The sequence below is a fragment of the Marmota flaviventris genome, chromosome X (genome assembly GCF_047511675.1).
Source record: "Marmota flaviventris isolate mMarFla1 chromosome X, mMarFla1.hap1, whole genome shotgun sequence".
NCBI classification, from domain to species: Eukaryota; Metazoa; Chordata; class Mammalia; order Rodentia; family Sciuridae; genus Marmota; species Marmota flaviventris.
The window spans coordinates 48,189,150-48,261,238 of record NC_092518.1 but is presented as its reverse complement, the minus strand read 5'-3'; the positions used below and the strand labels follow the sequence as shown (position 1 = coordinate 48,261,238).

The following is a 72,089-nucleotide window of genomic DNA, read 5'->3' as shown; positions in this document are numbered from 1 at the left end:
AAAATGTTTAAGGAACTGGAACAACTCAATAACAAGAAAACAAATAACCCAGTATAAAAAGGGTCAAAAGATTTGAAAAAAACATTTATCAACAGAAGACATACAAATCAATAGGTATATTAAAAGTGCTCAATATCAGTAGTCATCACAGAAATGCAAATCAAAGCCAAATGAGATACCACCTCATTCCTATTAGAGTATCTACTATTAAAAAAAGAGAGAGAGAACAAGTGCTGGTGAAGACATGGAGAAAAGGACACCTTACACACTGTTGGTGAGAATGTAAATTTGTACAGGCATTATAAAAAACTATATGGAGTCTTCAAAAGTAAAAAATTAGACTTTTGTCAAGGTGGTAGATTAGAAGAAGGCTTCATTCCCAGATTTTCTGTGGTTCTGGATTCAAGCAGCAGGAGTACTGCTTCTTAGTGAGGCGGGATAAAGAGGGATTTCACTAAGATTCAATATTGGAAAGTCTTACTTTCTGTGTCTTACAGACTCAGAAATTTGGGGATGTTGAACAAAGAAGAATGAGTAGTTTGGAGCCAAGCCTGTTGCAGTGGCAATGATAATAGCACTGGTACTCCACAGAGGGGAGGGGTAACACAGGGAGAAACACAATGGAAAAATTAGGTACAGAAAAGCAGCCTAAACCTCACTGATCCTGAGGCAACACTGTGAACTGGTGTTTGAAAGTGCTCTGCATTTCTCAACTGGTAGCAATTGAGGCAGAAGCCATCTTGAGGAAGCCACACTGCAGCTCACTGCTCCAGGAGCCGGGAGATCATAGCAAACATTGCCAAACTTTCCCAGCAATCACTTTTCATGTGGCCAAGGACGTACCTAGCAGAAAATAAGTGAAATAGGCACAGAGAAGATTATAACCAGAGTAATTCAAGACAGAAATACACAGTAGACTTCAACTCACTTTTCCTTTGAGGCTGGTGACTCAAAAGACCAGTAGAAGTAAGTGGATCAGGAATCTGAATAGGTGAATGTCAATACACTCAGGGACTAACCAGGTAAGGCTGTGTTCATGGCAACACAGTATGTGGAAGATTAGATTAGATTCTTGAAAGGCGCCTGAGATCCAGATCAGCAACTTCTGGGCCATACAAGTGTGTAGATGTAATTTCTACAAAGCAGATACCATTCAACAAGCAACCAAGACCCAAATAGATCTAAGTCTCAGTCACCAGAACTCCCTTCACAGGATTCTGCAGCAAACCCACCCTGACAATGCATCAATCTGATTTGTGCAGACAAAACTCTGACTGATAGTAATTCCCATTCCACTTACTTTATACTGGTGAGAAGGGAAGCTGAGAGCTATTTCAATAAGCTTCATTCTTACATCACTCCAACTGGCAGCTCAGTGAGCAACACAACAAGAAGAAGGGGTTAAAAACACTTTTCTCTATCTCTATCTCGATATCTATCTCAATCTCTATCTCTATCTCTCTCTATCACCCTGTCTCTCCCTGTACATAGCCAAACAAGAAACAGAAAGAAGAAGGAAGGACAGTTGGGCATAGGTAGAGCCATCCATTCTCCTCAATTATTTTGACCACTTAAGTGAAGACAATTCCTTAATTTTTCATTAAAAATCTTATTTCCTTTTTTTGTTTTTGTTTTGTTTTGTTTTGTTTTGTTTTGGAGAGGGGTTCTTGCTGTGCTGATTAGTTCATGGACACATAATATGTACATATGCATTTTTTCTTTCTTTTCTCACTTTTAGCATTTTTAAAATAATTATTCTTCCTTGCCTTATTTTTTGTGGGGTAGGTTTTGGGCTTGTTCATTTTGATTTGTTTGGTTTAATTTCTGTTTGTTTCTCTTTCTTTCTTTTGTTCTCTCAATAATGGTCAAATTTTATTCTTCCTTTATTTTGTTATTCCTGTTTTTTTTCTCCTCCTTCCTCCACCTGATACATCTCTTTGCATTCTCTCTATTCATTTTTTGAAACTATAAACTCTCATTTACCTTCTTATCACATTACTTTTTCTCATAATGAACTGTATTGTTGCCTTCTTTTAGAAATAACTGGTTTATATAAATCCTGCCATCGCCATTCATGTTGTTGGAATTATTACTGCTGTGGATGATATAGTTGACATGTGCTGTTTGATTTAATGACACATCTAGTTCACAGTTACTTACTGTTCTTATTATTGGTAATTTCTGACCCCACCATTCCTAATTTTTGTGGTAATTAGCATTCTTGTCATAGTAAGAATCAAGCATTTATTTTAGTGTTGTATATTGTTTGCATTGGTTGCTAACTATTGATTTTTTTCACCTATCCTATGAGGTAGGTGAAATAAATAATAATAATAATAATGTGTGTTATAAAAGGATGTTACACATTCACAGGGTAAAGATTCTGCTGCTGAACTAAACTCAGCCAAAGGACAGCACACTTTGCTCCTATACAAAGGAATGACATTCAAACTTCATCTACACTATAAAACAAAGAAGAGACAAAAGAGACAATGACCAGGCACCAAGTTATAAAAGGCTACCGGTGGGTCCTCAGGTCCCACTTACAAACATCCATTACTGCAAAAATAAATAAATAATTAACACAAGGTCTGTTGATACCACAGTTGTGAGAAGATTTCGATGTACAACACTACAGGACACTTTGATAAGTGAAGGACATGCCCTAAAAAGGCCCAAATATGAGAGTGGAAGAAGAATCAAACAAACAGAGGCATAAAACCCCAAAGAGGAATACAAGAAGTATGAAAAAATAAGGTAGTCAGGCACAGTGGTGCACACCTGTAGTCCAAGTGACTTGGGAGGCTGAGACAAGAGGATGGTGAGTGCAAAGTCAACCTCAGCAATTTAGTGAGACCCTAAGAAACTTAGCAAGACCTTGCTTCAGAAGAAAAAACAAAAAGGGCTGGAGATGTGGCACCTAGTACCAAAAACAAGACATAATGACACCTCTCAAAGTTCATAATTTACCAGCAACTGACACTAAAAATATTAAAGTGGGTGAAATACTAGATGAAGAATTCAAAAGAATGACTATAAAATGACCAATAAATTCAAAGAGAACAAAGAAAAACAACTGATTGAATTAAGGAAGTAAGTACAGAATATGAATGAGAAATTCAATGGGGAGATAGATATATTGAAAAAGAACAAAATAGAACACTTGGAAATAAAAGACACAATAAATGAAATAAATTGTTCAGTTGAAAGTCTCTCTAATAATGAAAGTTTCTCTAATAATGAAGACAGAATCTCAGAGCTGCAAGATTAAATGGTCAGTCTTGAACATTCAGAGAATATTAAATAAAAGCAAATATGTAATTATGATCAGAATATACAAGAACTCTAGGTCAACATTAAGAGACAAAAATGTAAAAATCATTGGAATAGAGGAGGGTTGTGAGATGCAAGCTAATAGAATGGATACCCTCTTCAGGGAATTAATATCAGAAATTTTTCCAAACTCTGAGAATGAAATGTACATATCTAGATATAGGAGATATTCAGAACCCCAAACTGACAAGATGAAGAAAAACCTCTCCACAACACATTATTATTAAAATATCTAACATACAGAACAAGGATAGAATTTAAAAACCTTCAGGATAAAAACATCAGGACACATTTAGAGGCAAGACAATCAGAATAACTTCTGATTTCTCAGCACTAATTCTGAAAGCCAGGAGCACAAGCAATAATGTGCTCCAAGTCCTGAAAAACATAATTGTCAACCAAGATGCCTATATCCAGCAAAGCTATCCTTCAAAAGAAAATAAGAAATAAAAACATCTCAAGATAAGAATTTAACAAAGTAGCAGGATATAAAATCAATACCCATAAATCAAATGCATTTCTATACATCTGGGATGAATCTTCTGAAAGAGAAATTAGAAAAACAATGCCATTCACAATAGCCTCAAAAAAAGTTGGGAATCAACTTAACAAAAGAAGTGAAAGACCTCTACAATGAAAAGTACAGAACACTAAAGAAAGAAAATGAAGAAGACCTTAGAAGATGGAAAGATTATCCCATGCTCTTGGATAGGCAAAATTAATGGTCAAAATGGCCATACTACTCAAAGTGCTATACAGATTCAATGTGATTTCAATTAAAATCCCAACATCATTTCTTACAGAAATAGAAAAGGCAATCATGAAATTCATTTGGAAAAATAAGAGACCCAGAAAAGCCAAAGCAATTCTTAGCAAGAAGAGTGAATCGGGAGGCATCACAATACCAGACCTTAAACTATACTACAAAGCTATAATAACAAAACAGCATGGCATTGGCACCAAAATAGATATGTAGACCAATGGTACAGAATAGAAGACACAGAGACAAACTCACATAAATACATTTATCTCATACTAGAAAAAGGAACCAAAAACATACATTGTAGAAAAGATAGCCTCTTTAATAAATGGTGCTTGGAGAACTAGAAATCCATATACAGCAAAACAAAACTAAACCCCCATCTCTCACCTTGCACAAAACTCAACTCAAAGTGGATCAAGGACCTAAGAATTAGATAAGAGACCATGCACCTAATCAAAGAAAAAGAAGGTTCAAATTTTATCTCATTGGATTAGGCCCTGACTTCCTTAACAAGTCTCCTAAAGCACAAGAAATAAATTCAGGAACTAATAAATGGGATGGATTCAAATTAAAAAGCTTCTTATCAGCAAAATAAACAACCAATGATGTAAAAAGGGAGCCTACATTTTCGGGAGCAAATTTTTGCCACACACACATCAGGTAGAGCTCTAATTTCTAAGATATATAAATAACTTAAAAAACTTAACATCAATAAAACAAACAATACAATCAATAAATGGGCTAAGGAGCTGAGCAAACACTTCTGAGAAGAAGGTATACAATCAATCAAGAAATATATGAAAAAAATGTTCAAAATCTCTAGTAATTAGAGATATGCAAATCAAAATTACTCTGATTTCATCTCATCTCACACCAGTCAGAATGACAGTTATCAATAATACAAACAACAATAAGTGTTGATGAAGATGTGGCGGGGAAGGTACAGTTATACACTGCTGATGGGACTGCAAATTGGTGCAACCACTCTGGAAAGCAGTATGGGAGATTTCTTAGAAAACTCGGAATGGAACCACCATATGACCCAGGTATCCCACTCCTTGGTTTAAATCCAAAGAACTTAAAATCTGCATACTATAGAAATGCAGCCACATCAATGTTTATAGCAGCTCAATTCACAATAGCTAAACTGTGGAACCAACCTACATGCTCTTCAGTAGATGAATGGATAAAGAAACTGTGGTATATATACACAATGGAATGTTACTCAGCATTAAAAAAGAATAAAATTATAGCATTTGCAGGTAAATGGATGGAGTTGGAGAATATCGTGCCAAGCAAAGTAAGCCAATCCCAAAAAAACAAAGGCTGAATATTCTCTCTGATAAGTGGATGCTGACCATAAAGGGTGGGGGGGGGGGACAATGGGAAAATGGAGGAACTTTGATCAGTCAAATTGAAGGGAGGGGAGGGAATAGGGTATGGGGGCAGGAAAGATGGTGAAATGAGATGGACATCATTACCCTAGGTACATGTATGTCTGCACATATGATGCGATACATGTACAACCAGAGAAATGAAAAGTTGTGCTGTGATCGTGTACAATGAATCAAAATGCATTCTGCGGTCATATATACCTAATTAAAATAAATAAATAAATTTTTAAAAAAGAAGAAACTAAAAGAATTCATAACTACTAACCCAGGACTACAGAGCTGACAAAGATATACTGCACACAGAAGAAATGAAAAACAAACTCCAGAGCACACAAATAAACAAATCTTATTTTAAGTGTAGCTAAGCAAATGAAAAACAGGAAGGAAATCAAAATGATAGGAATTATAAAATATCTCTCAATAATAACATTGAACTTTCTGAATAAAAGACACAGGCTGGAAGAAAAGATTTTCTCTTTTTTAAAAAGACTTTAAAAAAAAAAAAAGTTGTATGTTGTTTGCAAGAGAATCACATTACAGGCAAAGAGCCACAGACTGAAACTGAAAGAAGAAAAATTAAGATACCATGCAAATGAAGCCCCAAAACAAACAGGAGTAGCTCTTCTCATATCAGTAAAGCAAAATTTAAAACAAAAATATTAAAAGACAAAGAAGGACAATTCCTCCTGGTAAAAGAAACAATCCAACAAAAGATGCAACAAAAAAAAAATACTTATGCCCCAAATGTGGGTACAACTAATGTCATAAAAGAGATACTACTCAAATTGAAGCCTCAGATAAACCCCAGTACATTTTTTGTTTTAATTAGTTATACATGACAGTAGAATGCACTTATATACTTTGATATACATAGATGGGATATAATTTCTCATTTTTCTGATTAAATGTATTGTAGAATCACATTGGTCATACAGTCACATACATACATAAAGTAATAATGTCTGTTTCATTCTATTATCTTTCTTATCCCCCCATACCCTGCCTTCCCCTCCTTTCACTTCCCCACTTCCCTCTACCTAATTCTTTTTTTTTGCATTACAATTCTTAATATATATAATATCACAATTTTTGTATCTCTGTTTGTATATAAGGTATGTTGACACCCAATTCAAGTCTTCATACATGTACTTTGTGTAATGATGTCCATCACATTTCTCCATCCTTGCTATCCCCTGCCCCCTCCTTTTCCCTCCCACCCCTCTTCCCTATCTAGAATTAATCTATTCCTCCCATGCTCTCCCTCCCAATCCTACTATGAGTCAACCTCCTTATATCAGAGAAAACATTTGGTATTTGGGGTTTTTTGGGGGGTGGGATTGGCTAATTTCACTCAGCATTATCTTCTCCAATGCTATTCACTTACCTTCAAATGCCATGGTTTTGTTCTTTTTTAATGCAGAGTAAAATTCCATTGTGTATATATGCCACTTTTTATCCATTCATCTATTGAAGGGCACCTCTGTTGGTTCCACAGTTTAGCTATTGTGAATTGTGCTGCTATAAACACTGATGTGGCTGTGTCCCTGTAGTAGGCTGTTTTTAATTCCCTTGGGTATAGTCCGAGGAGAGGAATAGCTGGGTCAAATAGTGGTTCCATACCCAGTTTTCTAAGGAATCTCCATACTGCTTTCCAAATTGGCTGCACCAATTTGCAGTCCCACCAGCAATGTATGAGTGTACCTTTTTCCCCACATCCTCGCCAACAATTATTGTTGTTGTCTTCATAATAGCTGCCATTCTGACTGGAGTGAGATGATATCTTAGAGTGGTTTTGATTTGCATTTCTATGATTGCTAGACATGATGAGCATTTTTTTCATATATTTATTGATTGATTGTATATCCTCTTCTGAGAAGTGTCTGTTCAGGTCCTTGGCCCATTTATTGATTGGGTTGTTTTTTCAGTGTTTAGCTTTTTGAATTCTTTATATACCCTAGAGATTAGTGCTCTATCTGATGTATGAGAGGTAAAAAATTTGTTCCCAGGATGTAGGCATGCTATTCACGTCACAAATTGTTTCTTTTGCTGAAAAAAAAAAGTTTTAGTTTGATTCCATCCCATTTATTGATTCTTGGTTTTAATTCTTGTGCTATAGGAGTCTTATTAAGGAAGTTGGGGCCTAATACCACATGATGAAGATTAGGGCCTACTTTTTCTTCTATTAGACGCAGAGTCTCTGGTTTAATTCCTAGGTCCTTGATCCATTTTGAGTTAAATTTTGTGCATGGTGAGAGATAGGTGTTTAATTTCATTTTGTTGCATATGGATTTCTAGTTTTCCCAGCACCATTAGTTGAAGATGCTAACTTTTCTTCAGTGCATGTTTTGGCAACTGTGTCTAATATAAGATAATTGTAATTTTGTGGTTTAGTCTCTGTGTACTCTATTCTGTACCATTGGTATACTGGCCTGTTTTGGTGCCAATACCATGCTGTTTTTGTTACTATTGCTCTGTAGTATAGTTTAAGGTCTGGTATAGGGATACCACCTGCTTCACTCTTCCTGCTTAGGATTGCTTTAGCTATTCTGGGTCTCTCATCTTTCCAGATGAATTTCATAATTGCTTTTTCCTATTTATATGAGGAATGCCATTGGGATTTTTATTGGAATTGCATTAAATCTGTATAGTGCTTTTGGTAATATGGTCATTTTGATAATATCAATTCTGCCTATCCAAAAGCAAGGTAGATCCTTCCATCTTCTAAGGTCTTTTTTGATTTCTTTCTTTAGAGTTCTGTAGTTTTTATTATATAGATCTTTTATCTTTTTTGTTAAGTTGATTCCCAAGTATCTTTTTTTTTTGAGGATATTGAGAATGGAGTAGTTTTCCTCATTTCCTTCTCAGAGGATTTGTCACTGATATACAGAAATGCCTTTGACATATGGGTGTTTGTTGAGAGCCACAGCTGAAGGGGCCCCAGCAAACTTCCAGCTGATTGGCTCACAGTGGCCCCAGCAAACTTCCAGATGATTGGCTCACTGTGGCCCCAGCAAACTTCTAGCTGCCAGCTGATTGGCTCCTCTGTGGTGATGCTCATTGGGCTGTTTCCCCGCCCTTTCAGACTATAGAGCTGCTCATTGGGGGACTCTTTTGGCTCCACCCATGTGACCCAGCCAATGGGCCTCAAGAGCGGGAGGAGTGGAGGTTGAGAGGCTCGCTGAAAGCCGGTGGTGGCAGTTGGGCTCTGAGGGAATTCCTGAAGAGGTCGTGTGGTGTGGCGTGTGTGTTCTAAAAATAAAGTTTGTTTCTGCTTGACAAGTGGCTCGTGAATTGTGCCCAGCCAGACTGCGGCAGGTATTGATTTTATATCCTGCTACTTTGCTGAATTCATTTACTAGTTCTAGAAGTTTTCTGGTGGAGTTTTTGGGGTCTTTTAGGTATAGAATCATATCATCAGCAAATAGAGCTAATTTAGGTTCTTCTTTTCCTATACATATCCTTATAATTTCTTTAGACTGTCTAATTGCTCTGGCCAGTGTTTCAAGAACTATGTTGAATAGAAGTGGTGAAAGAAGGTATCCCTGTCTTGTTCCAGTTTTTAGAGGGGATGCCTTCAATTTTTTCTCCATTCAGAATGATGTTGGCCTGAGGCTTAGTGTAGATAGCCTTTACAATGTTGAGATATGTTCCTGTTATCCCTAGTTTTTCTAGTGTTTTGAACATAAAGGGGTGCTGTATTTTGTCAAATGCTTTTTCTGTGTCTATCAAGATGATCATTTGTTCTTATCTTTAAATCTATTGATGTGATGAGTTACATTTATTGATTTCTGTATGTTGAACCAACCTTGCATCCCTGGGATGAATCCCACTTGATCATGGTGCACAATCTTTTTGATATGTTTTTGTATTCAATTTGCCAGAATTTTATTGAGAATTTTTGCATCTATGTTCATTTGAGATATTAGTTTGAAGTTTTCTTTCTCCCAGTACATTAATAATAGATGATTTCAATGAACTTCTTCACCATGAGAGACATTGAACATACATAAACTCACTAAAGACTCTATGAGCCGGAAAGATATTATGAATCAAAAGGACTTAATAGACATCTATACAATAATTCATCCAACAATATATGAATATATTTTCTTCTCAGCAGTTCATGGAATAGTCTCCAAAATAGGCCATATTTTAGGTTATAAATGAACTCTTAGCAAATACAAAAAAAAAGTTTATATAATTTCATGCATCCTATATAATAATGGACTAAAATTAGAAATCAACACAACAAAACCCTACAGAAACTATATAAACACAAGGAAATTGAATAATAAACATTTTATTTATTCATTTTAGATATACATGACAGAATAATGTATTTTGACATATTCTAAAACATGGAGTATAACCTATTTTAATTAGGATCCCATTCTTATGCTTAAACATGATGTGGAGTTATACTGGTTGTGTATTCATATATAAACATGGTAAAGTTATGCCTGATTCATTTTACTGTCTTTCCTATTTTCATTCTCCTCCCTTCCCTTCACTTCCATTTGCATATCCAATGAACTCCTATTCTTCCATACCCAACCTTATTTTGTTTTAGCATCCACATATCAGAGAGAACATTCAACCTTTGATTTGGGGGGACTGGCTTATTTCACTTAGCATGATAGTCTCCAAGTCCATCCATTTATTGGCAGATACCATAATTTCATTTTCCTTTATTGCTGACTAATATTCCATTGTGTATATATAGAACATTTTCTTTATCCATTCATCTGTTGAAGGGCACCTAGGTTGGTTCCATAGCTTATCTATTGTTAATTGAGCTGCTATAAATATTGATGTGGCTGTGTCACTATACTATGCTTATTTTAAGTCCTTTGGTTATGCATCAAGGAGTGGGATAACTGGGTTAAAGATGATTCCATTCCAAGTTTTCTAAGGAATCTCAATACTGCTTTCCAGGGTGGTTGCACCAATTTGCAGTCCCACCAGCAATGTTTCAGTGTACCTTTTCCCCTACATCCTCACGAACATTTATCTTTACTTGTATTCGTGATAATTGCCATTCTGACTGGAGTGAGAAGGGATCTCAATATGGTTTTAATTTACATTTCTCTAATTGCTAGACAGGTTGAATATTTTTTCATACATTTGTTGACCATTCATATTTATTCTGTGAAGTGCCTGTTCACTTCCTTTGTCCATATATTGATTGAGTTATTTTCTTTTGTGGTGTTGAAGTTTTTGAGTTCTTTATATATCCTGGAGATTAATGCTCTGTTTGAGGTTCAGGTATCAAAGATTTTCTCTCATTCTGTAGGCCCTCTCTTCATGCTCTTGATTGTTTCCTTTACTGTTAAATAGCTTTTGGGTTTAATACTATCACATTTATTGATTCTTCATTTTACTTCTTGTGTTTTAGGAGTCTTATTAAGGAAGTTGGTTCCTAAACCAACATGTTGGAGAGTTGGGCCTACTTTTTCTTCTAGTAGGTGCAGGGTCTCTGTTCTAATGTCTAGTTCCTTGATCTACTTTGAACTGTTTTGTGCAGAGTGAGAGATGGGGAATCAATTTCATCCTACTACATATGGATTTCCAGTTTTCACAGCACCCATTTATTGAAGAGGCTATCTTTTCTCTAATTTATGTTTATGGCACCTTTGTCTAGTTTGAGATAACTAAATTTTAGTGGGTTTGGCTCTTTGTCTTCTATTATGTAACATTGGTCTACATGTCTCTGGTGGAGTTTTGGGAGTCTTCTAAAATCAGAATCATAAAATCAGCAAATAGGATAGTTTGAGCTCTTCTTTTCCTATTAATATACCTTTAATTTCTTTATTTTGCCTAATTATTCTGGTTAGAGTTTCAAGGACCATGCTGATGAGAAGTGGTGAAAGAGGGGCCACTTGTCTTAAACAATTCACTCTTGAATGGGTTAAAGAAGAAATCAGGGGAGAAACTTATATTTCTTAGACCCCAAAAAGAATAGTTCAGGATACCAGAGCCTCTGGTATATTACAAAAGCATTTGCAAGAGGAAAGTTTGTAGCTATGAGTGCCTACATAAGAAAATCAGAAACATCCCAAATAAACAACCTAATGTTACATCTCAATGCCCTTGAAAAAGAAGAAACCAATTCCAAAAGCAGTAGAAGGAAGGCAATAATAGTGAACTAAGCCAAAATCAATGAAATTAAGACTAAAAAATCAATAAAAAGGACCAATAAAACAAAGAGTTAGTTCCTTGAAAAGTTAAAGAAAATTTTAAAAAGAATCCTTTAATCAAACTAACCAAAACAAAAGAGAGAACACCCAAATTGATAATGTTAATGAAGAAAAATGAGAAATTACCACAGAGAGCCCAGTCTTTAGGGATTATTCTGAAAACTTATACTCCAATCGATTGGAAAACAAAACAATGGCTACATTTCTAGATATATACAATATGAAAAAAATGAATTAATAGGACATAGAAGACCTAAATAAATGAATAACTTGTAATGAGTTAGAAGTGGTAATGAAAAGGAAGAGTCCAAGACCAGAGGCATTAAGAGATGGATTCTACCAGACTAACAAAAAGTAATGTCAGTAATCCTCAAATTGTTCCTTAATATATAAATGGATGGAGCACTTCTAAATTCATTATATGAAGCCAGTATTGCACTCATAGAAAAACTAGATAAGGACATATCAAGGAAAGAAAACTACAGACCAATTTCCCTTATGAAAATAGATGCAAAAAAACCTTTTAAAGAATTAGCAAATCATGTTTAACAGCACATTAAGATGACCAAGTTGGTTTTATCCCAGAGACACAAGGATGTTTTAACATAAACAAATCAATAAATTTAATTAATCAGAAATAAAATTAAGAACAAAAATCACTTAATCAGGAGAAGATGGTGGCGAATAGAGTGCATCACCCCCGTGTATTCACGCAGGTGAATAACGAGTTAGAATGGCCAAAAGCTATCTTGTTAGGAATTTCCAGCAAAATTGGGGTGCACTGAAACCTAGAGGAAGGATTTCCATCGGTTACTGGGGCTCAACCGCAAGTGAACCGTGTGCCCGGAAATTCAGGCAGTTTGATCGGCAGCCTGCCCTGCTGCTAGATACTGCAGCGCGCTGGGAAACGGCATGCCAGCAATGCAGAGAAACGGTGCTGCAGATTCTGTGGGGTCCTGCCGGCTGTGCCCTCACTGTGCTCCGGGCTGAGTTCTGGGTTTGAGATGGGGGAAGGAAGCAGTCCAGTTCTGTCTTCCACACCGGACAGCCCACCGAGGAAGCCAGCGGCCACCATCTTGGAGAGCTGACGTCACCATCGCCAGTTTCCGACAGATCGCAGCACATTCGCGATAGAACAGGTGTGTGTCATTTAGCCCATCTCCCATACAGCAGGGAAATTGCATAAAATCTCTCCCCGGCTTTCCAGGGGCATGATTAACAGAGTGAGCATGAATAGAGGCTTGGGGAAAGGTAAAGGCACCTGACCTCCAACTCCCCCTTCCCACCAGCAGCGAAAACGAAACCTGTCTCGCCAGCTGTCGGAGGAGTGGCTAGCAGAGGGAATCAAAACAATAGGGGCAGGTTCCCAATAGCCGCGCTCCACTTCCAGGAAACTGCAGGCCCAGGGTATAGCTTGAACTGCCAAGAGGTATCACACTGGGAAAGACCTGGCTGGCAGGAGAAGTGAGGTGACTAGAGACCAGGAATAAACCTAAGCTAACAGGTTTTGAGAGACACCGGGGGGGGGGGGGGGGGGAGGAGGAAGCGGCCTCACACGGATTGTTTCCTACAGCCGGAGGGAAAAATCTTGGCCCAGAAGGCACAGCACCACCTACTGGAAGTGAAGAAAATAGAAGCCTAACAACGCCTTTTGTTTTCTTTCTTTTTTTAATTTTTTAATTTTAATTTTTTTAAATTATTTTTTTTATTGTAATTTTTATTTTACTGCATTTCATTATTTTTTATCATTTCTTTTGCTTTTCTATTCTTTTCTCTTTCTTTCTTCTCTCCCTCTCTCTTTCTTGGTTTGCTTCCTTACTTTTTCCCCATCTTTCCTCTTAAGCATGACCACCCAGATTACGTATAACTTACTAAATGCAAATAGATGAATACTACGAATTGGTCTATAGTCCACCTAAGCCCTTAACTACCCCCAAGTACTCCTGTGTATTCTCTTGTTAATATCCGCCTGCATTTGAGCAACCCCCCAAAGAAGCTAACATATACTAACCTCCATACCATCAAATCTCCCGACCTCAAAATAAACTCCTAAGTTCAAACCTCAATTCTCTATATGCCATCAAAATCTGTAGGACATTAATGAAACTAATGAATTTACATTAAATCACAATTAAATCCAACATCTCTAAACATTGTCTCCCAACACAAAGGAAAGATACTGGAACTATAAAAACCAAAACAAATTTAAAGGAGAAATACAGCAGTCAAACAGGGTTGGAAAGTAACGTGAGCACCATGAAAAAACAAGGGAAAAAAGGATTACAAACAATGCAGGACAACTTAAATTCACAGGAGAACCTAGAGGCATCAGAAAAATGGACAGAGAAAGAACTCAAGGCATACCTAACTCAGATGGAACGGAATCTTAGAGAAGACATTAGACAGCAAGTCCAAACAATGAAAGTTATACTTTGAAAATGAATTACATAAGCAAATTCAAATGGCAAAGAATGAGCTCTACCAGGAGATAGGGATTTAAAAAAAAATCAAACAGTAATCCTAGAAATGCAGTAAACCATAAACCAAATTAAAAACTCAAACGAGAATATTACAAATAGACTAGATCTAATAGAAGTCAGAACATCAGATAATGAAGACAAAGTTTATCAACTTGAAAAGTATATAGTCAACACAGAAAGGATGTTAAGAAATCACGAGCAATACATCCAAGAGATATGGGATGTCATAAAAAAACCAAACTTGAGATTCATTGGAATAGAAGAAGGTACAGAGGTTCAAACCAAAGGAATGAACAATTTATTGAATGAAATAATCTTAGAAAACTTCCCAGATATGAAAGATGGAATGGATTGCCAAATCCTGGAAGCCTACAGGACCCCAAACATACAAAACCGTAATAGACCAACTCCAAGACACATAATTATGAAGATATCCAACATACAGAACAAGGAGAGAATATTAAAAGCTATGAGAGAAAGGAGGCAGATTACATTCAGGGGTAAACCGATTAGGTTAACAGCTGATTTTTCATCACAGACGTTGAAAGCGAGAAGATCCTGGAACAACATATTTCGAACGCTGAAAAATAATGGATTCCAACCAAGAATACTGTATCCAGCAAAATTAAGCTTCAGATTTGACAATTAAATTAAAATATTTCATGATAAACAAAAGTTAAAAGAATTTGCAGCCAGAAAACCAGCACTGCAAGACATTTTGAGCAAAACACTACAAGAAGAGGAATTGAAAAACATCACACAAAACTAACAGTGGGAGGTAACTCAGTAAAGGGGGGAAAAATAACCAAAATGGAAAAACTAGCCATATTAAAATAAATAAATAAATAAGCATGACCAGGAGTACAAACTATATATCAATAGTAACCTTAAACGTTAATGGCTTAAATTCACCAATCAAGAGACATAGGCTAGTAACCTGGATTAAAAAACCAAATCCAACAATATGCTGCCTTCAGGAGACTTATATGATAAGAAAAGACATACACAGGCTGAAGGTGAAAGGTTGGGAAAAATCATACCACTCACATGGTCCTCGAAAGCAAGCAGGAGTGGCCATACTCATATCGAATAAAATCAACTTCAAACCTAAGTTAATCAAAAGGGATAAAGAAGGACACTATATACTGTTAAAAGGAACCATCCACCAACAAGACATAACAATTATCAATATGTATGCACCAAACAAGGGTGCTGCAACGTTCATAAAACAAACTCTCCTCAAGTTCAAGAGTCAAATAGACCACGACACAATAATTATGGGTGACTTCAACACACCACTCTCTCCATTGGATAGATCCTCCAGACAAAGGCTGACTAAAGAAACTATAGAACTCAATAACACAATCAATAACCTAGACTTAACCGACATATATAGAATATATCAACCATCATCAAGTGGATACACGTTCTTCTCAGCAGCACATGGATCCTTCTCAAAGTTAGACCATATATTATGCCATAGGGCAACTCTTAGTAAATACAAAGGTGTGGAGATAATACCAGGCATCTTATCTGATCATAATGGAATGAAACTGGAAATCAATGATAAAAGAAGGAAGGAAAAATCCTGCATCACCTGGAAAATGAACAATATGTTACTGAATGATCAATGGGTTACAGAAGACATAAAGGAGGAAATCAAAAAATTCTTAGAGTTAAATGAAAATACAGACACAACATATCGGAATCTATGGGACACAATGAAAGCAGTTTTAAGAGGGAAATTCATTGCCTGGAGTTCATTCCTCAAAAAAAGAAAAAACCAACAAATAAATGAACTGACACTTCATCTCAAAGCCCTAGAAAAGGAAGAGCAAAGCAACAGCAAATGTAGTAGAAGGCAAGAAATAATTAAAATCACAGCGGAAATCAATGAAATTGAAACAAAAAAAAAACATTGAAAAAATTGATAAAACTAAAAGTTGGTTCTTTGAAACAATAAATAAGATCAACAGAACCTTAGCCATGCTAACAAAGAGAAGAAGAGAGAGAACTTAAATTACTAAAATACAGGATGAAAAAGGCAATATCACAACGGACACTACAGAAATACAGAAGATAATTAGAAATTATTTTGAAACCCTATATTCCAATAAAATAGAAGATAGTGACGGTATCGATAAATATCTTAAGTCATATGATTTGCCCAGATTGAGTCAGGAAGAAACACACAATTTAAACAGACCAATAACAAAGGAGGAAATAGAAGAAGCCATCAAAAGACTACCAACCAAGAAAAGCCCTGGACCAGATGGATATACAGCGGAGTTTTACAAAACCTTCAAAGAAGAATTAATACCAATACTTTTCAAGTTATTTCAAGAAATAGAAAAAGAATGAGCTCTTCAAAATTCATTCTATGAGGCCAACATCACCCTGATCCTGAAACCAGACAAAGACACTTCAAAGAAAGAAAACTACAGACCAATATCTCTAATGAACTTAGATGCAAAAATCCTCAATAAAATCCTGGCGAATCGAATACAAAAGCATATCAAAAATATTATGCACCATGATCAAGTAGGATTCATCCCTGGGATGCAAGGCTGGTTCAATATACGGAAATCAATAAATGTTATTCACCACATCAATAGACTTAACGATAAGAACCACATGATCATCTCGATAGATGCAGAAAAAAGCATTCGACAAAGTAGAGCATCCCTTTATGTTCAAAACACTAGAAAAAATAGGGATAACAGGAACTTTCCTCCACATTGTAAAAGCTATATATGCTAAGCCTCAGGGTAGCATCATTCTGAATGGAGAAAAACTGAAGGCATTCCCTCTAAAATCTGGAAAAAGACAGGGATGCCCTCTCTCACCACTTCTATTCAATTTAGTTCTCAAAATACTAGCCAGAGCAATTAGACAGACGAAAGAAATTAAAGGCATAAAAATAGGAAAAAAGAACTTAAATTATCACTATTTGTGGATGATATGATACTATATCTAACAGACCCAAAAGGGTCTACAAAGAAACTACTAGAGCTAATAAATGAATTCAGCAAAGTGGCAGGATATAAAATCAACATGCATAAATCAAAAGCATTCCTGTATATCAGTGACAAATCTTCTGAAATGGAAATGAGGACAACCACCCCATTCACAATATCCTCAAAAAAAATTAAATACTTGGGAATCAACCTAACAAAAGAGGTGAAAGATTTATACAATGAAAACTACAGAACCCTAAAGAGAGAAATAGAAGAAGATCTTAGAAGATGGAAAAATATACCCTGTTCATGGATAGGCAGAACTAACATCATCAAAATGGTGATATTACCAAAAGTTCTCTATAGGTTTAATGCAATGCCAATCAAAATCCCAACAGAATTTCTTGTAGATATAGATAAAGCAATCATGAAATTCAAATGGAAAAAAAAAGACCCAGAATAGCAAAAGCAATTCTAATCAGGAAGTGTGAATCAGGAGGTATAGCGATACCAGATTTCAAACTATACTACAGAGCAATAGTATCAAAAACAGCATGGTACTGGTACCAAAACAGGTGGGTGGACCAATGGTACAGAATAGAGGACACAGAGACCAATGCACAAAACTACAACTTTCTTATATTTCATAAAGGGGCTAAAAGCATGCAATGGAGGAAGGATAGCATCTTCAACAAACGGTGCTGGGAAAACTGGAAATCCATATGCAACAAAATGAAACTGAATCCCTTTCTCTCGCCATGCACAAAAGTTAACTCAAAATGGATCAAAGAGCTTGATATCAAATCAGAGACTCTGCGTCTGATAGAAGAAAAAGTTGGCTCCGATCTTCATATTGTGGGGTTGGGCTCCAAATTCCTTAATAGGACGCCCATAGCACAAGAGTTTATAACTAGAATCAACAAATGGGACTTACTCAAACTAAAAAGTTTTTTCTCAGCAAGAGAAACAATAAGAGAGGTAAATAGGGAGCCTACATCCTGGGAACAAATTTTTACTCCTCACACTTCAGATAGAGCCCTAATATCCAGAGTATACAAAGAACTCAAAAAAATTAAACAATAAGATAACAAATAACCCAGTCAACGAATGGGCCAAAGACCTGAACAAACTCTTCTCAGAGGAGGACATACAATCAATCAACAAGTACATGAAAAAATGCTCACCATCTCTAGCAGTCAGAGAAATGCAAATCAAAACCACCCTAAGATACCATCTCACTCCAGTAAGATTGGCAGCCATTATGAAGTCAAACAACAACAAGTGCTGGCGAGGATGTGGGGAAAAGAGTACACTTGTACATTGCTGGTGGGACTGCAAATTGATGCGGCCAGTTTGGAAAGCAGTATGGAGATTCCTGGGAAAGCTGGGAATGGAACCACCATTTGACCCAGCTATTGCCCTTCTTGGACTATTCCCTGAAGACCTTATAAGAGCGTACTACAGGGATACTGCCACATCGATGTTCATAGCAGCACCATTCACAATAGCTAGACTGTGGAACCAACCCAGATGCCCTTCAATAGATGAATGGATAAAAATGTGGCATTTATACACCATGGAGTAATATGCAGCACTAAAAAATGACAAAATCATGGAATTTGCAGGGAAATGGATGCCACTAGAGCAGATTATGCTAAGTGAAGCTAGCCAATCCCTAAAAACAAATGCCAAATGTCTTCTTTGATATAATGAGAGCAACTAAGAACAGAGCAAGGAGGAAGAGCAGGAGGAAAAGATTAACATTAAACAGAGACATGATGTGGGAGGGAAAGGGAGAGGAAAGGGATATTGCACGGAAATGGAAGGAGACCCTCATTGTTATACAAAATTACATATAAGAGGTTGTGAGGGGAATGGGAAAATAAACAAGGAGATAAATGAATTACAGTAGATGGGGTAGAGAGAGAAGATGAGAGGGGAGGGGAGGGGGGATAGTTGAGGATAGGAAAGGTAGCAGAATACAACAGTCACTCATATGGCATTATGAAAAAATGTGAATGTGTAACTGATGTGATTCTGCAATCTGTATTTGGGGTAAAAATGGGAGTTCATAACCCACTTGAATCTAAAGTATGAAATACGATATGTCAAGAGCTTTGTAATGTTCTGAACAACCAATAAAAAAATCACAATAATAGGAGGCCACACCTCCCAAATTTCTCTCCAAATAAAAAATCAGTTAATCATTTCAACAGTCCTCAACACAGGACTTGAGCAAAATTCAGCACCCATTCATGATATTAAAAAAAAAAAACCTGAAGAAACTAGGGCTAGAAGAAAACTACCTCAATACTATAAAGTCAACTTATGAAAAGTGCAAAAGCAACCTCATAGTAAATGGAAAAAACTGAAAACATTTTTTTCAAAATCTGAAATAAGGCAAGGATGCCTCCTCTTACTACTCCTATTTAATATAGTGATAGAAAGTGTAGGCAAAGCAATTAAGCAAAAGAAGAAAATAAAATGGGCAAAAATAGAAAAAAAAGAAGTCAAATTATCACTGTTTGGAGATGATATAGTCCTATTTAGAAGAAGAAAAAAAAACTCCACCAAAAGACCGTGAATGCTAATAAACAAATTCAACAAATTATCTGATTACAAATTCAACATACAAAAATCAATGGTTTTCCTTTATACCAACAATGAATCTGCTGAAAGGAAAACCAGGAAAATAATTTCATTCACAATAGCCTTATAAAAATTAAAATACTTAGGAATATATTTAACCAAGAAAATAAAGGCCGCTACAAGGAAACATATAGCACATTGAAGAAGATCTCTGAAGATCGAAAGATCTCCATGTTAACGAATAGGTAGAATTAATATTGTTAAAATGGCCATACTACTAAAAGCAATGTACAGATTCAATGCAATCACCATCAAAATACCAATGCCATTCTTCACAGAACTAGAATAAACAGTCATAAAATTCATTTGGAACAATAAAAGACCTAGACTAGCCAAAAATCAACACTGGAGGCATCACAATACCTTACTTCAAACTGTTAATACAGAATTATAGCAACAAAAACCGCATGGTACTAGCATAAAACAAACACACAGATAAATGGTACAGAAGAAAAGACACAATGACCAATTCACGTACCTATAGCTATATACTCCTTGACAAAGGTACCGAAAACATACATTGGAGAAAAATCAGACTTCTAACAAATGATCCTGGGAAAACTGGATATACATACGTAGAAGAATAAAACTAGACCCTATTTCTCACCCTGCACAAAAGTCAACCCAAAATGGATCAAAAACCTGGGAATTAAACCAGAACATATGCAACTACTAGAAGAAAACATAGGGTCAACATTCCAGTATATAGACACAGGCAACAACTTTCTCAATAGGAACCCTAAAATTCAGAAAATAATGCCAATGGTTAATAAATGAGGTGGCATCAAATTAAAAAGCTTCTGCATAGCAAAATAAACAATTAATAATGTGAAGAGAGAACCTAAGAATGAGAGAAAATATTTGCTACCCTCTCTTCTGACAAAGGAATTAATATCTGGAGTATATAAGGAACTCAAAAAACAGCACAAAAAATTAAAAACTCAATTGAAAAACAGGCAAATTAATTATACAGATAACTTCCCAAAAGAAGAAATACAAATGGCTATCAAATATTTAAAAACTGTTCAGCATCATTATCAATTGAAGAAATGCATTCATAATTACACTGAGATTTTGTCTTGCACAACTCAGAATGACAGTCATCAAGAATAGAAACAATAATAAATACTGGCTTTCCTTTAAAGACAGGAACAAGAAAAGGATGCCCACTTTTGCCACTCCTATTCAAGATAGTACTTAAAACTCTAGCCAGAGCAATTAAGCAAGAGAAGAAAATTAAAGGGATACAAAGTAGTGAAGGTGTTCCTGCCCTCGCTATCTGACAGGGTCACAACATGGGGAATGTTGTGGCAGGGCCGGCACATCTGGAAACCAAAACCATGGGGTGCTATGGCTGTTCTGATCCTGAGAATATTAATATTAATGTGTCAATCCAAAGTAAAAACATATGTTGTTACAACGTATGGGAAATTTCCCAGAATGAGATTAAGAATATGACAAAAAAAAGTCTTGAGATTTGTTTCAAGACTAACAATACCAAGAACATAAGCAAACGTGAATACATAGTCCCAGATCAGGATTTCTGAGAAAAACTTAGATTATAAGAATTCTTTGCTCCACAATTGACATTTTCTACTAGGTCTCCTGATCCAAAAGTGCAACCTGTGCATAAGACTAATTACAAGAAAAGAATTGTTGTGACAACACTGCAAGGCCCACCATTTATAGTTTTTTTTAATTAAAGGAAGACTATGGTACCCTCCTAGGGTTAGGAAAGCTAATAAGAATATGTTCCCCTCACCAACAAACCCTCTCTTGCCATTTACAGAGATATATGATGAAAATGGAAGACATAGAGTTAATGGAAATGGAAAATGGACTGACGTGCAGAATCTGCCCTTTAGTCAGAGGTTACAAAGGTTCAAAAATTGGTGTACCTTGACCAAGGAACAAAGAAACTCTTCAGCAGTTTAAAAGGTTAATCAGGGACTGGGGTTGTGGCTCAGAGACAGAATGCTTGCCTACCATGCGTGAGGCACCAGTTCGAGCCTCAGTACCATATAAAAATAAAGATATTTGTCCACCTATAACTAAATAATAAATATTAAAAAGAAAAAAAGTTAATCATAGCTTAGTAAAAGATCAAAAGGGAAAGCAAAAATAGAAGAATGGTCTATGTTCCATGTAAAAGTAGAATGCATGCTAAAAGGTTGTGTAACTCATAAGGAAAATATGTAAATCCCGAAAATCAGGCCATAAGGCCACCTGTTAACCAACTGAAAACGTGTATTTAAGAATAAAAGGCTCCAGAGGGAGCAGCAGATCTTTCTGAAGACTGCTTGAAGTTGCAACCAGGTGTTTTGTTTTGCTTCTTTGGCCAACACCACTCTTCCTTCAAGACTCCTTGAATCTTGCTGGGGCAGGATCCTGGCAACAAAGAAGAAAAGAAGAGTTCAAATTATCTCTGTTGCAGGTAACATGATGTTATAATTAGAATACAAAAAAAACCTCCACCAGAAGACTTTTAAAGCTGATAAATGAATTCAGCAAAGGATAGAAGATCAACACTCATAAATCAATCATGTTCCTATACTCCAATAATGAATCAGCTAAAGAAAGAAATAGAAAAACTATCCCATTCATAATCCCCTTAATAAAATTACTGGGAAATCAGTCTAACTAAAGTGGGGAAGGACTTCCACAATGCAAACTTCAGAACACTAAAGAAAGAAATTGAAAAAAAGACCTTAGAAGATGGAAAGATCTCACATGTTCTTGGATAAGAATTAATACTGTCAAAATGGTCAGACTACCCAAAGTGCTATACAGATTCAACACAGTCCCAATCAACATACCAATGACATTCTTTACAGAACTAGAAAATGCAATGCTGAAATTCATTTGGAAAAAGAAGAAAACCAGAATATACAAAAAAAAAGTTCTTAAGATCAAAACTAAAGTCATCACGGTACCAGACCTTAAAATACACTATAGAGCTATAGTAACAAAAACAGCCTGATACTGGCACCAGACATGAAAAACAGTGAAATAGAATCGAAGATACAGAGACAATCCTATATAAATACAGTTATTTCATACTAGATGAAGGTACCAAAAACTCACATTGGAGAAAAGATAACCATTTTAACAAATGGTGCTGGGAAAACTGGAAATCCACATGTTAGAAGAATGAAATGTGACCCCTATCTCTCACTCTGCACAAAAGTCAACTCAAAGTGGTTCAAAGAACAAGGAATTTAACAAGAAACTCTGCCAGCGCTAGAAGAAAATGTGGGCCCAACACTCCAGCATGTTGGCACAGGAACTAACTTCTTTAACAAGATTCCTAAAGCAAAAAATAAGCAGTGGAATGATTCTGAGCAAAATTTCATATATACATACATGAATATAGCACAGTAAATCCCAACATCGAGTATATATACAAGTCATTAATTTAAAAAAAAACTATAAATAAATTGCAGAATGAGCAGTATACTAAAGGGAGGAGAGCAGGGGGAGAGAAGGGGGGGAAGTACTGGGGATTGAATTAAAGCAAATTATATTTCATCCTTTTGTGATTGCATCAAAATATATCCCAATGTTTTATGTAACTAAAAATAATCAATAAAAATGAAAAATAATAATAAATGCTGATGAGAATGTGGAGAAAAGGGAACAATTTTACACTGTTGCTGGGATTATAAATTATTACAACCATATGGAAATAAGTATGGAGGTTCTTCAAAAGACTAGGAATGGATATACCATATGACCCAGCTATAACACCACTCTGTATTTATCCTAAAGAATTAAAATCATCTTACTATGGTGATACATACATAGCTATGTTTACAGCACCACAATTCATAATAGCCAACTATGGAACTAGTCTAGCTGTCAATCAATGCATGGATAAATAAAAATAATATGATATATATGTACAAAGGAGTTTTATTCAGTCATAAAGAAAAGTGAAAATGTCACTTGCAGGAAAATGGATGGAACTTGATAGTTATATTAAGTAAAATAGGTCAAACTCAAAAAGTCAGGATTTATATGTTTTCTCTCACATATGGAAGCCACACAAGAAAAAGATAAATAAGGGTGAGGGTATGGAATCTCCTAAAAATCAAAGGGAGATTAATAGAGGAAAGGGACCAGAGGGTGGGGAGAGGAGAGGGGGTCAAGTGCTGGGAAGTGATACTGGCCAAATTATGTTGTTGTGTTGTGTGCATATATGTATATATAACAACTCCCTTTAGTATGTACAACTATAATACTCCAATAAAAATATAATATAAAAGTTTAAAATTTGAAGTATATATGATCAAGAAATCCAACTTCTATGTTTGTATCCAAAGGAAATGAAATACATAAGCTGAAGAGCCATGTGCAGTTACATGTTTATTTCAGCTCTGTTCATAATATCGAAGATATGGAAACAACCTATGTTCATCAACTGATAAGTACATAAAAAATGTGGTATGTATGAACAAAGGATTGCTATTTAGCCTTTAAAAGGATGGAATTGTGTCATTCACAATATCTTGAATGAAACTGGAAGACATTATATTAAGAGAAGTAAGCAAGACACTGAGAGACAAATACTGCATGATTTTACTCCTATGAAGAATCTGAAAAATACACTCTCACAGAAGCTAAAAGTAAACTAGTCATTACCATAGGCTGGAGTGAATAGAGGAGAGGGAGGATGAGAAAAGATAGTTCAATTAGTACAATATTGATTAAAGAGGAAAAAATAAGACCGGGTGTTCTATTGAACAATAAAGGGGCTATAGTTAACAATAATTTATTGTATACAGTCATGTACAGCATAATATTTTGGGTCAACAATGAACTACATATACAACAACACTGCCATAAAATTAAGATGGAGCTGAAAAATTCCTATCCTCTAGTGACATCATAGTTGTTGTGAAGCTTCAATGCACTGCCTTACATGTTTTGGTGAGTGATACAAGAATTTTAAAAAACCTACTATGATACTAGTTGTAGAAGATTATGTATCAACACATAATTAGGTACACAACATAAAACATTATATATATATATATATATATATATATATATATATATATATATATATATTAATAAATGGCTGTTTACTAATGTATGTATTTACTACACTATACTATTATTTTTACTTTAGAGTTTCATCCTACATAATAAAAAAGTTAATTATGAAATATCCTCAGGAAAGTCCTTCAGGAGATATTCCAGATGGAAGTACTGTTAGCATAAGAGATGACAACTCTGCATTTTATTGGCTCTGAAGACCGTCCAGTGGGACCAGATGTGGAGGTATAAGATAGGTGTATTGATGATTGTGACCCTGTGTAGGCTTAGGCTAATATAGGTATCTGTGTCCTAGTTTTTAAACAAAAATTTAAACTTCAAGATATCAAAAATTTAAAAATAAAAAAGCTTATAGAATAAGGATATCAACAATATTTTGTATAGTTGTACAATATGATTGCATTTTAAGCTATTTATAAAAGTTAAAAATTTTTAAAGTTTTTAAAGTAAAAAAGTTACAGTAAGATGATTTGTTATTAAATTAAAACTTTTATTAATTTAGTGTAGCCTAAGTGTACAGTGTTTATATAGTTTACGGTAGTCCTAAGTGTACAGGGTTTATATAGTTTACGGTAGTCCTGGGTCTTCACCTTAACTCACCACTCGCTGTTTCACACAGAGTAATTGCCAGTTCTATAAACTCCATTCATGGTAAGCAACCTAAACAGGTGTACTATTTTTTATGCTTTATTGTTTTGTTTTGTTTTTGAGGTAGTGTCTCACTATATTGCCAGGCTAATGTCAAACTCCTGGGCTCAAGTGATTATCCTGTCTTAGCCTCCCATGTACTTGGGACTATAGGCTTACATCAGTGTAACTGGCTCCCACTAGTAATTTTTATACCATAGTTCTACTGTACTGTTTCAATTTTTTGATATACAGATACTTGCCATTTTGTTATAATTATCTATAATATGCAGCACAATAACATACTGCACAATTTGCATCCTAGGAGTAATAAACTATACTGTATACCCTACATGTAGTAGGCTATACCATCTATATTTATGTAAGCATACTCTGTTATGATTACCTAATGATGCTTTTCTCAATATAAACGTCCAATGTTAAGTAACACAAGACTTTATTTCACAATTGCTAGAGAAAGACTGGTGTGGTGGCACACATCTATAATCCCAGCAGCTCCAGAGGATGAGGTAGGAAGACCTTGAGTACAAAGCCAGCCTCAACAACTTATCAAAGCCCTAAGCAACTAGTGAGACCCTGTCTCTAAATAAAATATATAAAAGGACTGGGAATGTGGCTCAGTGGTTAAGCACCCTTTGGTTCAATCCCCAGTACCCCCACCCCAAAAATAGCTAGAAGAAAAAGAATATAAGTGTTATCACCACAAAAAATAAAAAATATTTAAGGTGATGGATATACTAAATACCCTGATTAGATCATAATACAATGATTAGATACATGTATATGCCTATTGGAACATCACAGTGTACTCCATAGGTGCAATTATTATGTGTCAATCAAAAATAAAGAAAAAGCAATATAACCATTTTATTTTAAATTTTGAGTATTAAGTACAAAAGAAATTTTACAATTTGTAATAGCATAAACATAATGAAAATATTTTGAAGCCAATCAAAAAATGTGCAAGGGATAATTGTTCCATGTTCATTTGTCAAGGTTGCAATACATTTCCCACTACACACTCCTATGGTCCTGTATAAATTAGAATGGGAACAGGTGATAGATGCAGCTAGGAAAAGGGGGCCTGTCAACTATTTTGTTCTTACATTATAGTTAAAGAAGTGTTGCCAAAAGGAGACAACATTTTCCCCATTTTTAAAACTAGAGACATTGGAAATCAAAGTTTAGAATGCCCTGATTTTTGTGGTCCTATGATAATTCTACATGATTGGGTCACTGATTCCAACAAAAAGCTGTGGCATCGTAGCTGTGACTTATGTAGTGCCTGGCACATGCATAAATATAAAAGATTAAATACATACTGACATGGAGAGTCCGGCACATAAGTTTCATGGTAAGAACTTACTTTTTAAGGAACATACACATGAATCTTGAAAACACATGTCAATTGGTTATACTGTCCACCAGTTGGGCATCTGAATTAACTTCATGTTTTTATAACCACGCCCAGGCCAGTGATCCCAGCTCAAGCTTAGACAGACAATTCCACCAGGGTTCAGTCATGGTAAGAAGCTGCTCTTATTTTGAAGTACAGTCAACAAAGGAAAGTGAGGAACTCAATATGGTGTGATAGGTCAATGATAACTATAGTTATGACTAACTCCCCTTTCTTTAAAATCACTGAAGATATATCCCCTAATAACCTGTTCTGGGGAGGGGGGTTTCTAATCCAATGATCAAGGAAACAGATGTGAAATAGTTCCATGCATACTTGCAGATTGAAATTGTACCACAACTCCACACAATGCCATCAGACATGCTCAGCCTGAGAAACTTAATTGGAATTCATCAACAAATGTACTGTCAAGTTAACAAATGAGAAATGAAGCAAATACTGTAGAATTCGGGGGATTTCTGGGTGAATCTGAGATGCATTAACTGTTTTAAAGGAGAACAGGAAACATGTAATTATGGGCAATGAGAGCTCAAAGGACAGTAATGGCAAGATTCAGTTTGAGAAAGAGATAAATAAAGCCCAGAGAAAAGAACATAAAAACAAAAATCTGCCCTTAGAATTTATATGGTTTGGAAAGCAACAAGGTAGAAAAATGAAAAGAGTTGTGAAACATAGAACCTCAGTGGTCAGTGTCCCAGAGGCCAACCCTAGGTACTGAATAGTTTCTAGCTGTTGTGGGAAATAAAAGAAATAAAAGGCTTTCTAACTTAAAAATCAGCTGGTGCAGTGGCACATGCCTGTAATTCCAACGGCTCTGGAGACTGAGGCAGGATAATCAGGGGTTCAAAGCCAGCCTCAGAAAAAGTGAGTTCCTAAGCATCTTAGTGAGACCCTGTCTAAAAATAAAATACATAATAGGGCTGAGGATGTGGCTCGGTGGTAAAATGTCCCTGAGTTCAATCCCTTGTACCAAAAAATAAAATAAAATCAAAGACCTTCCCATAGGCGCCCAATGGAACTATTATCAAAAACTCTGCATCACCTTATTTGCCAAAAGAGTATTCATTAGTTATTCCAGATTCTGTTTGAAGATGGTGACGTTAACAAAAAGAGATCAAAAAACTGTTTAAGTAGAGGAGATAGCTATGAGTTTCTACATATGAATTGAGTTTCGATGTCATGAACAGTTAATGTGCATATGGGGTCAGACATTTCAAAATTATGAATATTAAAGGATAACTGAAAAAGGAATTGATCCAATACTCTGGAGAAGACATTTTAAATGAACCTCAAAGATAGGACATGTCACGGGAAATGGTATAAATACAATAATAAGTTAAAAAATTAGAAATAAAAACTTAAGAAGTTAATTATTATAACCTAGTCAAAAATATGAACAAATATGCAATTGACAATGGTGTAACTGGGAATAGTATCAAAGAAACAAATTTTGTAAGAATAACAAATTTTTTTATTATTTTCAAAGTAATAATTTTGAATTGCTGTGAACATTATTGGTTATTAGATATCATGAATATCTTCCCTGATGGTATAGTACCAACATCATTTTGGTGGAATTGACCTTACTACAAATTTATTATGGGCCTTTATTATAATAAACATATTAGCCAAATGGACTGGCTCTGTTAATGTGGTTGGTTCTGAATTGAGTGTATAAAGTGGATCTAAAATAATTGGGCACAACATTTTCTTTGGCCATAGTATGAGGAAAGGGAAAAATAACCTATGATGCAATCAGAACAAAACAAAACAATTTTGATCAAAATTTGCATAAAGTGATTGCTACATATAAGAATAAGAAAGCATTTGCCTCCCAAACTTGTTAAGCATCATATTGCAATATAAATGTTAGGATAAAACTGACAATAGAAATAGAAGATAGAATAAAACTAGGTTTTTAGTGACATCACTCAGTGTATTTGTTTACTAGGGCTGCCATAACAAAGTAGTACAAAATAAGGGGATTAAATAAAACATTTATTTTTTTTTCTTATTTCTGAAGGCTTCAGTCCAAATCAAGATATCAACAGCGGTGACATTTTTTATTGTTTTTAGTTGTAGATGGACACAATACCTTATTTTATTTATTTATTTTTTATGTGGTGTTGAGGATTGAACACAGGGCCTCACACATGTTAGTCAAGTGCTCTACAACTGAGGCACAGCCCCAGCCCCAGCAGGTTAAATCATCTAACCTTGGCTAGTAAATGCCCATCTCCCCCTTCTGATTCACTTGCTTCTCCCCATCTGTTTATATATCCTAAATTCCTCTGAAACAAATAAAACATCTATCAATTAAGACCTACACATGCCAACATTAAATTATCTTAATTTCTTCTTAAAGGTCCTATTATCATAAAGAATCACATTTTGAGGTACTGCAGCTAAAAATTTCAACATATTAATTTTTGAAAATTTAATTCAGTCCACAATATTAACGATCTGAATAAAGACTAATACATTAGCCAATAAATGGCTTTTACTGTAAATCAAGTTTAGTTTGCTTCATATATATATATATATATATATATATATATATATATATATTAATTATAGATGGACACAATATCTTTATTTTGCTTATTTTTATGTGATGCTGGGATCGAACCCAGTGCCTCATGCATTCTTGGCAAGTGCTCTACCACTGAGCCACAACCTTGGCCCAGTTTGCTTTCTCATTATATGTAACTGGAAACATCTTAAAGTATAAAACTTTCTAAAATTATTTTCTAAAATTATTTTCAAAATTATAAACTACTGTGCAAACATTATTTTAAAAAGAGAAAAGGATACATAAAGGACTCAAAATACCAATTTGTGAAAAATTAAACGTTTGCAGAAATTGGAATCATACTCAAGAAGTTCTTAAGCATAAGCTACTACTGCAAAACTAGATCTTTAAAACTTGCACTGAAGAAAATATTAAAGTGTAATCAGTAAGTATTTAAATAAAGAAAATTGTGTCTGGGAATGATGGATAGGGTGGAAGTGTATCTTTAAGACATATTTTTCTAATCACTATCTATAAAACAGAATGTATATCAACAAATATGTGTGCAGAAATGTATGAAAAGAAAAGATTTAAGTCTCAATATAAGTGTGAATATTTTATTTCTGGGTAAATTCGTATGTGTGCAAAAAATGTGAGGAATGTTAGAAAGATAGAAAGCAGATGGAGCAAGAGAGCTGAGGGGTGGAGCTAAACAGCTTAGGGGGTCCAGTAGGAGAGCCTTAAAGAAGGAAAAGGCCACCTACAGGTCCAACTATTCTGAATTTGGGGGCCAAAAGGAGCCCAAGGGATTCAATATTTACCAAGAGAGGGGGCGAAAATATTGACAGGAAAATAAGATAAATATTCTATAAAGAAAGAGGGAGGAGACTGCGGCGGCGGCAGCAGCAGCTTGTGGAAGCCCAAGGTGGCAGAGGGGCCGCCACCACCAAGGGGAAGGCAGAGGGCCCACGAACCCAGCACCAGAAACGCCGCCGCCCTCTTCGCCTGCCCCGCCGCCCTCGTAATACTCTCTTCGCCTGCGGATCCTCCCCTCGCAGCTCTGGCAAGCACTCACTCGACTGGTCGCCCGCGGATCCTCCTTCTCCACGGGCTCTTAGCAGAGGCAGCAGCGAGGTGTCCGATTTGGGCACGTGAGGCCCGCGATCTCCGGCGGTGGACGCCAGGCAGGGCAAGGCCATTGGTGGGCGCCAGAAAGGAGGGAGGGGGATGGGATGGAATCTTGCAGGAGATAAGGGTAGAGGTGGGCGCCAGGCTGGCGTGGGGGAGTGTGCGGTGCGCAACAGGAAAGAGGGGGTGGGTGCCTTAAGAGCCAAGCAAGGATTTGGAAGTGAGCACGGGAAAGCAAGGAAGGTGGATACAAGGGAAGCGGCTAGGATAGGCAGGGGGGCGTGTGGCCAGCAGTCTGGGGCGCTCAGTGCAGGCGGGCACTGGGTGCCAGACAAGGTAGTGGAAAGACAGACGCTTTGCAGGGGATCTGGAGTGGGCACCAGTGGCAGGTGGGGGCGGGGGAACTGGACGCTGAACCAGGAGGAGGTAGCCCTTTCCCTTCTGCAGAGTTCCTAATCCCAGGCAGCACTCCAGCCACTCCAGCCCTTCCCCTCAGCCTAAAGGAACCTCAGAGGGAGAGAGGGAGAGAGAGAGAGAGAGAGAGAGAGAGAGAGAGCGAGCAAGCGCGAGAGCGCACTGCAGGCACGCAGCCAGGATTCCCAGCATTGCTGCCAGGCTCCTGGGGAAATTTTAGGCGCCTGTGCAGGGTACATAGAGACATCTATGGGAGACAGCTATGGGAGAAGTTCACCTTATGGCATATTGGGTATCTGTCTCTATTCTCTGTCCTTTCCCTGCAGGCATGAAGACTCCCAATGTACAAGAGGCCGAAGGGCAACCAACCAGGGCAGCTGCAGGAAGGGCCACTGGGTCTGCAAACGTGTCCAAGAAGAAAGCTTCCCAGAAGAAGCACAGGGGCAGACCCTCATCCCAGCCCCGCAGGAACATCGTGGGCTGCAGAATTTCCCATGGATGGAAGGAAGGCGATGAGCCCATCACCCAGTGGAAGGGAACTGTTCTGGATCAGGTGCCTATAAACCCCTCTCTTTATCTGGTGAAATATGATGGAATTGACTGTGTCTATGGCCTGGAACTTCACAGAGATGAAAGAGTTTTGTCTCTTAAAATTCTTTCCGACAGGGTAGCATCATCCCAAGTTAGTGATGCCAACCTTGCAAATACCATAATTGGCAAAGCAGTGGAACACATGTTTGAGGGTGAGCATGGTTCTAAGGATGAATGGAGGGGGATGGTCCTAGCCCAAGCACCTATCATGAAAGCCTGGTTTTATATTACCTATGAGAAAGATCCTGTCCTGTACATGTACCAGCTTCTAGATGATTATAAAGAAGGTGACCTCCGTATCATGCCAGAGTCCAGTGAGTCTCCTCCAGCAGAGAGGGAGCCTGGAGGAGTTGTAGATGGCCTGATAGGTAAACATGTGGAATATACCAAAGAAGATGGCTCCAAAAGAATCGGAATGGTCATTCACCAAGTGGAAGCCAAACCCTCTGTGTATTTCATCAAGTTTGATGATGATTTCCACATCTATGTCTATGATTTGGTGAAAAAGTCCTAACTCTTAGGGTAAAATGTGCCACAGCTTTGGAAATAAACGTATAATTTGTAGACACTCTAAAAACATGCTGCTTTTCAGTGTATTGAAAGTTTAAGGGTCCCTGAAAACCCAACGTCTTTGCCAGCATAACTGTTGTTTTGTGCTGAAAAATACAAGTTTATGTGGACATGACATGCGGTGTGTAAGCACTTTGTCTTGTTGAAAAGATTGAGTGTGTTTGGTGGATGGGGCACGAAAGGAAGGAACAGCTGTCAATTCAGGCTGTGAATAAGTGCAGCTAGTATCATAATCACTCATCTAAAAATGGAACAAGACTTAGCTGGTCTGATCTGGTGGGGAGGGGAAAGGACTGATGATGGGCTGTGGGGGGTGGGAGAGGAGGAGTTGTCTGCTTAGGAAGAGGTACAGAGGGGCCAAAAAATTGGGAAGCTCCCTGCGGGAGGGATAGGCTACTGGAGGGGAACCATCCCATCTAGAAGGGAGTGAAGGATGTCCAGGAGTGAGATCTTGGGGCTTAGAGTAAATCATTCAGAGTAAATTGTGTAGAGAGGGACCCAAAGAAGCTTAGAAGTGGTCCAGAGTAAGGGAGATGGGAGGAGGCCAAAGGACACACAAAAGGAGGGTCTCTGCATGGGTTGCATGACCAAAAATGGAGGGGACATTGAGGAAGGAGCAATTCGAAGAGGAAAGAATGACTGAGGAAACGAAAATTGGCGGGTGGGGGGCATGAGCAGGTCCTATGAGGGATGGAAAAGGCCAGGAAATGTTAGATCCCTGGCTCTATCCATTTTGCCCTCCCTGGCTCTCTGCACAAAGAAAGTGGCAACTGTCAAAGAAAGCAGATGCATTGGAGATTCCCTAGAAGGGCATTGTGTCAGGGATGGATGACTCAGACAACTTAAGGGGAGCCAAGTTTATAACTATAAAGCTTTTCTTGTTTCAGGGAATTTGTGCCACAAATGTCCAGCAGAACCTCAGCCCTCAGCCTAGACACACTAACATGGTGCTTCATAAACCTGGGCAGTGAGAAAGTATTTTATCCAGAAAAATGGAACCTTGCTGAAGCCAGGTACAGCAGTCCCACCACTGTTCTTCCTCCTACAGGAATGTTCCTTGCCTCCCTAGAGAGGAGGAGCATCAGAGGATTGAACCTAATGTCTCTCCAGGGCATGGCGAGTACTTCACTATCCATGCTTCTTTCAACAGCTGTCTGAAACCACACAGGTGGCAGCAGCCCATGCTCCACCCAAGGGAGGCCCTCTTCCCCTAGGAGCCCCATTCTGGCTATACTCCACACAAAGCCTGTGGCTACTGACACTACACTGGTGCTTCCTGGCCATCTTGTCCCCTTTAAACTCATGGGGAGCTGTGATGGAAGTTTGTGCAGCTCTCCTTTTGTTTCCAGGTGATATTGATGCCATGGTTGGTTGGGCTGGAAGTTATGATTTTGTACAACTAATTGCTTGGACTGTATAATGCCGCATGGAAGGGTTGTGGTTGGTGGAGGAAAAAAGGAGTGACAACCGCAATAAAATCCCTCACAACTGTGGTGTCCAGCTCATGGGTCTGTGTCCTTTTCTTCTTCTTTGTCTTGTCTTTACCTAGTCCTCCTGAAGTCCCCCTCAAAAGTCTTTCTTTGGCTTCTGCACTCCTGCCCCTCACTGGAGTGTATGGTGTCCCTCAAGAAAGAGTGATGGTCTATCGCTGCTACCCAGGCTTTCTTAACTCCATGCATCCTGGGGTGGAGTGGAGCTTCCAGGAGTTGAAAGAAGGTGGAAAACCCAGCTCATTCTCCACCCAAAATTGACCTGAAGCTGAGTGCCTCAAGAATTGCACAAGGCAAGCCCACCTCGCCTTAGCAGGGATGAACTTTCTTTCATACAATTTCATCCAGCCAACACCAGCAGGCTGCCCAGGGAACAATGTCAGCCAGTTGTCTCATTTTGTTTGATCTTTGTGTTTGTATTGTTTTCTTCTCCTTTAAATTACATACTTTGGACATTTGAGGACTTTGCATAATGTAAAGCCATTTCTGGCCTCTCCTGAAAACCCAGACAAACAAACAAAAAACAACTTATTGGGGTCTACATTCCAACAAGGATACTAGGAGCCAGGTGTGAGGTAGCACTCAACCCGTTTTAAGCTCAGAATCCCTCTCTTGATGACCATCCCACACTGGCCTGTGTCTCTCGAGCAAAATGCTCAGGGGACACCTGGAGACATTTTCATTTATGATGGGGCTTGACCTGTTGTGGCTAGACCCAGGGAAATCTATTTTTTTTTTACATTTGTTTTGCTCCCATTTGCTTTTTAATTCTCTGCCAGGCCCTCTTCTATGCACAGATACTGATAGAATAGAAGCAAATAAAAACTCTTACTCTCACAGAGTTTTCATTTTAGTCTGGGAGGGAGGCAGTCGCCAAGATAAATTAGTAAATATAAAACATTTTCATTGTTACCAGTGCAAAGAAGGAAATATATAGCTGGGAACAGGGAAATGAAATTGAAGGTGAAAGGTTGAGTTTACAGACTCACTGAGAGCTTGACTTTCTTTAAAAAATATTATTTTTAGTTATAGTTGAACACAATACCTTTATTTTATTAATTTTTATATGGTGCTGAGAATGAAACCGAGGGCCCCCGAACATGCTAGGTGAGCACTGTACCGCTGAGCCACAACCGCAGCCCTGGAGCTTGAATTTTGAATGAAGATCTGGAGGTAATTGGAGAACTATCCCTTAGATATCTGGGGGAAGTACCATTTCAGGTTGAAGGACAGCAAATGCTATGATGCTATAGTAGTAGAAGGCCTGGTTATTTGATGGCATCTGTTTTAGTCTGCTTCATATCACTGTAACAAAAAATTAAACAGGAACTTCTTAGAGGGGGAAATTTTTATTTTGATTTACACTTTCGGTGTTTCAGTTCATTTTGCCTGACTCCATTACTCTGGGCCCAAATAAGGCAAAACATCATGCTGGAGAAAAGCAATTCAGGATATGACACCTAGGAAGTAGAGAGATCTCTCCACTCACCAAGGACAAAACATAAACCCCCAAAGTCACACCCCAATGATCAACTTCTTCCAGCTATAGCCTAACCTGCCTACAGTTAATACCCAGTTAATCCAATCAGTGGATTAATCCACTCATTAGATTACACCTCTGAAAATTCTTGCATTGTCTCACATGTGAGTTTTTCGGAGATACCTCATATCTAAATCGTCATAGTATCATAGCTGTAGCTAATTGAACAAGGTAGAGAATAGTAGAAAGCAAATTCAGAGAGGTTATGGATAGCAGGAGTCAGACTATCAGCTATTTTTATCATAAGAGTGACATAATTTGTTTTATATTTTAAAATGAGATCATGCTGGCAGTTCTAGAGTGGTCAGTATTATGTGAGTTTGAAAACATGGAGGTTAATTAAGCATGCTCTTTCATTTATGTAAGTTGCTGATAATGATAGTATGTATCAGTTTTTCTAGTGCTTTTGTAAAAATTGGTTGAATTCTTGCTATATTCTGAAAGTATTTCATCCCAGTTTGCTATTATTGTGTTCAATGTAAGAGAAATACGATTGGACTCAAGACAACACCATGTTTTCTGGCCTTCTTTCAGGTTTCCTTAAGACGGATAAAGTCCCAAGGAAAAACATGTATAATACATGTAGGGCCCTGATTGGTTATATAATGCTGATGAAGTGACCTCTAGACAAAGAGAAACTAACCCAAATAATCTTAAAAAATTGTTGTTAGCCAAGTGCAATGGTACATGACGGTAATGCCAACAATTTGGGAGGCTGAGGCAGTAGGATCACAAGTTCAAGGCCAGGCTCAGCAAATTAGTAAGGCTTTAACCAACTTAGCAAAACCCTATCTCTAAATAAAATACAAAAAATGGGCTTGGGATGTAGGTCAGTGGTTAAGCACCCCTGGGTTCAATCCCTGGTACAAAAAAAAAAAGTTTTTATCAGCTTCATTCCCTTGGAATCCTCCATGAACCTTTATGTTATAATCTTTTGATAACTAATACATGCTGTTTTGGTAATGTGCCAGCAGAGAGCCCACAGTTTCTCATGAGGTTAAATACAATTGATTGTCCAAAAGGTGGTAGGAATCGAATGGGATTTGCACTAGTACCCTATCTGATTAAGGGACAGATGTCTACACTAAAGAATTGTTTAGAGTGTATTACCTAGATCACATCCCACTCTTCATTATCCAAGCCCAAGTAATATTCTAATTTTAATATGATTTGAAATGAAAAATAGCGTTGTATTAATGACTATTGATAGGATCACATTATCAGTCAACCTTACTTTATACATTCATTTCTGATAAAGATATATATGCTCAGAATCTCCTAACTCTTTCCCTATGTCACTACTAAAAGAGTTGCAAGTTGTTACTGTGGAATGTCAAATTTTCTCTCCCTTCTTAGAGATCACAGTGTATCCTCTAAGAACCAATGTCTTATATTTACCTTAGAGAAACAGTGTGAGGCCCAGGCATACCTGTTAATGGTTATAATAGTGAAAGCTCAGTCCTTGTCCCCAAGACTGATCCAATAATAAGAACAAAGTGATAAGGAAAATAATAGTTTTATTGCTTTGCTAGCAAAAGAGAAATGCAACAGACTCATGTCACAGAGGCTGCCCTTCTGATTGTTAGGGGGAATAGAGGACTTCAAAAAGAGAAATACAAGGTTGTTTTCCAGATATTACCAATAGATGTCAATTAATATTCTACTATATCCTTAAAAGAGCTAGTTTCTTATTTTCATGTCCAGAGTTTCTTTATTCAGGTGGGTAGAAAACAGAAGGACAAATAACTTGGCTCAGCAAAAGAATAATGGTAATAAATGGGAAAAAGTGTCAGTTTTTTAAAAAGCCACCAGTGATCAAGCAGCAAGGTTTATGTTCAAATCATAAAGTGGATCCCTGTCACATGAAAGAGACCCCTGTTACAATTTCCCTACTGTCAATTTCTACCTTCCATTTCTACGGAAAAAATGGGTAACAATATTTACAAGCTGCTTCCTACTGAGAGTGGGAGACAAAAAAAGGTCACCAGAATTGAAGGTTTTTACCTGTTATTTTCATTTTTTCCATCTGGACTTTTACCAGAAGGAATGGCAAGATGATTGCAACCTTTGTGGGGACCTAGAATGGACATGCACAGCAGTTAATATTTGACTGATTTGTTGTATGTACATATTGGTTTTTGTTGTTATTGTTTTGTTTTGGGTATCAGGGATTGAACTCAGGGGTGCTCAACCACTGAGTCAAGTCTCCAGCCCCTTTTTGTATTTTATTTAGAGACAGGGTATCACTGAGTTGCTTACAACCTCACTAAGCTGCTGAGACTGGCTTTGAACTCACAGTCCTCTGCCTCAGCCTCCTAAGTTGCTGGAATTACAGGCATGTGCCACCACACCCAGCTGTATTGTTTTACTCTAGATTTTTTCTCTTATAGCCACATTTTCTCCCTCTCCCCCAGAGTACCAGAACAGTTTCCCATATACTATTTAATAAGGGCTCAATTCAAACCCACTTATGGGTTCAATGGCATCCAGAGAGCAATTGGCCATGCCTTATCCCATTGCAGGTGGGTTTCTTGGCAGAATTTAGCCACTGATTTTTAAGGTACCATTTATTTTATTCCATTTTCCCTATAGGTTGGGTTCTCCAGGATGCATGTAACATCTATTGGATATTCAACACTTCGCTCACTTGTTGGGTCACTTTTGCAACAAAAGACAATTCATAGTCATTCTGCTTTAAAGAGGGGAGCATGTATCTTGGGATTAGCTTCTTTAAGAGGATTTAAGTTGTTTCCAAAGTGTTTTCTCTTCTAATGGGATAAGCTTCCACACACCCTGAGAAGCTATCTACCAGTACAAGAAAATATCTGTGGAAGGAGACTCTCATTGTTATACAAAATTACATATAAGAGATTGTGAGGGGAATGGGAAAAAAACAAGGAGAGAAATGAATTACAGTAGATGGGGTAGAGAGAGAAGATGGGAGGGGAGGGGAGGGGGGATAGTAGAGGATAGGAAAGGTAGCAGAATACAACAGTTACTAATAGGGCATTATGTAAAAATGTGTAATCACATGTAACCGATGTGATTCTGCAATCTGTATTTGGGGTAAAAATGGGAGTTCATAACCCACTTGAATCTAATGTATGAAATATGATATGTCAAGAGCTTTGTAATGTTTTGAACAACCAATAAAAAAAAGATTAATAAAAAAAGAAAATATCTGAAGTTTTCCGTGACTGAGGGCATCTGGATAAAATCTATTCTTCAATCATCAAAAACTACATTCCTACTTATTATGTTTCTTCTATAATTGACTGTCTTTCAGTCTTTGGATTATTTGGGGTGCATAATACACAGTTCTGAGTCACCTAATGAATAGCCTGTTGGAAGCAAGGCCCTTGTAAGTGGGGCTTGATGAAATTTATCAAGGCAGCCCTCCTATAGTGAGTACTGTCATGCAGGGTCAGACCAATGCTGCATGCAGGAAGATGAACCCATGGGAATTTCATCTCCACTTTGCAGAGCTATTCCAGGCGTCAAAACTTTACTTTGGGCCCTATTTTTCACCATTCTCAGTAAAAAGAGGTTTGTATTTGCCTAATTCAAGCTGAGATATAAGGGCCCTAATAAACACTTTGTTGTTCATGTCCCTTTTGGCTGCCCTACCAGAGGCCTGATTTTCCCTGGCCACAAAAGTGTCAGTCTTCTAATGACTGAACAGTCCATGATTGTTTCAGTCACAGCCTTTATTAATGTCAGGATTTCAATGGTATGTTTAATATCCTTCTTTTCATTGGTGAGGAGCCCTCTTTTTTTCCATGTTTATGTACTACCATGGAAGGATATTTTGAGCCAGTATAAATATTTACCTTTTTTCCTTTGGACAGTCTGAGAGCTTTTGTCAGAGCAATTAGCTCAGTTTTCTGGGCTGATGTTCCCAGTGGCAAAGCCTCAGCTTCCAGTAGCTGTTGCTTTGTGACCATATGTACCCAGCTATCCACTGGCACATTGTCCATGAAACTAGTGAAAAGGTTCCAGTCTGGACTCTTTCATAGTCTAATCAAACAAATCCAACCTGGTGGAGAAAACAGTCTCCAAGATCTCTAAGCAATCATGTCGTATTGGCCCATTATCATCTGCTGGCAACAGGATTGTTGGACTTAAGGCAGACATGGTTTTAAGATTGACATTTGGGTTGTAAAGTAGAATGGCATGTATCTCCCCACCTTTTCAGCAGTCAAACAGTAGCTACCTTTCTGTTTTAGTAGGACCAGGACTTAGTGGGGAACAGCAATGGGTTATTCTAGAATAAACTTCTCAGCCTCTTATAGTAAATCACAAGTGACAGTCATTGCCTAAAGGCAGGGTAAGGGCCATTCTTTTGCTGTGTGGTCAAGATGTTTTGACAAATAAGTTACAGGTCAAAATATGTTTTTCAGTGTCTGTAAGAGAACTCCAAAGGCTGTAACTTGCTTCTCATGTATATGTAGTCTGAACTCCTTTTGTAAAACAGGCAGTCCTGGAGTAGGGGGCTGCTATGAGGCTTTGTTTTAATCTCTCAAAGGCAGTTTGGCACTCTGGGATCCAAAGCAAAGACTCAATTTCTGTTTCTATTAAGATCTCATACAAGGGTTTAACTATTAGTCCAAAATTAGTGATCCAGATACAGCAGAATCCTGTCATTCCCAAGTATCCATACAACTGCTTCTTCTTCCTGGATTGTCTAAGGCTCTAGATAGCCTGCTTCCAATTTGATATCAAACTGCAGATTCTGTGGCTAACCTGTAATCACAGATAGATGACTTGTTATTTAAAAATCTGAGCATCATTAGTGACACCTTATATCCACAAGAGGTGAGGTGGTTCAATACAGTAAGAGTGTTGGAAAGGCAGTGTTCATAGTCAGGGCTGGATGTAAACAGGCCATTCACAAACTGCAAAATGATTCCTTGATTAAACCATAATCTTTGTGAGTTTTTTACTAGACTCTCATTATATATAGTAGTAGAGTTTTTAAATTCCTGAGGTAGGACCATACAGTAATACTGGATGGTTGCTTTGGTACTGGAGTCCTTCCACTCAAAAGCAAACAGTAACTTTCTGGTGGGATGCAAAAGACCTCCTGGAGTCTCTGATTGTGCAGGCACCTGTCTCTTGGCTTTGACACTCCAGCACTATAAGTTCAGTACTGTGAAACATCCATAGTTACCTGGCATCTCTATCAGAAGGGTGTAGAGATTTGATATTGTAGGATGAATATCCTAGACAAGATTATTTGTAGTTCTCAAGTCATGTACAAATCAGTACTCATCAATGTGAGGTTTTTTTAAATTAATGTATAATTTAATGAATTATGATAATGTTTACCACCTCTCATATCATCACAAAAGCATAACTCTGAAGGCTACTCATAATATAGAGATTTCCTGAAATTTAAGCTACACTTCTGCCTTTTTTTTTAGTTTTTTCCATATTTATTATTGGAACATAATAGTTGTACATAATAATGGGATTTGTTATTACATATTCATACATGCACACAATATAACAATTTGGCCAGTATCACTTTCTAGCACTTCCCTCCTCCCACCCATTCTCCCACCCCCTAGTCCTTTTCCTCTACTCATGTCCCTCGGATTATTTATGAGAATCCCTGCCACCTTTTCATTTTTTCTCTAGCTTCCACATAGGAGAAAACATAATGACCCTTGACCTTCTGAGTTTCACTTGTTTTGCATAGTACAATGGTCTCAAGTTCTATCCATTTTCCTGTAAATGACATATTTCATTTTTCTTTATGGCTGAATAAAACTCCATTATGTGTATATACCCCATTTTCTTTATGTGTCTATTCATTGATGGCCACCTAGGCTGGTTCTATAGTTTGACTGTTGTCACTTGTGCAGCTATAAACATGGGTAATCATGTATCACTATAGAGTGATTGTGAACGTCTAGAGTGTTCGGGTCCCTGGGTAAGGGTCACGAAATAACCGGGACACAGGGGATGCAGAGCCAAGGCAGCAATCGCAACTGCACGCTGAAGTTTATTTGCAAGTTCCTTTTATACACTTCTTCTAACAGAGCAAGCAATTCTTCAATAACACTTTACCCACATTGTCCAAATATCATGCCTCAGCGGATACACAGAGCTAGATTCAAATTGTTCCTGTTTGTTTCATAAGTACCCTCCTAAAGTTCTTTGTAGACATTATCTAGTCCTCTGAGGATGCATTTGTTTCTTCAGAATGTACTGTTCCCAGGATAAGTATGCAGGAAGCTTCTTCCTCTTGGCCAAACCATGCAGAACTTGTGACTTGCGATAAGGGGAAGAGAACTTTTCCTCCTCCTAGCTGAGGTTTGCCTCAGCTGACCTAAATCACAGCCACAGCTCTTGCAAAATGTCAGGCCTGAGGGAGCTAAACTCTGCACACTTAAACCCCAACAATTCCTTCTTTTTTCTTTTGCTTTTCTAAAACAGTTTTCCACAAAGTTAATATAGCATTTTGAGATGGTCTTATGCACATACAATATATAATTATAAACAGGATAATAACTAAGCATAACACTATTCCCACTCCTCCAGCCGTATGGGTAAGACTTTGAGAAATTCCTTTGGGATCTAATCCCTCTAACTGTTTTTAAAAACAATTCAGCTATTTGTGCAGCATCATCATGTTGAAACCCTTTTCCAAAAATTTCAAATACATCCTTTTTTAAAGAATCAATCATTAATTGAGCTGTATCATTACCATCGAGATAATTTTGTATGATACTCCATTCATGTAAGCTTTGATTATAATGTACATTAGTTATACAGAAAGAAGTTGAATTTCAGTCACATTTTAATCTAATTTCTTGTTCTAAGGTGAGTATCTTTTTTTCTAACCAATTAACTGTCCGTTTTAAAATATCTATTTGAGTTTGAAGTCTAGAATCAATTTGAGTCTGGGATAGCCATAACTCATGCGAATCTTTATGCCATTCCTCAACAAACTGTTTTGTTTGTAAAGAAGTATGTAAAGCTATCCCTGAAACTGTAGCAACTGTAGTCACTGCAATAAGACTTAGAATTACAGCAACAACAACTCCCACAAACCGTTTAGTACGTTTTAACAATTGTCTAAAAAATTCCAAAACCAAAGTATTTACAGGATCTTGGGACCATGGTCTTTGTAAATTTACAGGAAGCCAAATGTGAGAGCGCTGTTGTAACAGCACAATGGAATAACCAGGAGGAATAGAAACAGATGTATTAATACAGGTATACAATTTACAATTAAAGCATAAAATTCCCTCATCAAAAGTAACATTTCCAATTAAGAACAGGTATGGCATGGGCACACATGTGGTTATATTATATTCTTTAAATACAGTAAAATTATAAGAAGCAGCTGATTGACTAGTCCCAGAGAAAGAGCCATTAGACAAAGTTACAGGTTTAGTTGCAGCAGCAATTTTCCATAAATGTGTTTGTAAATGATGAGGGTACTGCACTGAAGCCAAGCGTGGATCAGCAATTCCGCCATCACCCCAGGCCATTAATTTGTCCTTCCGAATGGTTTCATTCCATCTCTCTTTCGGCGGGATTCTGTATGTAGAAGATAAATCACAAGCAGTAATATTCCATTCTGAACAATTTTTTAAGAACATCCCGTAAGGACCCCACATGATAATATTCTGAAATATCTTCCCAAATTTGCCTAAACATTCCTGCCATATGAAAGGGGAGTATCTTAAGTCCTGATAAGTAAAATCGGGGCACTCAGGGAACACAGGGTATTTTTGTTCAGTTATAATATCCCAGGTCATATTGACGGACCATGCAGACAACCGTTGTAAACGTGTTCGAGAACTATTACTCCAATTTCCAACTAGTATCCAATGTTGCCAATCTAATTGCAAGCAAGGAGGAACACCCAAGCATATAGGTTTACTGTTATTATTCTTATAAGTAAAATTAAATGGTGTTCCATCATTAATATTCATATATGTTAAATTGTTCCAAGGGGGAGATAAAAGAGCAGGAGAAGTATATAAGGTAATATCCATGTCACCCCAAGTAACAGGTTCCAGCAAAGGTGGATTGGGAATATAGGCCCAATAGTGAGTATTATTATTTTGTACCTCAGAAGCGGAAGACACTGTCAATAATGCACACATAGCCAGAAATAAATTTTCTGGGGTGCAATTCTTCCCTGTTCCTTGCAGCACCTTCTGCCCTTCCCCACTCAGCTTTTTTAATTTGACCCCACGTAGGTAAGGGAGAGAAATTAAGACGTCGACGACGTCGGGCCCCAAGATGAAGACGCGCCATTGCTGCCACCGAAACATCAAGCTCAGGATCTTGATTCCTCGGCTGGGGTAGTGGATAGGGTGCCCCCCTTGGTGCCGTTCTGATTGTGACGGGTCTGGATCCACCGCCCTGGGAGCCACTGCCGGTGTCCATTTTCTGTTGAAACCTAAGCATAACCCTTTCCTCTATAAAGTAAAATCCCTGGCTGCCATTCAGCATCTGCTGCAATTTTTATCCAAATTGGTTCATGAACTGTTTCTAAGGTTTTTTGCTCAAAATGTCGTTCTGCTCTTGTCAATATTTCTCCTTGTGGAAGATTAAGAAAATTTAAAATAAATAAGGCTTGATGTAACAATGCTTTAGGTTGATTTTGTAAATGTCTAAACAAGTGCATATTTAAATCTGTCATTTTCCTCCTTTTTAATTTTTTAATTTGTGTTTTAAGCGTAGCATGTACACGTTCTACTAAAGCTTGTCCTTGTGGATTATATTCTATTCCAGTTAGATGAACAATATCATATAATTTGCAAAAATCTTTAAAATTTTTACTAGTATAAGCTGGACCATTATCAGTTTTAATCATAGCGGGAATTCCCATAATAGCAAATGTTTCCACTAAGTGTTGAATAACATGACGGGTGGTTTCTCCAATTTGAGCGGTAGCCCACAAAAATTTAGAGTATGTGTCAATAGTAACATGAACACAAGAATAACGTCCAAACAAGGGAACATGTGTAACATCCATTTGCCATAATTCATTAGGTTGAATCCCTCTAGGATTTACTCCAGAAGGTACAATCCTAAGATGTAAAGGTCGACAAACTGGGCAATTTTTAATAATTTGTTTTGCTTGTTTATATGGAATCTTATATTTAATGTGTAAATATCTGGCATTAGAATGAAACAGATTATGTTCTTCTTGAGGAGTTTTGAACATCACTAATTTGTCTACCTGAGCATTACCATATGTCAAAAATCCTGGTAATTTAGAGTGTGATCTAATATGATCTATAAATATGCGAGCATTACGAGCTTGTAAAAGTTTTTGTAAAGTAAGAAAAAGATTTTGTAGCGTAGGTTTATTAGAATAGGCTACTGCAGTAAATATATTTTTAACTACTCCCATCGTGTATGCAGAGTCAGTAAGAATGTTAATGTCTTGATTATCAAAATCATCTAAAACTTGAATGACTGCAAATAATTTATTTTGTTGAACAGATTGATAGTTTGTTATTTGAACCCAATATTGATTTTCTGTCCAATAAGCACTTTTAGTTTTTGATCCATCAGTAAACACAGTAACAACATTGTCTAAAGGATATTCACTAATAATATTATTGATTACAAATTGTTGACGTTTTAACATGTCCCATAATTTGCCCTTGGAGAAATGATAGGAAATACCTCCGGTATATTCAGCCAACGCTATTTGTAGCATTTCAGTCATTTGTACCAAGTAAGTCCATTGGTCTTTAGGTAATGGGGTAATTATGTGAGAAATGTCATTGCCCGTCAAAGTTATACTTCTCTGTCTTCCTTGTTTAATTAATAATGCGATCTGGTCAGCATATGGCATAATATTTTTGGAGAATCTATGTTTTGTATGTAGAAAAGTGTTAGAGTCAAACATTCAATTTAACAAAAATAAGAAACATTTTTGATTTATCTGTTAGATGTAGATTGCTTCTCCTTTTGCTAATGAATGTTTTTTAGCTGTAATATCACTGAGCTGAACAAATAAATCACCTTGAGTACATAAGGAAAAATAAACACATGTTAAATGGATAAACTACATCTTTATTAGATTATCTTTACTTTTAATACTTCAGAGTCTTAGAGATTTAGAGTATTCTTACATTAACTGTAAGAAAAATTAAAGGAGAAATTTTTTTTGAGATCACAACTATGAAGTCATGTGGTTATAAAATTTTGCATTTGTGTGCAAAACATGAATCACATTTACTTTTATTTTTCCTACTTAGTCTTGTCAATCACCTAGTAGGACTTAACAGATACCTTTCAAAGAAATAGAGATTGAGATGTGTTTATATAACTTCAATAACCTCATCACTATAGTAATGAGAGATGTAGTATCCTTTTGTTATGGTTCAAGACAACAGGGAAGGAGAGATCACAAGAAAGAGAAATCAAAATTATTACAACTGAGAAACTACTTTTCATTAAGTTTTACCATGGTGCCACCTTTATTTTTACATAAGCATGGTGGCATAATTTAAGTTCAATAAATCGGAAATCTTAATATTTAAAATTTACTTTGACTTTCATTTATCACCATATTAACAACCAAAAGAATTAGATAAAACACATAGGAAAGGGTAATATTAAACCCACCTTTCTGAGTTGATTTATTGACACATTAACTCATTTTTATATAGAAAAGGGATAGTGTATCTCAGTTTGCTTACAAGCTAGGAGATCACTTAAAATTTTGTATTTTCTAACTGCAAACAGAATATAGCACTTACAACAGGTTATAAATAAACTGGTTTTTAAGCATAGAGTTAGCCCCAACGATAATACACTATTTAAAAAGACCTAAGGCAATGAATTCCATTTCCAATGGAAAAAAAGAACTGTGCAAACAAGCTTAAAACTACTTTTTTTTTGTGCCAGTGTTATAAAATGTAGCTTTTAATAAAACTTTGACCCAAATGCCATTAACTTTAGAAAAAAATTTGGTGGAGAGAAGAATGTTATTTCATTTAGGAAAAATAACTATTATCTTTTTTTCCTAATCTTCAACACACACAATTTAAATATATACAGTTGCTTTAACACTTTATATAATTCCTATGTATTGGAGCAAAATTATTATAATGAGTAGCAAAAGCATTAAGCAATGCTTTTACATAATGAGATTGAGGTCCGTACATTGTCACTGCCTTTTTTAATCTGCTAATATGATTAATATCAATCCCCTCATACCGAGGTGGCTGTGCCATTCCATTAGCTGGATCAGGCCTGATTATAGGAAAAGCAAAGAAAGGAGTTTCGTCCTCATCGTCAGAAGGTTCTGAGTCCATTTCCTGGACAGCCTTTAAAGAAGCTGCCAAAAAAGGATTGGTGGTCTGAGGGGCAGAGGGCCTGGTTCCCGATAAAAGCTTAGGGTCCATTTTAGCTTCTAATTTATTAAGACGTCCTAAAACCTCCTCCATAACAAGTTTGAATTGCTCCGAAACGGAGCGATCATCAATCATCGTTTTTACTTTTGTTTTCTTTTCCGTAGCAGTACCAATTAAATCAGCAGAATTTTGTGAAGAATTATGAGTCAATTGTTGCGTATCTTTTACTACCTCTTCTTTTTCACTAACATCCAGAGGGAGATCTAAAATAGAGGGAGCTAACTCCTTTTGTAAGTTGCCAATTAATCTTTCTTTCTCCATAACTTTAAACATTGTATATAAAATAGACCAGATAGACCAAAACCGAATTGGAATTTTTTCACCTTGCCTCATGGCCTTTTCAGCATTGTGACGGACCCGTTTCCAATTATCTACATCCATAGATCCTTCCTCCGGGAACCAGGGATTCCATTCCCTGACCACCTTAAGACACATCTCTATATCAGAATGGGAAATGTTAATACCATAGACAGCAAGTGAATGCCTAAGAATACGTAAAAAAGGAGAAGATGAAGATTGTCCCATCACCCTGTAATATAAAGAAAAATAACTTACCCTTCCTCACAATCCAACAGGGTCCCTATTCCGGCGCCAATTGTGAACGTCTAGAGCGTTCGGGTCCCTGGGTAAGGGTCACGAAATAACCGGGACACAGGGGATGCAGAGCCAAGGCAGCAATCGCAACTGCACGCTGAAGTTTATTTGCAAGTTCCTTTTATACACTTCTTCTAACAGAGCAAGCAATTCTTCAATAACACTTTACCCACATTGTCCAAATATCATGCCTCAGCGGATACACAGAGCTAGATTCAAATTGTTCCTGTTTGTTTCATAAGTACCCTCCTAAAGTTCTTTGTAGACATTATCTAGTCCTCTGAGGATGCATTTGTTTCTTCAGAATGTACTGTTCCCAGGATAAGTATGCAGGAAGCTTCTTCCTCTTGGCCAAACCATGCAAAACTTGTGACTTGCGATAAGGGGAAGAGAACTTTTCCTCCTCCTAGCTGAGGTTTGCCTCAGCTGACCTAAATCACAGCCACAGCTCTTGCAAAATGTCAGGCCTGAGGGAGCTAAACTCTGCACACTTAAACCCCAACAAGTGATGACTTTAATTCTTCAGGATAAATGCTGAGAAATGGTATAGCTGGGTCCTATGATGGTTCCATTCTTAGCCTTTTGAGGAACTGGTGCTTTATAGTGGTTGCACCAATTTACATTCCCATCAACAGTGTAAAGTCTTTCTTTTTCTCCACATCTTCTCCAGCATTTATTATTATTTGTATTCTTGATTACTGCCATTCTGACTGGTATGAGATTAAACCTCTGTAGTTTTTATTTGCATTTCCCTAATTGCTAATGATGTTGAACATTTTTTCATACATTTGTTGGCCATTTGTATTTCTTTTGAGAACTGTCTATTCATTTGCCCATTTATTTTATTTGAGCAACCAATGTGAGGTTTTTTAACAGGCAGAATTGTACTGTAAGAAATCTGACTAAAACAACTCAATCTGTGTTTTTTCCTAGAAGAGGCTGTATCCCTATTAATGTCTCACTCTTAGTGGTTATTGTTTCTTCTTGAGGCAGTCTAACCAATCCTGAGTAAAATCTTGATTGCAGTATCATTAACCACCTTTCCTGCTGTCCCCTGGAACGGGGTGCATTTTCCAGTGGCATTTACAAATGGAATCATTTCTTTTGGGGGCAAAAAAGTTTATCTGTGCATTTAATTTACATGACAAACCTCATCCCAGGAGAGGGATTGGACAATTTGACATATACAAAAATCTATCCTTAGATTTTGTTATCCCAGTTTGCATTTAAGTGTTTGTAGCAACAGATGTGGCTGTGCCTTACTTGTCACTCCTATTATTGCTATGGTGCTATTAATTTTTAATTAGGTCCCCACTGTCAACTGTATCCATGGCTTCTGTGGGAACTTCTTTTTACAATAGGCATACCTTTTTTAAAATGGAGGGTGACCTTTTCCAGCCTTTTACCTTTGCAGGGGATCCCTTTGCAGGGTCTGCCAACAAAATATGCATTGACTTTTGGTTTCTGCTCCTCCCAGACATTATATACATTATATACCTTAAAGGCAACATCAACTATCTCTGAAGTGCTCATGACAATTTCTCCCCTTCACCTGCTGAAATTTCCTCCTTATGACTAGTGTACTCTGTTCATTGTAGATCATATTGAGCATATGGGACTTTTCAGGGACCTCTCTCTGCAGAAACTGTCAAAGCCAAGAGACAGGTGCCTACACAATCAGACTCCAGGAGGTCTTTGCATCTGCTCAGTCTGGTGAGTGGAAGTCAGGACTCCACCGAAAAGTGTCTACTGGTTGGCAGGAGAAAAGAGCACAGCAGTAAAGAGCCAGTGAGATGAGGGAACAGAGAGCACTGGAGGAGAGCTGTGGAAGGTTTTGGATCTCTTGCCCTGGAATTTCCAGTTACAGATAGGGTCCAGGGGGCTTTGAATCCCTAGTATGGAGGCCAGAGTTGGACTCCCACAGAAGTGGCTCCTTTTTGTTCTCATGCAGGAATGGCTCTGGCTGCTCCCAATGCAGCTGAAGCTAAGGCTGTTTGACTCATACTTTTGGCCCCGCCTTTTGCAAAGTCTCACTGAAGAGAATGGAATTTATATGCTTTAGCTATGGGTTCTCCAGCCACAGGCAGGTGTCGTCATTGTTGTTGTTTTGCTCACATAATTGCTCATGCTGTGGGTCCTCCTGTACATTTATGACAATAGACTATTGCCATAGCAGGAATTGCTCTGCCCAGTGACAGATATTTCCCTGGTCAAATGAATGCTCTGTCCAGTTTTAAAAGGGGAGGACCTTCCCATTCCAAGGTCATTATCTCTCAGCACCAGTTGCAAAATAGCTACCTCCACATTGTCTTCATCTGGTGGATCCTCTGTAGACAGAGAAGTGTCTGCCAGAACAAGAGGCAGACTCAAAGGCAAAGCAGAGTTTGAGTCTTCAGAGTTCTCAACTCCCCCATTTCCAAATATTTTTCTATGGATTAAGCAGTTTCCCACAATTCTCCCTTCAGCCTTGGTGGAATTCCTGACCCTCGGTGACACTCTGCTTGTAGGAGGATGAAAGGCACCTGGTACCAGGATCAAGTCAGAGGCAGGGCTGAGAGATAGCACTGGTCAGCAGATCTAGGTTGAAAGGATTATAATTTATCCCAAATTTTCTTTTGACATTCTGCTATCTTTACACACTGGAAGCTGTGTCTTTCTTTGCACCATTCACTAAGTTCCTGGAAATTCAGACTCATTATCAAGTAACTGTATAAGTGCCTGAACATACAAAATCTTCCTCGTTTACCTAACCTGTCAGACCAACCCCAATTGTAAGATTGAATAAATTCAGACTACTATATAGTGACCAACTTTCCTCACCTTCCAAAACATGCATCAGCCAGACTTTGTTGTAGTAAAAACACTATCTTTTTTCTTAATTATAGGCTTATAACCTTAGGTGGGTCCATTTAACCAAAATCTTTCCCAATAGATTATTGGTGGGAACTGACACAGTATTGTCCATATCTTAAAAGGCCAGTGACAGATACAAATGAAAGCACAAGACAGATAACTGGAGGGGATCCCCAAAACCAGAATCAACAGATGGGAACCTTTAAAACACACCAGGTTGGGGAAAATCACCTGGGTTCCCTACTCCCACTTAACCAGGATTCCTACCTCAGATGTTCCCACAAAGAGGGACTAGAGGGACCAGAAGTTTCCATGAAGGAGAACCAGATCAGATGGATAGAATGAAGGGTCATGGCATATACACCAGGGGAGTTTGCCAGATGGCCAAGGTGTCACAACTTCACTGTATTCATATTCCTTTTTTATCAAATAGACCATGTGGGGGAGAGTATTATACCCAGAGAAAGAGGAAGAAAGAGTTCTCGAGGCAAAAGGAACCTTGGGCAATTGCTGGAATGATCCCTCAGTCCCACCCTTTACTTACAGAAACACTCCTCCTGTCTAATCCAAGGTGAATTCACCCAGCTTCCTAATTATCCAGCAGGTTGCTGTCAACAAGCTCACACTTGGAGCACCAGACCTGCCCAAGAAGTCTGGAGTGGGGTAGCTGTCTCAGGCCCAATACAGGTTACCCAGTTTGATACTGAAAGCTCAATCCTTTGTCCCCAGTGACAATCCAATAATAAAAACGAGGTTTTGATTAAAAAGAAAGTTTTATTGCTTTGCTAGCAAGGAGAAAGGCAATGGACTTACATCACAGAGATTGCCTTTCTAACTGCTAGAGGGAAAGAGGGCTTTAAAAAGTGAAATACATGGACTCTTTTCCAGATATTATCAACAGATGTAACTAATGTTTAGCTTTAAGACAGTTATTTTCCAATTTACAGGTCTGGAGTTTATTTGTTTAGGTGAGCAGTAATCCAAAGGACAGATAACTTAGCCCAACAGGAAGAATGGTAATCTTGCTTTCTCTGCAGTTAGGGTTGGGGAAGGAGAAAAGGAAAGAAAAATAACATGTCATTTTTAAAATAAGCCACAAGTGACCAAGCAGAGAGGTTTATACTCAAATCATAATGTGAAACCCTGTTACATGAAGGGGAGCCTTATTAAAATTATGTCTTCACTTTCATATTGAAACCATGCCACAACTCAATGTATTCTTACAGTCTAGGTTTCAGAGGACTAATATTTTTTTTCTCTTTTCAAGTTTATAATGTGAGGAACACTCACAATAATCAAACAAATGCAGGTCAAAATATCTTTTTTATAAGTGTTAAAAGCTGAATTGAAGGACATGCCCAGATGTAGGGCCATGGGGACTTCCTCATACTTCACCACTAAAAGGAAGAGTTGGATAACTGTAGACCTCCCTGATAGGGATAAGAACAAAAAGGTTTAACACATGTCCAAATCCTCTCAAACTCACCAATTAAGAGAAATCATTGGAAGATATGCTGTTGGGGGAATTAGGATCCTACTGGGCAAACACTAAATATAGTCCTTAGTGGGAGAAACAACATATTAATGCAATTAATATGTTGCACAATATATCTGAGCAATATTTTCAATGGATCATAGCTTAATGGATAAATATTTTTGTGAGTTTTAATTGTCTTTTTTAAAAAATTGTTACAAATAGGGGCTGGGGCTGTACTCAGTGGTAGAGTACTTGCTTAGCACATGTGAGGCCCTGGGTTTGATCCTCAGCACCACATAAAAATAAATAAATAAAATAAAGGTGTTGTGGCCATCTACAACTAAAAAGAACATTTTTAATTATTTACAAATACATCCAAGTTTTTTTGTGTGTATATCAATACTTGTTCCTGTTTATTGCTGAATAGCATTCCATGCTATGCATATGCCAAAGGTTATTTAACTTTTCATCCAAGTGAATCCTAAAGATTTTATGATTCTACTTGAATATTTTATTTTTCAATTTACACTATATAATATTCTTAACATGACAAAATTGCAGGGATGAGGAACAGGTTCATGGCTACTAGGAGGAGTTGATGGCAGAGATGGGGCAGGGAAGACGGCAGGAGGTATATGGCTGTAAAAGGGAAAAAGACAATCCCTATTTGATGAACTATTCTTTATCTTGACAGGTCAACATCGATATGCTGGTTGTGATGTTTGTAATACAGTTTTGCAAGATGTTACCACTGTGGAAATTCAGGCAAAAGGTACCAAAATCTCTGCCTTATTTTTTACAACTGCATATCTACCTATAATTATCTAAAAATAAAATGTTAAATTAAATTTTTAAAATCAGTTACAGAGTCTTCTCAGATAAACTATGAGCTATTCAGTTCTTTCACTTAAAAAGGGAATAGTATGTATTGAAGGAGGATCATCACCAAATGGGAGCATGAGTCTACTGATTATAATCTTTCTGTCTTATTATGAAGGAATGAAGCTACATCATGGGAGTGGATAAAGAAATTCATTAGTTTAATAGAGATTGAAAATGAATAATGAAAACTCATTCACCAAAAAGCACTACACTGTAAAATGTTAGACAAAACGAAAGACCTCATTTTAAACACATATTTGTGCTCTAAAGATTGTGAAGAAAATCCCCAGAGATCAACAATTAAGAAAAAACTGAGCAGTGAACCCATGACCCAATGCTTTGGCAGCATGGGGGAAGAGGGATGTTGTCTCAGTAAATAAAGGATTTGGAAAAGAAGATAAACCCTTAAGTCTGATTAAATCAGGTTGTTAGGAACTAGGATCTTCTCACCTTCCTTTTTGTTCTTCACATAATAGAATTATCGTTTTTAAAAAATGGAAACCAGATTATGTCACCCTCGTGCATAAAATACTCCAAACATTTACTCTTACAGTTGATACACAATCCAATCTTTATGTCCTAAAAGCCCTAGATCATACATTCTCAGCAAGAATGGTATTACCTCAAGGAGGAGAAATTTGATCCTTGTCATGGGAAGTAAAAAATGTTTTAGGTAAAGCAATGGTTGGTAGCTGTCCAAAGCTCAGCAGTATCTGACAAAACCTTATTCCACAGAATTTAATTACTCTCATTAAATTTTCTTAATATGAGTAGAATTGCCATTAAGCTCATGTAATATACACAAAATATCACAAAATAGTGCTACAAAATCATGAGAAATAAATGGTTGTGATTGGAGAACTCATACTTGAAGACATATATCAAGAAGTGGCCTATGTGTACCCATTTACAGTTACTGACTGACTGTATGTTTGATCCTCAGTGTCCTTTTATGTGACTTGGACTTTCAGAATTAAATACAAATAATTTATATTTAATTACATGGATGTTATTTAACTTATTATTATAAATAATACTATAAATGTAAAGTACTGCAAAGAAAAACAAAGTTGATAATATATGAATGAATATCTATCAGTGAGTTAAAACTTATTTTCTCATATCAAGCAAGAGTTAAGTATATTCACTAAAACTAATTTTTGAGACTTTAGTAAAATTTTTCAGTTTTTTATTTTTGCTAAAAAATAATTTGAGTGATTTTTAAAATTGATTACATTGCTATTATATACTTTTATAAATTGCTAATTATAGACAATTTGATATGCTATAATTTATGTAAGTAAATAAATTTCATTAAAAGCCACTCAGGAGGGCTGGGCTGTAGCTCAGAGGCAGAGTGCTTGCCTTGCATGTGTGAGGCACTGGGTTCAATCCTCAGCACCACATAAAAATAAACAAATTAAATAAAGACATGCTGTCCATCTACAACTACAAAAAACAATTTTTAAATCCACTCAGGAAATACATGAAATTAGACATCAATAGTTTTTAAATTTATAACTTCTATCTTCATGTTTTACTCATTTTTATTCCTTGCTGTTTCATGTGAAAAAACACAGACACACATGCATTTTTTAAATAGGTGTATAGCACATCGTTGGTATTAAAATTTCATGAGAAAAATATTTTAATGACTCTCTAGTGGGGAGAGGATGATAATAAAAATAGAGTTGTAAAGCACTGCTCTAGGTGATCTTACTTTTTTCCTGAGTGAAATAAACATGGTCTGCTTTTCACTATGTACTACAGTCACAGTAACATTCTTTGTTCTCAAAAGCAACAAGTATTTTTTGTACCTCAAAGTCTTTGCACTAGAATTATTTCTTAATCCCAGAGATTATTATAACCTTTCATAACTGGTAGATTTCAAGTCTTGCCTCAAATGTCACCTATTCAAAGATTTCTCTCCCTCTAATCTATAACCCTGGTTTTCTTCCACATAGTACTTATCACTATGTGAACCTGTTTGTAGTAAAGATTATTTCTTTATTTTCTGTTTTACTCAGCTAGAATATAAACTCTGAATGTAGGAACACTCTCTGTCTCATTCATTTTGTTACCTTAGTACCTAGAAAAGAATCTAGAATATAAGAGGTACTCAATTAATATTTGATAAATAAATAAATGATTGCATGAAAACTTTATATTTTCAAATAAATGTTTATAGGTCCATTTTGAACTTTTTATTTCTGTATTTGCCAGAGGTTTTGTTTCCAGTTGTTTAGTATTTTTTCATAAAGCTTAGTTTTGGACATATCTCCTACTAATCTGTTTTCTACTTCATCAGTCTCTGGAAATATTAGTTATTTTATTTAATATACCTAGGTGTCTGTAATAACAATTTCTTGTTCATTTTTAATGAAAATAGTCATTACTGTAAATTTGTCTTTGAGTAGAGTGCTGGCTGTAATCAACACAGTTTAACATGTTGTATTTTCATTGCTGTCATTTTTCAAATTTTCTGGGTTTTTAATTCTTTTTTTGATCCAAGAGCTTTTTAGACGTGTGCTAAAAATATATGAATATTGGGTGGGGGACCAGACAAAGAAACACATATATATTCTTAAATGAAAGACAGTCCACTTCAATTTATAAAGATATTTTATGTCAGCACAGATAACTTTGAGAAGAATGTAGCAGAATTGGGTGAATACAGGGATATCTACCATGTAAGCTAAATAAGCAACATCAACCTTGTAATCAATGAAGTGAAAAGTGTCAAAATTGGATTTAATTCATGTTTTTAGCTGCAGCATGTTTTTTTTAATTTGTTCTTTAAAAAAATATGGAATACTTCACAAATTTGTGTGTCATCCTTCTCTGTATCATTCCAATTTTAGTATATGTGCGCTGAAGCAAGCACTGCAACATTGTTTGTAATAGCAAGATAAATAGAAAAAGCTCTGAATAGCTATCAATAGAATACTTGAATATATTGTGTTATATGTAGAATATATTATGTAACTACAAAAAGAATGTTTTAGAGCTATAAGATTGACTTGTTGCAAATGTGTATAACGATCCCACTTATGTTCAAAAGTGAAAAAGACTTCTAAAATCATATATTTATGTTTATATTTATTTATTATTTTTTTAATATCATAGAAGACGGTTTAGAAGAATACATACCAGGAACTTAATATTGGTTAAGTGTGAAAGTCTTGGGAAGTTGCAAAGAGAAAAAGGAAAAGGAATAGAAGAAGATTATTTGTCTATTTTTTTCATCATACATATTTTACTGTTGTGAAATTTATAGTAGCCATATACAGTGGCACAAGCCTGTAAACCCAGCTACTCAGGAGACTGGAGAATCCCAAGTTCAAGATCAGATTGGGCAAGTTACTGAAACTGTCTCAAAATAAAAAATAAAAAGGGCTGGAGATGTAACAAAGTGGTAAAACATTTGCCTAGCAAGTGTGAGGCCCTGGATTCAACCCCCAGTACCACAAAAAAATTGCATAAATAAATAAAAATGTAAAAATGAATATTAAAGTAAGCTGTATTAACTTTTGATAATTGGTAAGACAAATCTAATTAATACATAAATTTTGTAAATGAATGATTAGAATTTAATTTTTTTCTCATGAGAATAAATATCAGGGTAATTTCTTTTTCTATGACATAAATCTAAAGTATATAGAAAACATAGTTGAAGTGGAGAGAGACTGTTGTCAGGATGCTTACTTCTTCCTCTGAAGGAAATATAAGAAGCTCAACATTTGTTGACAACATTTGTTTAAGGAGTTATTTGCTAATCTTATTGCATTTTTCCTCATAGATTAAAATTGTTTCCTCATGCTTGTTTTTCAGCTAACTCTTTATACCTCATCTACAATGGAATGTGGAATTGTTTTATGCCTTAAGGCAATGCTCCATGTCCTGACCTTGTGAATCTCTAAGAATGTTTTGTTCTGTATAACTTAAAGGTCTAATGGTATGATCTGGAAATACTGTGCCTTTTCAGTCTGGAGATACTTCACCATTTAAGATGCTTCCAACTCCAGGTAACAGAAAACCCAGACTATAACTACTTTAACTATAAAGAAACCTGTTACCTCATAACTAGGAGTCAGAAGTAGAACTCCAGAAATATTATAAGCAGCAGCTAAATGATATGATCAAAGGTCTCAAAGTATTCCTATTCTCTCCTCAGCCATTTTCATTATGTAAGTTTTTTCTCAGGCTGGTTACAGTAATTCCAGAGGAAAACGACATATATACTGTCTTTATAAACAGGAAAAGTAAACAAAATTTCCTGTTGGCTCTTTCTTAGAAATAAATTTTTTCTCAGAAGTCCTCCAGCAGACATTTTTCATAAGTCATGTTTAATTGGCAAGTATTAGATCACATGCCTGATGCTTAACCAATCACTTGTGGGGGAAGTAACATCACCATAATTAGCTTGGAAAACCTTGGAGTGGAAGAAATATTGGGAAATCAGAGTCAAGACCACCTGTAGTAAAAAATTTCATTAATACGGTTTCCCACTTTTGCTTAGCTTGGCTCCATTCTCTTCTCTGTGATGCTTTCAATTTCAGTCTCCAGAAGATGGTAAAGGTGAATAGAGCAGGGCCTCATATCTTTTCAGGTTCACTCACATCAATAGAAAAGATCATCTGTCTCATGCAGAGTTCATGCAAAATATCATCGTGCCTCAGTGCCTCTAAGTCGGGTGCTTCTTTTTAAACCAATCAGGCTAACAGTAATGCTGTGGTCTAACAGGTCAGGCCTAGTTTGTTTCTCAGAGGAAAATTGTGACACTATTTAATGAAATATGATTGGATGCTACAATACAAACTGACATCTATTACAATTCATACATTTTGCAGCTCAGCATCTATATAAATTTTTCTTGCCATATATACAATTTAAAAATGTCTCCAGTGTTTACTTTTATCAACTGTTGATATAATACAAATTGTTACCGACTCTTTGGGAAATATCCTTGCAAGAATAACTGCTATTTTTTAAACTTTCAGAGCAACAGATTAATTAGACTGTTGTTAACTTTAAATAAATTCAATATTATAGTGTGTGCCAGTGAACATACCATAACATATCCAACATACTGTTGATGGAAATTTGGATGATTTTTCAGTTTGAAGGTATTGCAAGTAGTTGAAGAAGCTTTTTTAAAAAACTTTATACCACTTTCTTAAAGCATGATTGACATATGAAAAGTTTTCATTCCACAAAGTTACTAAAAAGTCACTGTATACAACGTGATGATAGACACATATTTTATCATGAACAATGGTGTTTGGAATGTTAGTACTAGGAGACTAAACAATTCAAAATTGTTTTCCTTTTATGAAAACTATTGAATATGGACAAAACTATTTTTTTTAATTTTAACTAAGCTTTTATTTTTTATTCCTCTAACTTTATTACATGGGATTATTACTTCATGATCTATACACACATGCATATTAGTATGTACTTCATTAATCTTTCACTTCATGAATTCTGATCATCTTTTGTTTCTCATAAAACATTTCAAATGTATCTCAAAATTTCAACTGACTTGTTGAATATTACATATTTTACTATAATGCTGTGGACAAAACTAACAAAGGGTGTATATTCATAAGAGAACACAAAACATCTACATTAATTTTCTTTCAGTAGATATTAAAGGTACTTGAAAGCAGAGTCAATTTTACAGAGTAAGAAAAGGAAATTTCGACAGAGTCTCTGGAAAGTGTCCTAGTACCATTTAGAAATCAGAGAGACTTTCTAATTGCTCTGTCCATGTTTTAGGTAATCCTTGATTTAAAAGAGCAAATAAGCAGTTTGAGAACATTTCAACAGTGCAATAATTTTTCGATATCAGGGTTTATTTTCTGTGTTCAGTCATTTTTTGCAAGAAGTGGAGATCAACAGAATGTTTTAAGTAGTCAAACTACAGAAATATTCCTTAACTAGGGTGAGGAAAACTACAAGAAAGTAGTGCCTCCTTAAAAATATTTTAAAATCATAGATTTAGGACTAGGGTACTTATTTTAGTGATACTCATATAAACTAAAAATAAAAATTAAATTATAAGTAGTTTTAAAAGAATTACTTAATAAATTTATTTAATAAATAAATTATTTAAACCAGAATTTCTAGAACCCATAGTAAATTGTATTATAGAAGTAAAACATATGTAATTGTTTTTTCTAGCTTCATGAACCTTAAAAAATATATGAATAAATGCAAAAATATTCTTACTGACATTTTCTTTTTTTAATTGAATTTATTTTTTAAATACACAACAGTGGAATGCATTACAATTCTTATTACACATAGAGAGTACAATTTTTCATATCTTTGTATGTTCATGCCAATTCATGTCTTTATACATGTACTTTTTTTTTTTGCATTACAATTCTTATTACACATATACACCACCATTTTTCATATCTCTGTTTGTATATAAAGTACGTTGACACCCAATTCATGTCTTCAAACATGTACTTTGGATAATGATGTCCATCACATTCCACCATCCTTGCTTATCCTCTGTCTCCTCCCTTTTTCTCCCACCCCTCTTCCCTATCTAGAATTCATCTATTCCTCCCATGCTCCCCGTTCCTACCCCACTAAATGATTCAAAATAGTTTTCCTTTTATAAAAACTATTGAATATGGACAAAAATATTTTTTTCAAAAACTCTTAAAACAATCTGCTCAAAGGCATCTAGAAATCAAAAACATGGGAAATAATAATTCAGATAAGATAGAGGAAAACAAGTCTAAGTGATGAACAGGGAATGTAGTGGATGATCCTTCAACCCTGGAAAAGTTTACCCATTCTAGAGGGAACTGGTAAAAGACTTAGAAGCAAGGATTTTGACTGCTTTTTATACCTACTGATACAGTAATTGCAGTATAAGGCTTTGGTAAACCCCTTTCACTTTTTGTTAGGATTCAACAGTAGTATCCCCTGAGTAAAGGTTAACCAGAACTAAACAAAATCTTACAGGATAAACAGTATATCACCCAATTGTTTGCAATAAAAATGACATGAATATTCATTTTCATTAGCACTAGATGTGACCCTCTTTTCTTATACCCCATGAAACTAAGTAATATTTTAAATTATTTCATACTTTAGCTGTTGAAACAAAATTATTATTGAACTTATTTTCCATTTTAGGAATTATTTTATTGGCTTAAGCCTAGATGTTTTCTTAATAGACAACCTTTCCTCTGATTCGGATGCTATAAGTAATTATTAAACATTCATATGATTACATGGTTTGGGGTTACTTTTGTTGTGTTCTGTTTTATCTTGCTGCATTTTACATTTAAATAAGTCAAATATTAAGGTGGGCCCTGCCGCCCTTGAGGTAGGCACAAATTTAGTATTCTCATTTTCCCTATTTAAAGACTCATTCCAACATTTCTTGAAGAACATCCAGTCTTTCTCCACTGATTTATAAAACTTTCATTTTTCCCTATTCTCATAGTTATTTTTCCAAAAGCTTTCCATTACTATAAATAGATCTGATTAGTAGTTACTGTGAAAATACTCTCTCAAGTCAAGTAATGGAAGAAAAAACAAATTTTAGATCACAGTAAATTTCAGTTTAATGGATCCAAGACAATAAAACAGGTAATAGATAATAAATATTTGTAAAGTGAAAACAAAAGAATAGTTTTTAAAATATCTAACATCCAGAGAAAATGCTTATTAAATGTGGAAAAGGATATGGCAAGAAAATTCACAAACAAAATAATCCCAGTTTTGAAAAAGCTTAAGAAAAAGGAAACAGAAATAATGAATATTAATATACTGTGAGTTAAGAGAATGAGAGTTAGGATTTATGTTGATTATGTTATTCTTCGAATCAGTTTCCTGAAATTAAACATTGCTCACTTTATGCATGCAATTATTTTTCAGTAGAAGAGGAAAAGATTCAAAATTCCTCAAGAGTAAAGGCAAGGAAAGTTCAGTCGGGAAAAATTATGTACAGGCTACTCCAAAATGTCAGAATCAGCACTAGCTCATTTCTCTCCTCCAACCCGTTTTAAACAACAGGAAAGTTAAATTCTTGTATAAAGAATAACTTCAAAAGGGTACTGGGAAAAAAGAAAAGAGGGGAATTCCTGGAAGATGAAAAGCAGATGGGGAATGGACACGGATATAGTGGAAGAAGAGGTGGCAATAAGAACCAAGGGCTTTGAAATGGGAGGCTAGGAAGAGGAGACAGTAGAAGGAAGGTTCAGGACCCAGAACTTCAAGCTTTGGCTAAGAGGTGGAGCCCAGGCTAATTGCTCCCCTCTGGACACTAGGCAACGTCGGGCTTAGGAGCTGCGGTGGGGGTGGGAGTGTTTGGCAGGAAGGGGAGGCCTCTCTCCTGGCAGGAAGCTGCGCTACGGCAAGAGGGAGGAGACTGCGGCGGCGGCAGCAGCAGCTTGTGGAAGCCCAAGGTGGCAGAGGGGCCGCCACCACCAAGGGGAAGGCAGAGGGCCCACGAACCCAGCACCAGAAACGCCGCCGCCCTCTTCGCCTGCCCCGCCGCCCTCGTAATACTCTCTTCGCCTGCGGATCCTCCCCTCGCAGCTCTGGCAAGCACTCACTCGACTGGTCGCCCGCGGATCCTCCTTCTCCACGGGCTCTTAGCAGAGGCAGCAGCGAGGTGTCCGATTTGGGCACGTGAGGCCCGCGATCTCCGGCGGTGGACGCCAGGCAGGGCAAGGCCATTGGTGGGCGCCAGAAAGGAGGGAGGGGGATGGGATGGAATCTTGCAGGAGATAAGGGTAGAGGTGGGCGCCAGGCTGGCGTGGGGGAGTGTGCGGTGGGCAACAGGAAAGAGGGGGTGGGTGCCTTAAGAGCCAAGCAAGGATTTGGAAGTGAGCACGGGAAAGCAAGGAAGGTGGATACAAGGGAAGCGGCTAGGATAGGCAGGGGGGCGTGTGGCCAGCAGTCTGGGGCGCTCAGTGCAGGCGGGCACTGGGTGCCAGACAAGGTAGTGGAAAGACAGACGCTTTGCAGGGGATCTGGAGTGGGCACCAGTGGCAGGTGGGGGCGGGGGAACTGGACGCTGAACCAGGAGGAGGTAGCCCTTTCCCTTCTGCAGAGTTCCTAATCCCAGGCAGCACTCCAGCCACTCCAGCCCTTCCCCTCAGCCTAAAGGAACCTCAGAGGGAGAGAGGGAGAGAGAGAGAGAGAGAGAGAGAGAGAGAGAGAGAGAGCGCGAGCAAGCGCGAGAGCGCACTGCAGGCACGCAGCCAGGATTCCCAGCATTGCTGCCAGGCTCCTGGGGAAATTTTAGGCGCCTGTGCAGGGTACATAGAGACATCTATGGGAGACAGCTATGGGAGAAGTTCACCTTATGGCATATTGGGTATCTGTCTCTATTCTCTGTCCTTTCCCTGCAGGCATGAAGACTCCCAATGTACAAGAGGCCGAAGGGCAACCAACCAGGGCAGCTGCAGGAAGGGCCACTGGGTCTGCAAACGTGTCCAAGAAGAAAGCTTCCCAGAAGAAGCACAGGGGCAGACCCTCATCCCAGCCCCGCAGGAACATCGTGGGCTGCAGAATTTCCCATGGATGGAAGGAAGGCGATGAGCCCATCACCCAGTGGAAGGGAACTGTTCTGGATCAGGTGCCTATAAACCCCTCTCTTTATCTGGTGAAATATGATGGAATTGACTGTGTCTATGGCCTGGAACTTCACAGAGATGAAAGAGTTTTGTCTCTTAAAATTCTTTCCGACAGGGTAGCATCATCCCAAGTTAGTGATGCCAACCTTGCAAATACCATAATTGGCAAAGCAGTGGAACACATGTTTGAGGGTGAGCATGGTTCTAAGGATGAATGGAGGGGGATGGTCCTAGCCCAAGCACCTATCATGAAAGCCTGGTTTTATATTACCTATGAGAAAGATCCTGTCCTGTACATGTACCAGCTTCTAGATGATTATAAAGAAGGTGACCTCCGTATCATGCCAGAGTCCAGTGAGTCTCCTCCAGCAGAGAGGGAGCCTGGAGGAGTTGTAGATGGCCTGATAGGTAAACATGTGGAATATACCAAAGAAGATGGCTCCAAAAGAATCGGAATGGTCATTCACCAAGTGGAAGCCAAACCCTCTGTGTATTTCATCAAGTTTGATGATGATTTCCACATCTATGTCTATGATTTGGTGAAAAAGTCCTAACTCTTAGGGTAAAATGTGCCACAGCTTTGGAAATAAACGTATAATTTGTAGACACTCTAAAAACATGCTGCTTTTCAGTGTATTGAAAGTTTAAGGGTCCCTGAAAACCCAACGTCTTTGCCAGCATAACTGTTGTTTTGTGCTGAAAAATACAAGTTTATGTGGACATGACATGCGGTGTGTAAGCACTTTGTCTTGTTGAAAAGATTGAGTGTGTTTGGTGGATGGGGCACGAAAGGAAGGAACAGCTGTCAATTCAGGCTGTGAATAAGTGCAGCTAGTATCATAATCACTCATCTAAAAATGGAACAAGACTTAGCTGGTCTGATCTGGTGGGGAGGGGAAAGGACTGATGATGGGCTGTGGGGGATGGGAGAGGAGGAGTTGTCTGCTTAGGAAGAGGTACAGAGGGGCCAAAAAATTGGGAAGCTCCCTGCGGGAGGGATAGGCTACTGGAGGGGAACCATCCCATCTAGAAGGGAGTGAAGGATGTCCAGGAGTGAGATCTTGGGGCTTAGAGTAAATCATTCAGAGTAAATTGTGTAGAGAGGGACCCAAAGAAGCTTAGAAGTGGTCCAGAGTAAGGGAGATGGGAGGAGGCCAAAGGACACACAAAAGGAGGGTCTCTGCATGGGTTGCATGACCAAAAATGGAGGGGACATTGAGGAAGGAGCAATTCGAAGAGGAAAGAATGACTGAGGAAACGAAAATTGGCGGGTGGGGGGCATGAGCAGGTCCTATGAGGGATGGAAAAGGCCAGGAAATGTTAGATCCCTGGCTCTATCCATTTTGCCCTCCCTGGCTCTCTGCACAAAGAAAGTGGCAACTGTCAAAGAAAGCAGATGCATTGGAGATTCCCTAGAAGGGCATTGTGTCAGGGATGGATGACTCAGACAACTTAAGGGGAGCCAAGTTTATAACTATAAAGCTTTTCTTGTTTCAGGGAGTTTGTGCCACAAATGTCCAGCAGAACCTCAGCCCTCAGCCTAGACACACTAACATGGTGCTTCATAAACCTGGGCAGTGAGAAAGTATTTTATCCAGAAAAATGGAACCTTGCTGAAGCCAGGTACAGCAGTCCCACCACTGTTCTTCCTCCTACAGGAATGTTCCTTGCCTCCCTAGAGAGGAGGAGCATCAGAGGATTGAACCTAATGTCTCTCCAGGGCATGGCGAGTACTTCACTATCCATGCTTCTTTCAACAGCTGTCTGAAACCACACAGGTGGCAGCAGCCCATGCTCCACCCAAGGGAGGCCCTCTTCCCCTAGGAGCCCCATTCTGGCTATACTCCACACAAAGCCTGTGGCTACTGACACTACACTGGTGCTTCCTGGCCATCTTGTCCCCTTTAAACTCATGGGGAGCTGTGATGGAAGTTTGTGCAGCTCTCCTTTTGTTTCCAGGTGATATTGATGCCATGGTTGGTTGGGCTGGAAGTTATGATTTTGTACAACTAATTGCTTGGACTGTATAATGCCGCATGGAAGGGTTGTGGTTGGTGGAGGAAAAAAGGAGTGACAACCGCAATAAAATCCCTCACAACTGTGGTGTCCAGCTCATGGGTCTGTGTCCTTTTCTTCTTCTTTGTCTTGTCTTTACCTAGTCCTCCTGAAGTCCCCCTCAAAAGTCTTTCTTTGGCTTCTGCACTCCTGCCCCTCACTGGAGTGTATGGTGTCCCTCAAGAAAGAGTGATGGTCTATCGCTGCTACCCAGGCTTTCTTAACTCCATGCATCCTGGGGTGGAGTGGAGCTTCCAGGAGTTGAAAGAAGGTGGAAAACCCAGCTCATTCTCCACCCAAAATTGACCTGAAGCTGAGTGCCTCAAGAATTGCACAAGGCAAGCCCACCTCGCCTTAGCAGGGATGAACTTTCTTTCATACAATTTCATCCAGCCAACACCAGCAGGCTGCCCAGGGAACAATGTCAGCCAGTTGTCTCATTTTGTTTGATCTTTGTGTTTGTATTGTTTTCTTCTCCTTTAAATTACATACTTTGGACATTTGAGGACTTTGCATAATGTAAAGCCATTTCTGGCCTCTCCTGAAAACCCAGACAAACAAACAAAAAACAACTTATTGGGGTCTACATTCCAACAAGGATACTAGGAGCCAGGTGTGAGGTAGCACTCAACCCGTTTTAAGCTCAGAATCCCTCTCTTGATGACCATCCCACACTGGCCTGTGTCTCTCGAGCAAAATGCTCAGGGGACACCTGGAGACATTTTCATTTATGATGGGGCTTGACCCGTTGTGGCTAGACCCAGGGAAATCTATTTTTTTTTTTTTACATTTGTTTTGCTCCCATTTGCTTTTTAATTCTCTGCCAGGCCCTCTTCTATGCACAGATACTGATAGAATAGAAGCAAATAAAAACTCTTACTCTCACAGAGTTTTCATTTTAGTCTGGGAGGGAGGCAGTCGCCAAGATAAATTAGTAAATATAAAACATTTTCATTGTTACCAGTGCAAAGAAGGAAATATATAGCAGGGAACAGGGAAATGAAATTGAAGGCAGAAGGTTGAGTTTACAGATTCACTGAGAGCTTGACTTTTGAGTGAGGATCTGGAGGGTATTGGAGAATTAGCCCTGTAGTTTTCTGGAGGAAGTAGCTTTGAGACCGAAAGATTGACCACGTGTAGGCAGCTAGGGAAAGGGTCTTAGAGAAGAAAAAGAGAAAGAGATGAATGCTTATCCGTAATGGTGGGGGGAGTATGGGAAGAATCGAGGAACTTTGGATTGGGCAAAGGGGAAGGTTGAGAGGGGAGGGGTCATAGAGGTAGGATTCATGGTGGCATGAGGCAGACATCAGTACCCTAGGTACATGTATGATTGCAGGGATGTTGCATGTCTACATCGTGTACAACCAGAGAATTGAAATGTTTTATTTCCTTTGTATGTGATGATTTGAAATACATTCTGGTGTAATGTACAACTAAGTTGAACAAATAAGAAAAAGAGAGAGAAAGAGATTTGGGAAAACAAATTTCTGACCCTTTGTATTCCTAGCCCACAGTTTCTTAACTGCTCCTAGCAAAAATCAACTGCAAAATGTTCTTTAAAGCACTTCCTCTTGTGCTAAGAAACCTTCACCCCCACCCTTATATTAATGAAGGCTTACAAATTATTATCTCCAGGGTTTGCTGAAGAATACACAATTGAGAGTTGGTTGTCCCCTTTCTGAAATCTGTACTTACATGCCATCTCACTAATAACCTATAGGTACAGATCAAGCCTATAGAAACCCGTAGACAGAAGAAATTCACCATTACCCTCCCTTGGAATCCTGCCTCCTACTGAAAAAGCCTTTTCTTCTTGAAATAAATCTTGCTACTCTGCCTCCACTTGTCTGTGGATCTGATTCTTTGAATTAGCTAGACAACCCACCTGTCATCACGTGTTACAGCATTCCAGGTAGAGGTATAACAAATTCTGTGGCCCAATTCAGAAGAAGACCTGGTTTATTTAAGGAGGAACAGGCAGAATCACTATAGCTGGAGCTAAGTGAGCAATGTAGAGAATAGTAAGAGGTTATTTCAAAGGGGCAATGGAGATCTGAGAGTCAGATAGCTTAAACCCCTGCAGGGTGGAATGCAGAATGGAATTTGGCTTTTCCATTGAATGTAGTGGGGAGCCATTCATCTATTTATAGCAGAAACTTGACATGATTTTTCCCATATTTTAAGGGGATTACTTTGGCAACTCTAGTGATTATCTATATGGCATGTTTAGATAGAAAGTAGATATCAAATATACTGGTGGAATAGAAGAGTGACCTAGAAACAGATTTACATCTGAGAAACTTGAATTCTAATAGAGATGATATTTCAGATCAGTAATGAAAATAATTTTATTTAAAGAATGATTAATTGAATATACAACCAGAGATATGAAAAGCTGTGCTCTATATGTGTAGTATGAATTGCAATACATTCTGCTGTCATTTATTTTTTTTAAAAATCAATAAAAAAAGAAAATCTTTAAAAAATGATTAATTGATCATCCACATTTACAATATAAATTTACTTAAACTTGTCATCATACTTTACACATGAAATGAATTTCAGATCAATGAATATATGGAAATATTACCATGGATCCTATTAATTTTTATAACTAATATATGTTAATATGTTTAAATTAATTTAAAGGAAATTACACAAATTGTATAGCAACACATTTTTAAGCATTAATTGCTAATAAAAATAATGTTGTTAAAAAAATGCCAAAACTTTTAAAGTAACGTTATACAACATTTACTTTTAGAATACAATTAGAGCAAAGGTTTATTCTTTTTTTCCTTTGGAACTGAGAAAGATTATGCTTAAAGTCACAAAATGCAGAAACTGAATAAAATGTTGACAATATTTATTATATTAAAATATGCACCACCCTATTTGCAAAAGTTGACCTGTATATAGTAGTAAAAGTAAGATTAGTATACTAACTTTGATGACTTAAATTAATAAAAAGAATAGCATAGGTTATGATTTAATGCAAATGACAAATACAAATTGGGCAAAAAAATGAAAGAAGAAACCACATGGTTGAAAAAAGTTATTAATTTATTCTATTCCCCATTACTTACCCTGCATTTTCTATATGTCATCTTCTAACACATATCATTTACTTAGTTCATTTATTGTTTTTTTCTCTTTCAGAATGTCAGCTTTATAAGTACATGAATTTTCTTTCTTTATGTTTTCTTATGTATCCAAGTTCTTAAAATGGTACCTGGTATAAATATGTGCTCAGTAAGTATTTTACAATTTTATGAATCTCACAGTGTTCAGGAAAATGGAAATCAAAATGACATATGCAGCTAGGTTCAGTAGTGCACACCTGTAATTCCAGCAACTCAGGATCCTGAGGCATGCACTCCTGTACATGTTCAAGACCAGCCTCAGCAATGAAGAAGTCCTTAAGCAACTTAGCAAGATCCTGTCTCAAAATAATAAAAGGTCTAGGGGTTTAGCTCACTCTTGGGTTCAATCTCCAGTACCAAAATTTTAAAAATGAAATATTTTTTCATATGGATCGAATCAGCATGTATGAAGTTTGAAAATATGTATTGACAACCTGGTCAACAATTCAGAGATCCTATGCATGGGTGGGAGTTTAAGTTGGAGATAAATTAGTCATTATCTAGTGGGTTTGGAGGTTGACATTTTCCATCAATTTCACTCTTACATTGTTGAAACACAATTCTGCATGAGCTTCGTGTTTTTGTACATCTTACAAGCAAAGAACTGATTATTCTTTGTTTTTTACTATCTTTTAAAGGATGTTTGAGTAGCAAAAATCTTTGTAAAGGTCAAATGTTCTCTCTGATTTGTGTATGCTAACCCACAACAAGGGAGGGTGGGGAGGTGAAGAATAAAAAGTCCATTGGATTAGGCAAAGGGAAGGGAGCGGGGAGGGGAATTGGAAAGACAGTAGAATTAATTGCTCACAAATTTCCTAGCCTCGTATTTGAATACATGACCAGGGTAACTCCACATCAAATATGACCACAACAGTGGGAACCTAAATAGAATAAATTAATATGTATGTATATTCTACTGTTATGTACAACTAAATTTTTTTTTAATTTAAAAACTGTAAAATAGAGATATTGATTCTAGAGCAAATGTAGAAATTCTTACTTCAATGTAACAAATATGTCTCAAATAGAGATATTGATTCTAGAGCAAATGTAGAAATTCTTACTTCAATGTAACAAATATGTCTCTTTCTAGAGCTAAGAGAAGATTATTTGTTGTCTAATATAAAGTCCCTGAAATTTCCTCTTCTCTAATGAAATCTACTACATATGTCAGCTGCCCATTTCATATCACTCTATGGCAAATAGGGCTCAGGAATCCAGGGTAGATGTTGATGTTCTAGCTATTGCTTTTGTCATGAATAATAAACTATTAATAAGGTAAAACTGAGGTTGTGGTTTTAGTGTATCAAAAAGTAGATTCAAAAAGGGTAGAACTTTACCTTGTTTCTTGCTTACTCAGTTCCAGGTGAGACTATTTATCCACCAAGCCATCAGTTAAACTCTGGCCCCACTATTTTGACAAATAGTACTGATATTCATCCTGAGTTGACATAAGTTTTTTGTCTCCTTTCAGGCAACAGTGACCGAGACATACAACAACACTGAGAGTAAAAGGAGGGAAATAATAAGCACTATGATCAGAATACTAGTAAATCATTAGAACATATGCCGGTTCACTTGGGCAACAAGAGGACCAAGCAAATGATGCACATAATTATAGCAGCTCAATTCACAGTAGCTAAACTATGAAACCAACATAAGTGTCCTTCAATAGATGAATGGATAAAGAAAATGTGGTATATATATAATTAGTAGAATATTACTCAGCTTTAAAAAAGAATGAAATTACGGCTTTTGCCAGTAAATGGATGGAGTTAGAGAATATCCTGCTAAGCAAAATAAGCCAATCCCAAAAAACCAAAGGCTGAATGTTTTCTCTAATATGCAGATGTTAATTCACAATAAGAGGGGCAGGGAGCTAGAGAAGAATAGCGTTACCTTAGATCAGGTAGAAGGAAGTGAAGGGAGGGAAGAGGAGGGTATGTGGGGATAGGAAGGATAGTAGAACAAAACAGACATTATTACTTTATGTATATATGTGACTGCATGACCAATGTGACTCTACAACATATATACTCAGAAAAAAATGAGAAATTATATCCCATCTATGTACGATACATCAAAGTGCATAAATGCATTATACTGCCATGTATAACTAAGTAAAACAAATTTAAAAATTAAAAAGAAAAAGAATGTAAACAATGAGTCTGTTCATGACTCAACCCAATCTCAAATATTCATGTGAACCTTAGATATATTAGATATATTAAGAGATAATGGTAAATATCTCAAAGGATTTTTTTGCAGTAGTACTGGCTCCTTAAAGGAGTTTTGACACTCTTGGGTGATTTCTAAACTAATTAAAATCCCATGTCCCCCACAGATGAATCATTTCATGGTATATGGGCTCTTTCTGTCACAGAATGGGTTTACAATGATGGCAAAGTCACCTGCTGATGAATGAGAAATTGACCCAAAGAAACTTAATTTTTTATGAGTAATATCACCATTTAAAAAACACTCCTAGCATGAATATCTAAATTGTGTGAGAAAACTGTTATCTTGTTCCACTAAATTATGATTAATTTCTCAAATAAGCTTTCTGCTACGTGAGTCAAGTTAACCAGACTTTGTAAAGCTTACCATTTTAAGTATAAAGTATTTATCTATGACTGCTGAGGAAAACATTCTTTAAGGTTGAAACATTGTGTCCTCAATAGATGAGTCATTTCATATTATGTGGGCTCCTTCTGCCCCATCAGCAATTGGGTAATCTGAAAATGCTAGAAGTTCAATATGTTGAGAAACAAGAAGTCACTATACCACACAGTGGTATAGTGTGGTAATTGAAAAGCCTTTCTAATGCTACTCAACCATAGCTAATATAAGGATAAAAATGGTTAGAGATTGGGACCTAGGTCTCTCTGTCCCCAAAAAAGATCAAATTCCATGGGCACACATGTGAGCAGGCCAGGCAATTGCAGTGTGAAGAAAAAAAAAATATTACTCTGTTAGATATGGGTGTCAAAGTTATTTGACTCATATAAGGTAAAGTCATCCAGAATCATGAAACAGTTTGTCTGCATTTACAGTGGAAAAGGAAGTTTGTGAAGTTTGTGAGTAAACATTTTATGACAATTCTGCACTCGTTTTTTTTCTGGCTTTCTAAAGTAAATCTTTTTGATCCAATTAATGATAATAAAATTCCTATAAAATACATTCTTTTGAGTAATATTAACAGGCCCAACTCGTTTATTTCAGTGGCAGAACATCAGTTATTTTAATTTTAAAAAAAAATTTAATTTTTTTCTTTTTAGTTATACATGACAATAGAATCTATTTGATATATTTATACAAACATGGAATATATCTTATTCTAACTAAGATTCCAGTCTTATGGATATATGTGATGTTGAGATTAACTGTGGTGTATTCATATATGTACATGGGAAAGTTATGTTTTTATTAGTGTATTAAAGTTATACATAATAGTGAGATTCATTTTGACATGCATAACCATATATTCATGGGATATTATTTGCTCTCATTTCAGTCCCCTCTTTCCTTCCCTTTCTCCTGCCCCATACTCTCCTTCCTCTACTGGTCTTTGTTCTATTATTTGTTGTTTATAATTGGTGCTTTATAGATACTCAAAAAGGTGAAATTCACTATGGTATATTCATATATGTACATGACATTATTTGGTCATTTTCATTCCACAGTTCTTCCCTTTTCCCATCTTTCCTCCCTCCCCCTTTATCCCCTTTCTCTACTCCACTATTCTCTCTGCTATTCTCATGGGATCTCCTGCTTTTGTTCTTTATTTTGCTCTAGTTTCCACATATTAGATAAAACATTGGAACCTTGAATTTCTAAGTCTGGTTTATTTCACTTGACATAATGTTCCCAGTTCCATCCATTTGTCAGCAAGTGCCATAATTTCATTCTATTTTATAGATGAGTAAAACTCCACTGTGTATATATACCAGATTTTCTTTATCCATTGATCTGTTGATGGGCAGCTGGGCTGATTCCATAACTTGTTTTTTTTTAATTGTGCTGCTATAAATATTGATATGCCTATATCAATATAGTATGCTGATTTTTGTATCTTTTGAATAAATACTAAGGAGTGGGATAGCTGGGCCATATGGTGGTTCCATTCCCATTCTTTGAAGAATCTCCATACTCCTTTCCAGAATGTTTGTACTAATTTTCAATCCCACTAGCAATATTTGAGGGTATTTTTTCTCCACATCTTTACCGGCATTTATTATTATTTGTGATTGCCATTCTAATTCTGCACTCAGATGCCTTCAAATCTGAGTATATACAAAGATCTGACGCTTATATTTTCCTGTCTCAAAAGTGCCAGATGAAATTTTACCCCATGCAGAGAAGTACTAGTGGGACACAAAAATTTCTTTCCCCTCAGCCTCCCTATATTTTCCTGAATGTTCCAACACAAACAGTATAGAATCCCAGGAGGAAAAATGTAAAGCAAAGTCCTTATTAAATACTTCAAGGAGGCACTGGTAATAAGAGTGGCAAAATCTCTAACAGAGTAGCTTTGTCTACAAAGTGTAAATTTTAAAGGGAGCTGAAGAGTTGCACTGAATTGTTGTTAAATAAATTCAGTGTCATCCTAGGTGTTACAGACATTATGACTCTGAATCTATTCTAAAAACTGATGGCACATGGTACATGTTTGTTTGAATACTGGCAACACCTTATTTCTCATACTACTGGCATATATACAGATTACAATATGCTCACAGTTATATAACAAGTCTTCTATTATGGGACAACAAGGCTTGCTTATTAAATATAAATAGTGTATGAAAATTTTACTTGATATTGTCATAGTGGCACAAAGGCTTTAAATGAAAAAGGGTCGATTCAGAAGATGGCGGCGAGGGGAGTGCATTGCCCCCATGTGCCGCGTCACTGTGTGGGAGTATGACAAGTCA

General features: G+C 37.1%; 2 protein-coding genes, 1 long non-coding RNA gene and 1 pseudogene across 5 annotated transcripts; 2 read left to right on the top strand and 2 right to left on the bottom strand.

Moving 5' to 3' along the window:
• Positions 1-30,185: 30,185 nt before the first annotated feature.
• LOC114084358 (spindlin-2) lies at positions 30,186-32,407 on the top strand. 2 transcript variants are annotated; one of them, XM_071606507.1, is made up of 2 exons: positions 30,186-30,597; positions 31,277-32,407. In XM_071606507.1, the coding sequence occupies exon 2, from the start codon at positions 31,279-31,281 to the stop codon at positions 32,053-32,055; it is 777 nt and encodes a 258-aa protein (XP_071462608.1). In that variant the 5' UTR covers positions 30,186-30,597; positions 31,277-31,278; the 3' UTR covers positions 32,056-32,407. The 2 variants fall into 2 exon arrangements, with proteins under 2 accessions (XP_071462608.1, XP_071462607.1); XM_071606506.1 differs by having other exon boundaries at positions 30,187-30,609.
• A 9,921-nt stretch (positions 32,408-42,328) lies between these two features.
• LOC139703273 (uncharacterized) lies at positions 42,329-47,633 on the bottom strand. The gene is made up of 2 exons (XR_011705678.1): positions 47,096-47,633; positions 42,329-42,692 (listed from the first exon to the last, which is right to left on the bottom strand). It is a non-coding gene; the product is annotated as an uncharacterized lncRNA (long non-coding RNA).
• Positions 47,634-55,146: 7,513 nt separating this feature from the next.
• On the bottom strand, positions 55,147-55,230 carry LOC114084359 (U6 spliceosomal RNA; annotated as a pseudogene).
• A 5,521-nt stretch (positions 55,231-60,751) lies between these two features.
• Positions 60,752-63,449, top strand: LOC139703276 (spindlin-2). Of its 2 annotated transcripts, none has more exons than XM_071606470.1 (2): positions 60,752-61,048; positions 61,736-63,449. In XM_071606470.1, the coding sequence occupies exon 2, from the start codon at positions 61,738-61,740 to the stop codon at positions 62,512-62,514; it is 777 nt and encodes a 258-aa protein (XP_071462571.1). In that variant the 5' UTR covers positions 60,752-61,048; positions 61,736-61,737; the 3' UTR covers positions 62,515-63,449. The 2 variants fall into 2 exon arrangements, with proteins under 2 accessions (XP_071462571.1, XP_071462570.1); XM_071606469.1 differs by having other exon boundaries at positions 60,752-61,060.
• Positions 63,450-72,089: the final 8,640 nt, after the last annotated feature.

What these genes read in the sequence shown, in the direction of transcription:
- LOC114084358 (XM_071606507.1), top strand. Translation starts at nt 31,279, where the DNA reads ATGAAGACTCCCAATGTACAAGAGGCCGAAGGGCAACCAACCAGGGCA.
- LOC139703276 (XM_071606470.1), top strand. Translation starts at nt 61,738, where the DNA reads ATGAAGACTCCCAATGTACAAGAGGCCGAAGGGCAACCAACCAGGGCA.